Raw genomic sequence first — 72,089 nt, 5'->3', positions numbered from 1 at the left:
GATGTCTGCACTCAGAATCAGAACTTGCTCTAGATTTGCATTTCCAAGCAACGAAATGTGATGCGTGTATAATCAGAAGAGCTAGCCATTTGTCAAAATAAGACTTCCACTCCTTCACTACTTCTACCAACCCATCATTTCCATCATCTTTACTATCACTCGAAGAAAAACCAGAAAAAGAGATTCCTTTCGAAAACCCGAATGTTATAATTGTCTAAAGTATCATGGCAAAGGTCTTGAAAAAATTTACCGGCGGAAAGTTTCTCGAGATAAAATCTCTAAAAAAATGTATTTTCAAAGTTCTGAAAAACAGGAGCAGAACTTATAAAGAGAAACGCCAAAGAAGAACTCGACCACAAATTCTTAATACTCCAAAGGAGAAAAGTTCAAAAGTGCTTCTCAAAAAGTATCAGCACTCCTATCTATCTTATGTTATCTGAAATTCCGAATAAAAGTCTTTAAAAAGACTATATTACCCTTTTCTCACCCCCTTAAAACAACTTCACCACCACTCCAAAATCCCTTTCCATCATTCCAAATTGACAAATGACCTAGAAGCTAAGGTTACTATCACTCTCACATTAGTAGCAAGGATTTGAGTCTTTATCAAGCCTATGACGATGAGTGCAATATGACTGGCTATGAGTGAATTCATTTCCTAGATCTATAGGGAACCCTAAACACTTGTGTGATTTGAGTGACTCGTGAAAGTTAGCCTAAGTCATGTAACATCCTCGCATGCTTGCAGAGATAGTTTCAACCCTAACATAGATAACTCACCTTATTTTTCACCCTTATAATAAAAAGCAAACCGCTTAGGCTTTTAGAAAAGAAACTCTAAAAAGATTTCTTAAAGTACAAACGAGAAGTTTGCTTGAGGACAAGAAAAGTCCAAGTGTGGGATATTTGATATCGGCTAAAAAGTCACGTTTTCACCCCGGTATTAAGGCCCAAAAACAATAAAGTTCCGAGCTTTATCATAAAAATTCCCGCTTTGTCAGTTGAAATTGAAGATCAAGTGATTACGAAGACGGTGCAAAAAGAATCAAGAGAATCGGAGCTAAAACGAAGATTCTAGTGCGAAAACGATGAAAGACAAGAAACCAAGCTACGATCAAGGAAATCAAGTTACGATCCAGTGAAATCGGCAAGCCAAACGGCTTGCCAAACAGCCTGCCAAACGGCCTTCCATAAGGTAAAACGACTTGCCAAATGGCCCAAGAAACAGGCATCAAAAACAGGCCACCAGTGCAAATGGGCCCTACAAACGGCTTGCTAACCGGCTTGCCAAACAGCCTGTCAGCCGTTTGCAGGAAAAATTTATTTCTTTTTAAAGGGTCATTGTCATCCATTTTTACACAAATTTCAATTCACTTCTTTCTCTCTCTTTTTACAATATTAGTCATACTTTCAAGGACTCCGTGCGGGAAACTTAGTACCCGGAGAAGAACGCCGAAGACTGTATTAGGAGCGGTCTGGAGTTTGAAGTTGTCACTTTTGTATTCTGAACTCGTTTAATCTACTGGTACTTCTATCCTTTGTCTTTATACAATGTCTTCTATTATTATGCTTTGTGATATTGTTGCCATGATTAGCGAGTAATTATTTTTAGTATATGCTATGATGTAACCAGTTATAATGCCGAAATAATATTATGGTTTGTGTATGTTGTCAAGATGCTTTCTGATTATGATTTAAACTCAATCTCTTTTCCAACTAATAGAACGTAGTTATCGGCTCTGTTATTGGGAAGTCGCGAACCCCGATTCAGAGTACACTATCTGTGTCACCCCTTTGTAAGAGAAGTCTATTGGATACAACGTAAGTTTGACTGAGGCACACCGGTTGTAGTAAGTCCACCAAGCCTTGGATTCCGACTGAGGACTCTTTCGTAGTGAAACATATAACTAGACCCCTAGTAACTTCTCGGTCCTAGATCATGCTAGTGTAGTCACCAAGCATATAAACTTCGCACATGCAAGCTGAAGTACAATGGTTGTTGTAAGCCGTACCTCTGCTAAGTAAGGCCATGGAACCCGATCAGTGCTGATTAGTACACTTCACCACAACGTGGTCTCAAGCATTGCACCCGCTTGAGAGATTCTTAGTTAATTAAGGAACTGTTTGTTTAAACACATAAAGGATCGGACCGTTAGGATAATTGAACGTGTTCATGGAAGTCAAACCTGACTTGACTATGGTGTTCTTTATGGTTGAACTCTTTTAAGGGCCTAACTATCTTTTAAACCCAATCATTAACGAAAGCATTGAAACACATCACGCCTCTAGGATATGGCAAACCTTGTATTCTATTATGCTTAAGAAAGTTTAGACCTTTGTGGAATGTTAATACGTCACCCAACCGAGTCGCTCAATTGGATGAGTCGTTTGAACGTGTATGCCTGTAGTCAGACTGCACGGGCGTCGGAGGTAAGGGACGTTGTTGTCTATTCAGAATCTTCAAGCCTAACGTATTACCCAATGACATGTCCTATGACAGGGGCGTTTAGGACCAGTGTAATGAATACAAGGTCATTACCTATCCATGAGCCAGCATTCCATAATCTCGGCAAAGTAACTGATGAAATCATAGCATGCGCTTGTTTTAACCTTATCTGAATTACAAATTTTATCGTATTTACTTTACTTTATCTTATAAACTAGAAAACCCAAAAATTAGGTATATTATAGGTTCGATTCTACTGATATCTTAAAAATATGACCCTAGGTCATACTTCCCTTACTCATAATAAGGAGTAGTACTATTTAGGCCCCGCTAAATATAAATTTAAAACTATTGACCCCCCTACCCCCACCCCCCGCCTCTTGGCAGCTGATTCTGACGCCTTGCAGCCTGACGACACCGCATAAATAAAACCGTCCATTTTGGCCATATCATTGATATGATGGGTTGAAAAAATAAGTCATGGTTTTGACTATCTTCAAGTGGGAGATTGTTGGATGTGAAGGATATCAAAACAAGATGATGGAAACGGTTTCAGTAAAGAGGCGCGCCGCGGCCTAACACTTGAAAAGAGCATCAGATTGAAGAAAACGTATGTCCGGCATTTACACTAAAAGGCGCGGTGCGGCCCTATATAGGCGCGGCGCTGCTAGTGTCTGACGGGTAGTTTCCATATTTATGTTTTTCTTGTTCTCCAAGGTGTTTTTGGCCTATATAAGCCTCCTATTGTAACCCTCATGTATGTGCACACATTATATCAATAAAATCTCCTTAGTTGGTCCGTGGATTAAAGTAATCGACATTCGATTACATATAACCACGTTAAAATCTAGCGTTCTTTAATTTTTATTATTGTTCTTTCGTTTGTCGATTGTGGAAGGGTAATTCTCTGGAATTACTCTATTGTTTGGGTCCTTTAATCCTTACAGTTTTGAATAGTTTAGTCAACGAATTTTTTGGTTTCTTGAACACAGATGCTTTGGTTTATAAGCAAACCCATCCATATTGATCACGAAAATCAGTGAATTACTCATTATTTGCAAACTGCTACATTGGTTTGCAAAACAAAAGCATATGACCTATATTCATCTATAGTTTCTATTAAAATCCTATAAAGATGATGTCATTATTAAGTTAATTCATTTGTTAAAAATAAATCAAAAAACACAAGAAAAAATTATAAGCGTGATGGGTGATGTCATTAATCTAAATAATTTTTAATTAAAATTAAATCTTATTGATTAATTATTATTATTAAATCTTATTAATAATTATTTTAATTATTAAAATTAAGAAATTTTGAATTATTTTAAATTAATTATTTTGAATTAAGTACGAGAAGGTATAAAAACTAGGTAAAAATAAACTAATTTTAAGTTTATATTTTAATTAACACTTTTAAAATAAAATGACAACCAATATTATCTCTTATAATTGGATGTAGATTGTTTAATATGCATTTTAGGTGTTTGATTAAATGTTCAGCTGACGAGTTTCTTAGTCGGACTTTGTGGTTCCTCTGGTCATTGAACTAAATGACTTTAGCATTTACGTTCACTTAATACCTAAAACATATATTTAAACCGTTTCGTTTAAATAAACCCGTGATTCCACCGGTCATTTCATTGGTTAATAATACTGTATTGCTTTTTGTAAAGCATATGACCTTTTGTTTTGTTTGACGCGAAAGTTTAGTAAGTTGAAACTAACTAGTGTATATCTATGTATTTGAACTCTTTCCACGTATTTAATTTAACTATTGTCGTAAACTAATAAGTTGTATTCAGATATTTCGGCTTAAAATCAAGTCGGTTGTCTTAATCAGTATGATATAATTTGTAATTTTCTATTTTTTAGTTTAGGTGTTAAGATTTATATTAATTTCATTATATAAGACAAAATACACCCAAACGTACGGCATGATTAAACTCAAAGAGTAATTAAAACCTAAAAGTCGATGCATGTCATTCACATTTTTTATTTTCGTTATAATTCTTTCAATCAGATAGTTATATTAATCAATCAAAGTCTGTTATTTATTTATTTATTTATTTATTTAGTTATAGTTGTAATATTTACAATATTAAAATTTGTTCAAATTAACAATCTTAACACAAAATTAAGGAACAACACGACTAAATTTCCAATTACACTAGAAAGTACCATCTTAGGGATAAAAAAAGCATTTGAAGGTTACACATATGTTTATGTAAAAATCATGAGCATACATATATATAATATTAAGGACATGTTTCCTACCCAAGCTGACAAAATTCTCTTACACTACTAAAAATAAATGTAACGCCCAGATTTTACAAGGCTTAATAAATGATATATAAAGAAACTTAAAGGATAAAAAGAGCGTTAGACTTATTCAAAGTCAATTCATAATCAAAGTCAAAGTTATAAGAAATTAAACTAGAAGTATTAAAGTTTCTAAGAGAAATGTATTAAGTCCACTTCAACTATACACATTTCCATCGATTCTAATGCCCATTCATCACCTATCATATACGAAAGAAAGGAAAAAGAATATGACTAAGTCAAAGTTCAGTGAACGGATATAACGAAGACAAGAGAATACTATGACATGCAAAGACTTTTTTTAACAAAAGAACTTATTTTCAAAGCAAAGTGCAAATTGATATAGATTCTCAATATCAAAGATGTCAATATATCAAAGTATTGTATAAAACACAAATTTCATAACATAATGCATTAAGAGTCAACCAAATAATTAACAAAGTATCAAAATGAAATCATATACTAGCTACTCCACTAATAATTCATATCGGTGCAAACGTTTCGTATGACACTGCGATAAACGTCCACTATCAAACAAACAAAATATCTATGACCGATCCAAATGCCTCCCTATAATAATCAAATAACAAAGCTCGTACCAACTACCGGGTAATCAAAAGGAGATGTCGTAGAGATAATAAAATGCGTTCATGGGACCTCCATGAAAATGTTTCTCTTAAGCACATTTTTAAGAAATCGATTAGCTGAATTACGATTAAAAATTTCCAAATAATATAAAGTGATTAATGGACTTTAAAATATGTTTAAAAGGAATTGATAAAATGAACCTAAATAATTTAGGTTTGACCAAATACTTATAATATTATATGAAATATGGTACTCCCTTCTTCTCGTGTTAATTGTTGTCAGACTAAAAAACACACAGTTTAAGAAAATGTCATAAAAGTACTATACTTTCAGTTTACTTTTCCGTTTTACCTTTACCTTTTCTTTCTTCTGTAATCTTATCCACATATTTTAAAGGTATGATAGAAATTAAGTTTCTTATTCTTTTCTATATGAAAATGGACAATTAATTTGGGATATTCCATAATAGAATACTAGACAATAAATTAGAAAAGGAGGGAGTATATTGTTTTATTTTAAAAACCACGTGTCTACCCAAATATTCTGTCTAACTCTTGTCACGAGTCACAAGACATAACATTTGAGCCCATAATGAAATAACAACTTAAACGGGACTTATGGAACATGTAAAGCCACATGGAATGAGGGACACTCGATACAAATCATCGTACCACTTGTAACACTCACACATATTTTTTTACCGGTTGTTTCGGTTACTTACGAGGCTATTTTCGGTATCTTTTCAGACTGTTTTCAGGACTAGTTTGGTTAGTATTTTAAGACACGGTTTTGACACAATTTCCAAAGATTAAAGTATTATGATTCCCCAAATTTACAAACATGATTGGTAATAACCCGTCCCATATTGAATATAATTTAAAATTATAATTCCTTATAAGGTAACTCTCATCCTTACCAGACACAACGCGTTGTGGGGCTACAAGCATAGCAGATCTCATGAGAACTCTGCAGTTAAGCTTGCTTGAGCGGGAGTAGTACTGGAATGGGTGACCCGTCGCCAAGAAAAAGTCGTGTGCATGTGGGCAAAAGGAACAATATCGTGGATGTGGTAAGGCGGGATGTTACAGATATTAAAGCACTAGTCTCTTGGGGTATGATGGGCACTCGGCTCGTGCATTACCCGAGGCACAGATCATGGGTATCAATTTGTTTGGGACTGACGAGGACATCAGGATTCTAAATGGGGGAGTTTGTAATAACTTGTGCCACATTAGATAGAATTTGTAAGTTTGAGTCCATTATAAGGTAATTTCCATCATTACCAGACACAACGCGTATAGGGGTTACAAGCATAGCAGAGCCCATGAGAACTATGTAGTTAATTGTGCTCGAGTGGAAGTAGTACCAAGAAAAAAGTCGTGCACCTGTAGACCTAAGCGAACAATATTGTGGCCGTGATAAGGTGGGATGTTACAATAAGACTTTTTCTCCATGATGTGTTAGTAATTTTAGTATCATTTAACAATTCTTTAGGTAGTTTTATTACAAGATAACAAGGGCAGTTAAGTTATCTCTTTAAACACAAGCTACTTATGAAAGTGTGGAGTACACGCTCGTATGTTTTAATTTGTTACTATTGCGGAAATGACGGAGTAAATGGGACCGCGCCCCCTTTGTCCGGGCAACGCCCCAGACCAAACAGTATTTTGCTAAACCCATACAATAAAAAGTTGTTTCGAATAAATATTTTCCCGTCAGTTCACGCTAGAAAACCTCTTTTAGGATAGAACAGAACAAACATTGATATAGCTTTGGTTGATGCTATCATTGGTGAAACAGTTAAAACAGGGCCAGAATCTGAGGCAAACGTTGTAATTGTTCGTTTTGGGTAGTTGATACCGAAAATGAACGCACATATGATAGTTGGACATTTGAAGACTTTACTAAAGTGATTCTGAGTGAAAAGATATGAAAATGCACTGCCCTCCAAGGGAATACATGCGTGAAGCTAAAAGAAGGTGTATGTCATTTTGTCGATACGATTTCTTTCACTCATAGTTCAACACGCCAGGAATGGTTGGTATAGACTGAGGGTAAGCGTTTTAGATGCTGATATGGTGAATCTGTTAAAGTGTAGGCTTCGATTGTTGTTGGTTAAGTTAGGGAAATGGCCAGCCCTATTTCAAATGGGTTGGGCCTAGGTGATTTATACTAGGGTTTCTCTTAATCCTTGTCTATATATAGTCTCTCATATGTATGTGCTCTATATCACCTCCATAATAATGAAGAATACTCTCTAGTTTCTAAAGTGGATTAAGTCTCACACCGAGACTGAACCACTATAAATTTCTTGTGTCCTTCTTTTCTTTTTCTCGTGTTTATTATTCGGCTACTGTGATTGTTTGTGCTCATCTGATTAGGACTTAACAACTGGTATCTAGAGCATCAGGTTCTAAACCCTAGCTGTCAAGCATTAGGTTCTAAACCCTAGCCGTCAAGCATCAGGTTCTTAATACTTGCCGATCACAAGATGTTACAGATCAGGTTTGTTGTTCCAGATTGCATGTGCTAACCCTAGTAGTTAATCACAATGATCTTTGCAGCTAATCGCAGCTATTGTTGTTATGATTAAGATGTAAATCAGGCAGGTTGCTGCTGCTGTTACAGATCAGGTCTGTTGCTACTCCCGTTACGATCCAGATTGCAGGATCAACCCTAGCCGCCACCAAACACTTGTTGTTACTGCTATTACGATTAAGATAGCAGCCACTGCAGCTGATTAGAGCTGCTGCCAATTGCAGGTTCACCACAGCTGCTGCTATTCCTCAGATATAAGCTAGTTCAATGGCTGAAGAAGGGAGGATTAAAATTTGATAAGTTTAATGGGCAAGATTTTGGGTGGTGGAAGATGCAGGTTGAAGATTTGCTATGTCAGAAGGATCTGATCGATACCTTGAATGAGAATAAACTAGAAAGACTTAACGAAGAATGGAAGACGCTTGATAGGAAAGCCCTAACTGTTGTCAGGCTCACAATGACAAAAAGTGTTGCCTTTAATATTGTGAATGAAACCACGACACATGGTTTAATGAAGACCTTATCAAATATGTATGAGAAGCCGCCTGCTTCTAACAAGGTATTTTTTGATCAGACAGTTGTAAACACCAGGTTGAAGGTGCCTCGGTAACAAACCATATCAATAACTTCAACGATATTATCTCTCGGCTTTTGTCTGTTGATATCAAGTTTGATAACTAAGTTAAAGCTCTTTTGTTATTATCCTCATTACCTTAAAGCTAGTCAGGTTTAGTCACAGCTATCAGTAGATCCTCAGAGTCCTCAAAGCTCATGTTTAAGGGCATTCATGATTTTATTCTTGGTAAGGACATAAGGAGGAAGAGCTCAGGAGAACTATCAGGAAACTTGCTTAGCACAGAAGAGAGGGGTACGCGAAAAGGCAGAAGTAACACCGCCAGGGGAAGGTCAAAGTCAAGAAGAAGGAGTGTGTCGAGAACAAGGAATGATATTAAATCTTGGAATTGTCAGAAGACTGGGCATTTCCGAAACCAGTGCAGAACACAGTCGAAGCTTGGGTTATGGACTCCGGAGCACCGTTTCATGCTACTCCAAGTTCTCACTTGATGAAGAATTTGCGAATAGGTAATATTGATAAAGTTCGTTTGGATAATGATCATTTGCTTGACATCACAGGGATTGGAGATTTAGAGCTGAAGACTTCTTTGGGCACTAAATGGACCTTGGAAAATGTCTGAGTTAATCCTAGCCTAAAGAAGAAACTAATCTCTGTTGGACCGCTTGACGATCAAGGATATAGTGTGCTATTTGGTTAAGGTTAGTAGAAAGTAATAAAAGGGAACTTAATAATAGCCAAGGGAAACAAGAGAGGCACTCTTTATATGGTAGAAGTTCCAGCTAATGAAGTAAATGCAGTTTCCAATGATCGAAGCTTAACCAGTTAGTGGCACCAACGTTTTGGTCACGTGAGTGACAAAGGAATGAAAATACTAGTGTCAAATGGGAAAGTTCCTGGTCTGAAGAGAGTTGAATCTGAATTTTGCGAGTCATGTGTTCTAGGTAAAAAGAAAAATGCCACCTTTGCAAAAACCAGGCAGAATTCTAAAAGCTCAGAAGTTTGAGCTGGTACACACGGATGTGTTTGGGCCTACTCATGTTTCTTCATTAGGAGGATCACACTATTATGTTACTTTCATTGACGATTCAACATGCAAGGTATGGGTTTACTTTCTTAAAAATAAATCTGATGTATTTGAAGCTTTTAAGAAATGGAAATCTGCTATTGAATTATCTTCTGAATTGAAGGTAAAGTGCTTGAAGTCGGATAATGGAGGAGAATGCATCAGCACCGAATTCGTTAACTATTGCACTGATCATGGCATTCGGATGATCAAGATGGTTCCAGGTACTCCACGGCAAAATGGAGTAACAGAAAGGATGAATCGTACTTTAAATGAAAGAGCACGTAGAATGAGACTTAATTATGGGCTACCAAAGACTCTATGGGCCGATGCAGAAAGAACTGCTGCTTATTTGATCAACTTTTCTCCATCAGCTCTACTTGATTTCCAAATACCCGAAGAAGAATGGAAAGGAAAAGCATTCAGTTATGAGCATCTAAAATCTTTGGGTGCAGTGCATATGATATTAATAAAGAGGTGACAAACTCGATGCAAAAGCAAAGAAGTCTGTGTTCATTGGATATGGGGGAAGTGACATGGGTTACAGGTTATGAGATAACAAGGGAAAACATGTTATCAGAAGTAAACATGCCACCTTCAACGAAGCAGAATTGTACAAGGATTTCAACTCAACACCAAAAGAAAAAGAATCAATTGAATTTGAGGTTGACACAGAGATAACTAGAGAAGAAGAAATGGAAACTCCAGAGAATGAAACTGAAGTTCCAGTGGGAGCTTCCAACAGTGAAAGCTCGAATTCTGATCACGAGCAGGTTTATGATAATGGGAGCTCAGATTCTGATGATGAGCAGCCCCACAACCCCCACCACAACCTGACTAGTCCAATTGGGTCAAGCGATCTACGAGAGTCACAAGACAGCCAGATAAGTTTAGTCCAACAGTTAACTATCTTCTTCTGACAGAAAATGGTGAACTTGGAATGTTATTCTGAGGCAATGAAGGTGAAAGATTCATTCTAGTGGGAGTAGGCTATGCAAAGAGAAATGGAATCTTTATTAAGGAATCAAACTTGGAAGCGGAGCAAGTTACCACCAGGAAAAAGGGTCTTATAGAATAAATGGGTTTTCAGAGTCAAAGATGAAGGGGATGGTTCTAAACGATACAAAGCAAGATTAGTTGTCAAAGGATTTCAACAAAAGAAAAGAGTCAACTAGGATGAAATCTTTTCTCCAGTGATGAAGATGACGACTATCAAATTAGTTCTAAGTATGGTAGCAACCGAGAAGTTACACTTAGAACAGTTGGACATTAAAACAGCCTTTCTGCATGGCGACATTAAAGAAGACATCTATATGTCTCAACTAGAGGGGTTTTGTGTCAAAGGAAAGGAGAGTCTTGTGTGTAAACTAAAGAGAAGCTTGTATGGTTTGAAACAAGCTCCGAGACAGTGGTACTTGAAATTTGATAATTTCATGGAGAAGACTGGATTTGTGAGAAGTTCTACAGATCATTGTTGTTATTTGAAGAAGTTCAAGAACTCCTATATTATATTGCTTCTTTATGTCGATGACATGTTAATTGCAGGTTCCGATATGGTTGAAATACGCAATTTGAAGAAGCAATTATCCAAATAATTTGAAATGAAGGATCTCGGGCCAACTAAGCAGATTCTTGGTATGAGTATATGCAGAAATAAAGATGGGTCAGTTTCCTTATCTTAAGAGAAGTATATTCGCAAGGTTCTTGAAAAGTTCAGAATGAATGAATGGTGAGTCAACAAAGCCAAGAAACACACCATTGGGAAGTCATCTAAAGCTTTCTAAACATCAATCTCCTCAAACTGAAGTAGAAAAAGCAGAAATGGCTAAGGTTCCTTATGCATCTGTCGTGGGTAGTCTAATGTATGCCATGGTGTGTACAAGGCCTAATATAGCACATGCAGTCGGGATGGTTAGTCGCTTTATGTCAGCTCCGGGGAAAGAACATTGGGAAGCTGTAAACTGGATATTGCGGTATTTAAAGGGTACTTCCAACGTTGGTTTATGTTTCAAGGGCAGGGATACTACTCCCGGGGTTATTCTGATGCAGTTCTGGGTAGATGCAATAACACATTCAAGAGCACCACTGGATATGTATTTACTATAGGAGGAACGACAGTGAGTTGGATGTCAAGGTTTCAAAAGAGTGTGGCTCTATCTACTATTGAAGTAGAATAAATGGCCTTGACTGAAGCCAGTAAAGAACTAGTATTGTTGAAGACATTCATGAAAGCACTGGGTAGCAAACAGACCAAATATGTCTTATATTGTGATAATGAGAGCGTAGTCAAATTAGTGAAGGATCCAGTCTATCATGCTAAGACGAAGCACATTGGCATGAAGCATCACTTTATCAGAGAACGAATAAGCAATGGAACATTTAATCTGGAGAGCATTCCAGGTACAAAGAATCCAGCAGATATGTTCACCAAACCAGTAACGTTGGATAAGTTGAAGTTGTGCATAGCTTCAACTGGCCTTCAGGGACATTGAAGAGAAGGCAGGAACGAGAGAGTAGAGACGAGAAAAGTCGTGCAGAGTAGAGATACAAGATTGCAGATTGATGGTATTCGAAGCCTCCAAGTGGGAGATTATTAAAGTGCAGGCTTCAATTGCTTGTTGGTTAAGTTAGGGAAACGACCAACCCTAATTCCAATGGGCCAGGCCTAGGTGATTTAGACTAGGGTTTCTCTTAATCCTTGTCTATATATAGTCTTTCATATGTATGTGCTATATATATCACCTCCAAAATAATAAAGAATACTCTCTAGTTTCCAAAGTGGATTAAGTCTCACACCGAGACCGAACCACTATAAATTTCTTGTGTCGTTCTTTTCTTTTTATTGTGTTTATTATTTGGCTATTGTGATTGTTTGTGCTAATCTGATCAGGGACTTAACAGAATCGAGTAGATGTTGCTACATCAGAAGCATTTCTTATGAAGGACAGTCACATACTGTGTAAGTATTCCAATATCATCAAGTACTATATGTTGTAGTTGCCAACTTTTATGTATGTAATATTCGATATATAAACACAAAAGTTAGAGTTTTCCTTTCTTACAATCCGTTGACATTTATGGTCAATTGATACATTATTTCGCTATGTAGATAATGTAAAGCACACCCAGCCATGTATATTCGATAAGGTGGATCGTTTAAAACATATCGTCAATAATCGTAAGCAAAAATTTAAAAAAGAAGTTATCACTGTGAAGGATTTTCTGATACTCCTGCACACAAAGAAAGAACTGCTCGAACAAGTACTTGCTAAATGCTCTGATATCTCTATTTGATCTACTCGCTCTTGGGTCTAAGCTACTAAAAATATGTTTTCTTGTAACAATTGCAGATTCTAAATGTAAAACCTTCTTCTAAAATATGGGATGACATTGTAGAAAATGCTCAGGCATCCAATGGAGTGTTTTTGTGTCTCGATCCAATCAACGGACACAAAACGGGTGTGGTTCTTGATGTCAAACTATAACTAAAGGCATTAATAGTAGAATCTCTACAATACATGCCAGTTAACCACCTATCTATAAAACAAAAGGCAAGACTCCCTGTCTCTCTAACACCTCATCCCTTCTTTTCCCCGTTATTCTAATCAATCCTGTTTAAAAGGTAGACGGTCATAATTTGGTGAAGGTTTCATGTGAATACCTAGATACACTTAAAGCTTTTAAAGATGAGGATTTGGCTATTAAACATCTGCTTGAATCTCTGAAAAAATTGAATAATTCAATACCACCTTCACAGGTTACTCATTCATTAGTTGGTCGTACTGAAATTCTAAACGATTTAGATAACTCGAACCCCTTACCGACAGTAACCTCCCAATCTGAAAGGGGAAAGAGGTTGTCTCTTTTGATGACAAATCGAACGATACAATTTCTTACCGTCAGGAACATATTTCATTTATCCCACTTAATATAGACAATAAAATGGGCATTGTTTTGGGAATGCTACGGAGAAAGGCATGTCCTCTTGAGCTGCTGGAGATATAATATATTCAAGTAAGCTTACAAATGCACAAAGTTTTAGTCAGATGCAGCAACCTTTGAAAAACTTAGATCACCTTCTAAACTTTGATCACATCACTTCAAGCCCTAATGTAAAATGGAACTGTAGCCCAACAGATTCGAAAAACTTTGAGTCATATTAAACCTAACAAACAAAAGATAAACAAACTACAAACAACTAAGTGAGCCTTGAAACCAAAAACGAGCATCACCTCAAACAAGCAAACAACTACACAAAGGAACGAAACAAACTCAACTAAACCATACTTACCCAAATGCACCAAGCCCAAAACAAACACCAACAAAGGACACATAACCAAAGGACCCGACTACCAAACGATGCCAAGCTTATCCGCCACGAGAAGAAAGAGAAGCTTTTCTGCTCTTCGAACCTGACTTGAGAAGCTTCTCTTCCGCCTTTTTTAAAGTGCACCGCTTTGCCCGCTCTTTATAAAAAGGAGAACATGCACTTTTGGAGAACCGGGGAAAGACTTTGAAGTGCCCTATCCAATGGTCTTGTCAAAACTTCCAACAAGATCATCACTAAAATACATTTGGGCCACCTTTCCGAACTCAGAATCATCTTCTTGATCCTAAAAAATGAGACCCATAGATCCCTTACGAACATGAAATCTCATGATTTCCATATCATGATGCAACGATTGTTACCAGTCGGAGTTAACGCATTTTTGGACGAAACTATCTCTACACCAATAATGCAGCTATGCGCATTCTTTAAGCAAATTTGTGCTCGAGAGTTAATGGTGGAAGACATGTTAAAAGCTCAAAAATAATTGATTAAACTATTATGTACTCTCGAGTTAATTTATCCTCCCGATTTTTTGACATAATGATTCATTTTGTGATGCATTTACCGGAAGATGCTATATATGGAAGGCCTGTTTACATGAGATGGATGTATCCAATTGAGAGATACATGAAAAAACTAAAAAATTATGTTAGAAATAAATCTAAGCCTGAAGCTTGTATAGCTGAGGGGTACGTTGCCGATGAAGCATTAACTGCATGTTCAATGTCTCTTGAAGGTATACAGATGAGATTTAATCGTCCTGAGAGATATGTGCACTGGCCAATTAGGTCATGTGAGTTTCGTGTGTTCAAATCATTATGTAAATTTATCAGTAAAGGTGTGTTCAAATCTCTGGCCCGGGATACCGGATAAACTTCACTGGTATGTACTCGACAATTGTCCTGACATCGACGAATACAAAAAGTAAGTCATTTTACTAAAATATGAATTTATAATGACTTAACTGTGTAAACGTTGATCATACTAACAATTCTTTTTGAACATATACAGTCAGTTTAAAGCAGAGAACCCCAATATGGGCATGAAAACAAATTTTCCTAGTTGGTTCACCAACCAGGTAAACTCATTGTATATATATGTGTGTGTGTGTGTATATATATATATATATATATATATATATATATAATTTACATTTGATAACTATTTTTATATTTTTATTTTTTAATAAATACGTGAACTACGGTCAGTTGAAAGATCGAAGTTTAGCGATGAATTAATCTATCTAGCTGAAGGACCGGTGGGTACCTCAAACCATTACAGTGCATGCAATGTGAATGGTGTCAGGTTTGTGGTTAGCAATCGCGATGATCGACGTACAACACAAAATAATGGAATTGCAATACTCGCAGATGTCGGTGCTCCTGTCTCTAAGTATTATGGTCGGTTGGAAGATATTGTTGAGTTGCATTATGGTGGTGCATTTAGTATTGTGTTATTCAGATGTCGGTGGTTCAAGACTGAGAACACCCGGAACCGTAAACGTACAGTTAAAGTGAATAACATAACTAGTATTGACACGAAAGATGAATGGTATTTTTGATACACAAGCTCAACAAGTCTTTTACGTCGATGATCCTTCCAAAACCTCTAACAGCTGGAAGGTCGTTCATGAGGTACATCATCGAAAACTCTGGGATAGAGACATTATCGAAGACACCATATGGGATGTTGTACACGAAACCAATTCATCCGATCTTAGCCGTGATGCTGATTTAGATAATATGACTTATACAAGTATGAGTGTATCCGGAAAATCAACACCAATTCAGTTTAATCAACCAACACATGAAGTTAATGATGATGATGATGATGATGATGATGATGATGATGACATTTGTGATTTAGACCCTTTTTCCCTTCCTCATGACATATGTGATGATGATGATGATGATGATGTGGTGGTTGACGATGAGCTAAATCTCAAATTCCTCAAAATGAAGCTTACTCTAGCGATGATGATGATGATTACTGATGTGTAATTCTTGTCATTTATCAAAAAATGATTGTTGTTTGTGATGACCCGGAAATTTCTGACCAAATTTAAACTTTATCTTTAAATGATTTAATGTTTTCGACACGATAAGCAAAGTCTGTAATGTTGAGTCTCAAAGTTTTGGAACTATATTCATGTAATCAATTATTCTTTGACTGTTCTCGAAGACTCACGAACAATATATATATATAACTTAATGTGCATATATATATATATATATATATATATATATATATATATATATATATATATATATATATATATATATATATATATATATATATATATATATATGATTTCAAGTTATTTAGTAAACGATAGTAACATTCGATTATTGATTCGATTGATATTTATATAAGTTAACTAAAACGTTTAAGATGAACCAGTAAAACACTAATTTGCTACAGTATTTTCGAATTACTACAGTACCCGAAAAGCTACAGTATTTTCGAAAATCACTATTTGCTACAGTAAAAAACTTTGCTACAATAACTTTGCTACAGTAAAACACTATTTCAAAATGAAAATGTATATATGTATATGTATATACTACGAGACGATGATTTATAGAAGCAAATGACCAAAACACTTAATTGATTAAAGCTACACTTCGAGTGACATAGTTTATCAATGATTAAGTTTAATTTTTGATAAAGGTACACGTCGCGTAACGAAAAGTACTAGTTTTCTAAGTGTACGAAAGGCCGTTCGAAAAACCGGAACCGGGACATAAGTCGAGTGATGACATACGACTTATCGGAACAAAAATTACAAGTCCACTATGCACGTGAATTTAATATAATATATAATTAATTATTTAAATTAATTATATTATATTTATAATTAAATAATATGTCGACAAGCAAAACATCAAACGAGTGTGAGATGGATCAGAGGGCCATGCTATCGCATGGCCATGATGCCCAAAAACCATGAGATCGCATGGAGGGCTGGGACAGGTAAGGTAGTATAAATTCGCTCGATTTCTATTTCTGATTGATTCCTTAAAACTATCTCTCGACTCTCTCTCAATATATATATAAATTATTATTATTATTATTATTATTATTATTATTATTATTATTATTATTATTATTATTATAATTATTATTATTATTATTATTATTATTATTATTATTATTAAGATTATTATTAATCTTAGTATTATTATTAAGCTGCATTATTATTATTAGTATTATACATAAAATACTACGACGATGTTATGAGCGTGTCACTTTCAAAAATGGGTTTTCGAGCGGGATAGAGCTAAGGAAACTATGGGTTATAACTGTAGAGGTTATGGGTAATGTTCATGGGTATTATTGGCAAGTCAACCCTAGTGTTTATCATCTCTGTTGCGTCTACGTACTTTCCTGCAATATTGAATCACAATATTGATACGTGAGCATTCATATCTTATCTTTTATATATTAATAGGGTATACATGTCTAGTGCTCGAGTATATATGTTTAGGCATACTTCTATGCTAAATTTCGTCGTTAAACAGTTTATGATGAATCACGAATTAAATACATATATTACTGATAAAAGGTATATGATATGCATGTTTTTGGAAAGCTGGCAAAAAATCAATAACTTTACATTTAGAAATCGCGTAATTTCGATGAACGAATTAAAAGATATGATCAACTGAATTATAATTAATATTAATTGGAATTGCTTTTGAATCTGCAATTGATACTTAAACAACTTGTTTATAAGATTGATAAATTAGATTTTTAAATATTACTAATCGAGTAAATGAATTTCTATATAAGGCACGTCTCGTTTTGATGAACAATTGTCAAAATTGATTGTTTTATCATATTTTAAAGCCTTATAAAAACTATAATCTAATTTTACAAGAATTGAGAAACTATGTGAAATGTTAAAATGTTTCGATTGTCATGATCATTCAACTATAGTATTGAGTCAGATTGACTTGTTGAAACGACTTTTGATCACTTTTGTATGTCGATCTCGAGCATTAGGATTATGATACACTATGACCTGACCTAGCTTGATAGACAATTATTGACCAACATATGTTCTCTAGGTTGAGATCTACGGTTATTTGGTATTCCAAGTTTCGGTCACATTTCGGTGAACGACTTTATGTACTGCTAAGGTGAGTTTCATATGCTCCCTTTTTAATTGCTTTTGCAATCTATATTTTGGGCTGAGAATACATGCATTTTATTTTGAACGCAATGGATACAAGTACTTACTAAATTCTACACCGAGTTTGAACCGAAAATCCTTTAGCTTTGGTAACTAGTAGCTGCCAGTTATAAGAACTGGTGGGCGCGAATAGTTGTACATGGATCCATAGGGCTTGACATCCCCGTCTGTTCCAGGTTTAGAAACCCTAGCCTGAACTATTAAACAGACGTATGCTATTTGAGTTTAGTACACGTTGGTTTACGTGTATTGTACATGTTGGTTGCATGTATGTTAAAACAGGGGTACTTATTATAACGTTAAAGCTTAGTTACCAGGGTGCTCAATCTTGTAGAATATTTTGATAAACGTTTCTGGATGAAACAACTGAAATCTTGTGATCCACTTTTATATACAGATTATGCGAAACACTAAAACTATGAACTCACCAACCTTTGTGTTAACACTTGTTAGCATGTTTATTCTCAGGTTCCCTAGAAGTCTTCCGCTATTTGCTTATATGTTAGACAAGCTATGTGCCTGGAGTCTTACATGGCATATTTATCAAGGAAACGTTGCATTCACCAAATCATCACCATGTATCTTATTTTGACTGCATTGTCAACGGAATTACTATTGTAAACTGTTATTTACGGTGATTGTCTATATGTAGAAATCATCAGATGTCGAAAACCTTTGATTTAAATATTCATTTATGGTGTGCCTTTTCAAAAGAATGCAATGTTTACAAAACGTATCATATAGAGGTCAAATACCTCGCAATGAAATCGATGAATGACGTGTTCTTCCATATGGATTTGGAGCAATCGTCACATTGTTGTAATCAAATGTTTAATATTTTTATGAATGTTATTTCTATGAATGTCTTTTTAAATTTTCCGCATTAAATATATGTATATGTATACATACACACACACACACACACACACACATATATATATATATATATATATATATATATATATATATATATATATAGTCGTTAAAAAAACTATAGTTTAATGTATATGTTTATGCATATGTATATGTGTGTGTATATATATATATATATATATATATATATATATATATATATATATATAAATGTATATCTATATGTCATTGTTCTATTCACTTTATTTGTATTTATGCAGATGAATTTCTTTTCTCTCATTTTCCTAATGATCGGAGCGGGGGCCGGTGGCCAAGATAACGAACCCCAACCTAATACACTGGGTAAACGGGAAAAATCAAAAAACATAGGTTTACGAAAAATGTACGATGTTCAAGGACGACTCGATATTGACTTTGATTTTAAGTGGAATAACGTTAATCCGATAGGCCCCAATAGTTCAATGTTTGTTAGTTTGATATCTAGTATTGTTAGGTCCCCAAAGTTCCCGAAACATTACGAGTGTTGGGCGGATGTGCCAAATCCTTTAAAAGATTTAGTTTGGATTGATATCCGCGTAAGTTTAATTAATTAGTACTTATACATATACATATATATATATATATATATATATATATATATATATATATATATATATATATATATATATATATATGCGTTACTTATATACAATCTTCTAATATATCTATTACTTTATATCGTAGAATTTCTATAAAATTGGAACTTGGCTAGAATCGGATAAAGAACATCTAGTCAGAGCTGCTGTTATGTAACGACCCCAAAACGTAACACGAGAAAACACACGTTTCTTTTTTTTTTAAAGACAGTTTGGGACTAGACACATATGCGCGACGCGCATATGTCTGCTTGGCGCTCTTTATAAAACAAAACAGGATCAGCCATTTTTTAAGGTAAACGCCAATTTTCCCACAAAGTAAATTCCATTATACCAATACATATTTAACGACGTAAAAATTCAACGTATATAACTTTACAAAACAGTTATAACAACCCATACAACCAAACGGTGTAATTTCGACCCAAATGTACATTTAGACGAGTTAGGACTCTATAACTCAACCCGATACCAAGAGCATAATCCCGGGGACTATCAAATCCCCAATCCGCGTCCAAATATCCAAAAGCTACCCCATCGAGCACAAGCGCTCCTATGCATCTAGTGTAACAACTAGCTAGCTTCACAATCACAAAACCTGTAAAAAGGTAAACAACGAGAGGGTAAGCATAAGGCTTAGTGAATGTAATAATTATACATATACATATATAATCTACTTAGTTGCAAACACTTACACAAATACCGGCATAAACGCTAGCAATCTAATTAGCATACCATCACAAAGTATAAGGCTAATAATCTCCAATACCGTAAGCTAGCTTAACCAATAGCATATATTCATCACAATATAAAATGCTAAATAAACAACACACACACGATATGGTTAACCATACTCGCGTCATGGTGCTACCGGCTCTTTGGTTCACACCATACACACTTGTCATGATGCTACCGGATCTTTAATTCACATCACAACTTGAGTCATACTCACGCTAAAGTGCTACCGGCTCTTTGGTTCACACTCTAACAAACTCACGCTAAGGTGCTACCGGCTCTTTGGTTCACACCCTAACTACTCATGCTATAGTGCTACCGGCTCTTTGGTTCACACTACAACACACATGTCATGATGCTACCAGCTCTTTGGTTCACATCATAGCACATTCGCACATGCTATGGCACTAACGGCTCTTTGGTTCATACCATAGCACACAAATAAATATACTATATACATACACGTATAATTATTCCACTCTCTTTGAAATGCCCGCAAAAGTCATGCATGTAAATCACCTCCAAATGCAACCGAGCAAACCTTTACCTATAATACACATATAGGTACAATACACATAAACACACATTCTCTAAAAGAGAATTTGCACCAAAACCCTTAACCAAGGGTTTTTGTCTAGCTCACAACCACCCGCCTATTTAGACCCCTAAAATGGACTTTACCAATTACCACTATGGGTGGTAATTCCGACCCATTCAAACAAGCACAAACTAACACTCATTGTACTTGACTTTACAAAACCAACCTATATGTGCAACTTGACCCAAATTACACTTAACCAACAAAACAAGTCAAGTTCAACCCATAAGTACTATTACTAGTGATTATGTCACAGAATCACCAATTTAACACTTAACACAAAAGTTTGACTTTCAATTGACTAAATTAGGTTTAACTCACTTTGACTTGTCATTTTACACCCAAAACACCTACAATCACTAGCAACTAGTGATTGTGTCTCAAAATCATCATTTGACACCAAAAATCAAGAACACTTGACCCATTTCAACACAAAACCCATTTTGACCTAAATTATGGTTTACACCTAAAATCAAGTTCACACAACACCAAAATCACTAGTACACAAGTGTTCTAAGGTTTAAACCAACACATGCAAGACCCAAACTTAAAATTTCATCATTCAAAACCTAAGTCATCAATTTAGGCTTACTTACATGAATCTTACCCCAAAACCCCCAAAATCACAAGAAATGGGGTTTATAACCCGAACTAGCATAAACCCTAACCCCAATTCAAAATCAAAGTAATTAAATCGAACCTAGGGTTGACCTCAACTCCAAAACCGATCTAGTAACAAGAAACATCAAGGAGAACCAAAACCCGCTTCCAATTTGGGCAAAAATCACCATCTTCATCACCAACTCAAGCTTCCTCTCTCTAGAAACTCATCTCTCTCTCTAGGGTTTGGTTGGTGAAAAATGGGGATAAAATGAGACCTAGATCAGTTTTGGGGTATAAAACTCGTCCACAAGTGAAAGGACCAAAGTGCCCTCTTTGATTTCTCAAAATTACCAACCCACCCAATTCTATCAGCATGATTTTCGCGGTACACATAATTTTGCGTGGCGTGCAAAAGCCGAAATCAGCATTTTGTGAAACTTGTTTTGATCGTAACTTTTAAACCGTAAATCCGTTTTTGATGAATCAACTATCGTTGAAAATGTAATTAGGTCTACTTTCCAATGGTAAGGTTTTAGAACATTAACTCCAACTTTATTTAGGGTCAAGATATATGATTACATGCCTCGTAATTTAAATGACGTCCAAATTAACGCGTAACTGAAAAAAACAGGATGTTACATGTTAACAAGATAGCGGGGGATAGATGGAAAAACATAAAAAGTGAACAACAAGGTTATTTCAAAAACATCTGAAGTCAATATCCTAATGATATTGATTTTGTTCGTGCCCACCCACCACCGGATGTTGAAGCCGAAATCTGGAATCCTTTTGTTGACTTGATGCTTAACGAAGAATACCAAAAACGTTGTGAGCAAAATGCAAAAAACCGGTCTAAAGTCTAATACCACAGTTTGCATGGTAGCAAATCGATAGTTAAACATTTGGTAAATTACTTAATTCTCCTTGTTTTTAATGTTTTACATAAATGATAAAATGTTAGAAAATATGTTATTTGATTTATATACATTTAAGTTATTTTTTAGTGTGTTTGTAGAACGAGAATAAGATAAAGCTTGGTCCGAAAATTGGTCCTATCATAAATTACAAGCTCTTGCACAAACCCAAGGACGGAAACAGGGTGGACTAAGGATTTCAAACCAAAACAGAACTACGTAAGTAATAAATTTTCATAGATTTTGGTGTACTACTTATAAATATAAATATAAGTATAAGTCAAATGGTATATATATAAGTCCTGAAATGTGTATATATATATATATATATATATATTCCGAAACGTATATATATATATATAAGTCACGAAATGTATATATATAAGTATATACGTGTATATATATATATATATATATATATATATATATATATATATATATATATATATATAATATTAATATTTGTTTAACCTTGTAGACAAGAATGAAGGCTTTGTTAAAAGAACAACCGGGAAGAGACGAGACCGATATCATGGAACAAGTTTTGGGTGATCGAACTGGACACCAACGCCGAGTGGGGCCGAAGTTACCAAAGTCGGCAACTAATTCCTCATCTTCATCATCTACCGGTCAGAGTAGACAACCACCAATGGAACCATGCTACACGGCTAGTCAAACTGAATGAATCTTTACTTTTAATTATCTTGTAGTCCTCCCAATATTCTACCAAATTTTGGGTATACTACTGGTACTTCCAATTCCAATACGCTGCGCCCGAGCCATAACAATAATGAAGATTTCTATGATGATGGATTTGGAAATTTATAATTTGTTGGGTGTGTTTGAAGACAATTATGCTTTTGTTGGGTGTGTTTAATGTTAAGTTATGTTTTGTAAACGATATTAGTTGATTTGATAGTTTCCTGGATTTTAAAATGTTTGGATAATTATTGTCACGTTTGGATACTTTTATTTAATGTTATTGTGGTATTTTGTGAAACTATAATCGTATTTATGTAGCAGGTTTTGATATTTGAAATGTGAGATTTCGTACGGCTGGAAAACTGCAGAAACGAATACGGCTAGAAACAGCAGACACCTTTCCGGACGACAAGTCGTCCGGGAAAAGTCGTCCGGGTTTATTTGTATTTTCTATTATCATTAAATAATTATTAATAAAAATATAATATTATTTTAATATTAAACCTTTAGGGACGACAAGTCGTCTCCGAATGTCGTCCGGAAATATCGTCCAGAAAGGCAAGCGTTGAAAGTCAATGTGGGCCCCATCTTTCGTCCGGGAAAAAAGCTTGCCGTCCAGAAAAACTTTCAGGGACGAACCTTCCTGGATGACTCATCAGGGACGATCTGCCATCTGGGAAGACATTCTGGAACGATTTATCGTCCGGAACAATCGTCCGGATAAATCATTTTTCCAGTAGTGAATGTAGTACTATAAAAAATGCTTTTGAATCCAACCTTAACTTCTTCGATAAGGAATCTTGCTTCGTTCATGTGGTTACCAAGATAAAACAATAATAACCAAAGTGAATTATAAAATTATGAAGCGATTAAAAAAGTAACACTTTAAAGAGGAAAAAAAAAAGTGCCCCAGCAAAAGTAAGAAAATATAAAGGATATACCAATCCACCAAATATATTTTTACCAAATATAATAAAAAGGAAAGTTTAAAATTTTTCAGGCTTTAACTCACAACCGAAAATACAAGTCACCATCAGTTAGCCTTAGATGACTCATTTCATTAGTATTCTCACACCACGTTTCATACACATCAACCCCGTGTTAACTTTTATAACCTATATCTAACGATCCATCCTAATCCATCTGGACGAATACATTACATTTGGTTACATCGCGAGGTACTTGACCTCTATATGATATATTTTACAAATATTGCATTCGTTTTTAAAAGACAAACTTTCATTACATCGAAAGTTGACGGCATGCATACCATTTCATAATATATCCAACTATAATTGACTTAGTAATAATCTTGATGAACTCAACGACTCGAATGCAACGTATTTTGAAATATGTCATGAATGACTCCAAGTAATATCTCTAAAATGAGCAAATGCACAGCGGAAGATTTCTTTCATACCTGAGAATAAACATGTTTTAAAGTGTCAAACAAAAGGTTGGTGAGTTCATTAGTTAATCATAAATATTCATTTTCATCATTTTAATAGACCACAAGATTTTCATTTCTCATAAATATAAGTCCCATGCATAGAGACAAAAATAATCATTCATGTGGATTGAACACCTGGTAACTAACATTAACAAGATGCATATAGAATATCCCCATCATTCCAGGACACCCATCGGACATGATAAAATTGAAGTACTAAAGCATTCCAAATTCCAGAATGGGACTTGTTGGGCCCAATAGATCTATCTTTAGGATTCGCGTCAATTAAGGGGTCTGTTCCCTAATTCTTAGGCTACCAAGCTAAAAGGGGCATATTCGGCTTCGATCCATTCAACCATATAATGTAGTTTCAATTACTTGTGTCTATTTCGTAAAACAGTTATAAAAATAGCGCATGTATTCTCAGTCCCAAAAATATATATTGCAAAAGCATTTAAAAAGGGAGCAAAGAAAACTCACAATACGATATTTGATAGTAAGATATGCATACGACGGAACTGGACAATGCAAGGTTGGCCTTGGATTCACGAACATATATCATTCATATATATATATATTAAAACGTATACTTGTAATCGAATAAATATATATTTTATTATTAGTGATGTAATTTATATCTTTAATAATTTGTAAGTTTCCTTATTTATTTATATATATTCATTATATATATATATATATATATATATATATATATATATATATATATATATATATATATATATATATAATTGTTAATATAGTTAAGTTATGTGTTCTAAGTATATTTATATGTAAAATCTTTATTTTTACAATTATGACCTTAATAACGTCATTAGAGCTTTTATTTTAGTAGTCATAATTATTTTAATAATAATGATAGTAAAATAATAATTTTAATAAAAATGATAGATTTAAAAGTAATGATACTTTTAGTAATAATAACAATAATACTACATTTATTTATAATAATGATACTAATAATAATGTTTATGAAAAATAATAACATAATGTATTGTCTCATAATGATAATAATGTTAATAATCATAATCATATTATTAATAACAATAATATTAACGATAATAATAATACTTATAATAGCAATATTAATAACAATAGTTTTTAATAAAAATGTAAAGTTTACTAACTAAGATAATGAAAATAATACTTCTCATAATAATACCTAATACTTAATAATAACGATTTTATTACTAATGATAGTATTAATAACAATACTACTTACTAATACTACTAATGGTAATAATATTAGTAATAATAATAATAATAATAATAATAATAATAATAATAATAATAATAACTAGTAGTCCATAACTAATATTAATTATAAAACTAATAATAATTATGATAATTATAATACTTGTAATAACACTAATTAATAATAATAACATCATTAAAAATAAAAATAATAATAATAATAATAATAATAATAATAATAATAATAATAATAATAATAATAATAATAATAATAATAATAATAATAATAATAATAATAATAATAATAATAATAATAATAATAATAATAAAAGTAAAATAAGAATGTATACCCTCGAAAAAGCTTTTCTAAAAAGAATGCCCTAGACGAGGCTCGAACCCGCGTACTCCCATTCACTCAAATCAACACTTAACCAATGCACCATTTCAATTTTTCTGATTTAGTTCACAGACTAATTGAATTAACCTGAAATTTTCTGTTTTCATCTTCTTAAACTAAAACCCAAATTTGCCTAAACCCCATTATTAAGTAATGGCCCAAGTAACAATTAATGGCTCAATCATTACAAACGGCCCAAATTACTCACGAGCCCAACAACAAATTCGTGGCCTAAGTCCATTTCGGTTTTTAACTCAACAGCCCAAAAATAAGTTTATCAAGACTGGTTCTATAAATAGAAAAAAATATATATATGCACTCGCCTAGATTTGAACCCATGAACTTTAGTTTACACATAAACACCCAGAACCCTTCCTCCAATTCTATTTTTCTGTAAATGAATAAATCTAATATTTATTTAACTTGTTTTCTTTCTGTTTTATTTTCTTCCTCCTCACATTTTCACCATCTTCATCGTTCCATGGCACAATCATTATCATCTTAATCATCTTCATATTCGTTTTACGTATACCTCTTCTTGTACAACCGAGCTTATTAACTAATCATGAACAACAATAATTCGTCTAGCTTTTTGATACAAATATTCACGATCACAAGCAGGCCCACTATGTAATTAATGGACTATCAACACATACGGTATCCCATATAGCTAATCCTATTTAAATAAATAACCCAATTAGAAAACCTAAATAGCACATGTATCAGTTCGTTGGTTTGGGTTTTGGAATCAATACGGTAGCCGTAATAGAATATGGGAAGAGGTAGTCGATGGTGTTCAAGCTAATCAAGAAACAGAAACAAGTTGTTAGTATCAGTAACAAGTGGTTGTGGTGTAGTGGTGTCGAACAAAAATAGAAAAGGTTGTAGGTTATTCGAATGGAGTATAGATCGAGTAGTAATAGTTCGGTGGTGGTGGTGATTTATTGTGGTGAGTTTGGTTTGTGATCCGAATCAACAGAAACATAGAGATATCGCAACAGTTTTTATAGTTTTATGGTGGTGGTTTGTGGAGATTCAAATAGAAACAAAAGTGGGTTTCAAGATGGTTCGTGGTGGTTTTTGCGGTGGTTTACGACTGGTTAACACAGAAACACGAAGCAAGAACTGCAACAGTAGCAAGGAGCTGCCACCGGAATAGTATAGGGCTGTAACAGCAGCCTGTGGTGGTCATGTGTGGTGTCTAGTGGGTTTACGAATAAGAGAGGGGGAGAGATGAAGAGAGAGAGAAGGTGGTTGTTCTTTGTGGCTCACGATTGAAGAAGGGTGGCGTGGTGATGGTTTGTTTTCGACGTAAACACAAAGAATAGAGGTGGTGATTATAGGGTGGTGTATGGTGTTCGTCTAGTGATAGTGTAGTGTCGATTAAATAAGTAGCAAGCACAAGTTAAAGATGGTTTTAAGTAATGGTGATCGGATATAGCCAATGGTTATGTGGTTGATGGTTTTGAGTTCACAATAAAGATGAACAACACTAATAATAGGAAGTATCAAACAAATGGGTCTGTGTTATTCTCAATATGGTGGGTACGTTATATGTATAATTATAATGTAGATAAAGAGAAAAACAAAAATAGTAAATCCATTATGGATAATAATTCAATTTTAAACAGTGACAAATAGTAAAGCAGACGTTTAATTTGATTTCTTCCTACCGACAGTTTTAACAGACTATTATATTATGCCCCGTTATTCACTTAGAGGCGAATAAAAAGCCTTCATAAAAATTTCATATTTTTATAATAATTACCCTTATTTATTTCAGTCATTATGGTATAAAATTTGATCATTAATTTATTAAATAAAATTTACATCATCTGTCCCTCTCAATTCTGGATAAAATATAAAAAGTTCTGAAATTTAACAAACAGCTCCTAAATACATTTTTAATAAGTCTATAATTTGTAGAACTCATTTTCGGATCACCGTTTATTTTAAAATTGAATAAGTTTGAATTTAACTTGCTTAATATCGATCGATTGACAAACGAGTGCTTATTGTCGTTTACTAAATAAATTTGAAACCATATAAATATACATTCAATATACCTTACATATATATATATATATATAGATTTATTTTAATATCATATATTATTTTATTTACATAATTAACTCATATAATATTTTAATTTATAATAATTAATATATATATATATATATATATATATATATATATATATATATATATATATATATATATATATATATATATATATATATACACATAATGGTTCGTGAATCGTCAGAAATAGTCGAAGGTCAAATGAATATATGAAACAGTTCAAATTTTTTTTTGAGATCCAACCTAACAGACTTTGCTTATCGTGTCAAAAATATTAAATCGTATCGAGAGTTTGGTTTAAAATTAGTCAAAAATTTTCGGGTCACTACACTATAAACCCCCCAAAATCTTAAGAGATAATTGTGCCGTTGGTCCCTCCATTTTACCCCAAAAAGCTAACAGCGTCCCTCAAGTTTTTTTTGGCTTTCAGCGTCCCTCTATTATCACTTTTTTTTATTACGCGTCCCTCCGTCAGTCAGACGTTAATCTTGGACGTTAAGTCCCATCACGTGCATGAAACGTGATGGGTATCTTTGTCCTTTTTTAGCTTTGAAGATATTAAACTGGTTTGAAAAGGTCGGTATCCACATTTACATCCCCAAAATTACAAACCCTAATAAAAAAAACAAAAACTAAAAACTAAACCTAAATCAACACAAACCTAATTTATTTCTAACTATAAATGATTGTTGTTGGGACTGTATGATGAAGATGAAGATGAATCGGAACCCAAAACGAAACCGATTACTTGAAGTTGGTTTTCTTCACCGTTAGTGGCAGAGGACAGAACCGTGGTGGTGATAATCGATTAAACGATGCCCGGTGGTGGTGGTAAAGTGTACACCAAAGAGGCCAAACGTGTACACCAAAGATTAAACGAAACCCAGAAGATATGAATTCTTATACGATGGCTACAATGATGGTCAAACGTTCAAGAAGGTTGTTATGATTTTGATTAGACTTTTAGGTTTAATTTTTTAATTTTGATTAGGGTTTGAGTTTTTGATTATGACAAATTAGGTTTTGAAGGTTTGTTGAGGATGAAGGGAAAGATGCTTTTTAATTCAAATGAAGAAGAAGGGAAAGAGGTTTTGAAGGTTTGTTGAGTATTAAAGTTAAGGTTTTAATTTGGGAATGAAGATGAAGGTAAGATATAACGACCCTCATTTTTCATTCTATATTTTTCCAATATTAAATACCCAAACAATATAATTAAAACTTAATGATTAAACTTTAATCAATAATTGTTAAGTATAAATAATTATAAAACAATATTAATTAACTTTGTTAACTTTGTACAATAATTTACAAGTTAATAAAGGTGGAAATAATAATCTAATAAACTTTCGTGAACGAAATGTAATAAACTAAAACTTAATGTATATAACTAATTAATCTTAAACAAGTTTGGGACCATTCAAACTAATCTAAAGTACAAGGTTTAAAACGAAAAGTTGCAAACCCTCTCTTGATTTGCCCTAGCCGAAAATTAAAAAAAAAAAAGAGAGAAATGACCTAAATACCCCTCCCAATTTCGGTCCTAATCACCTCCTCATTTAATCCTAACTTGTTCCCTAAGTATTACTTGCTAAACCCTAATTCTAGAATTCTCTAATCTCACCTATAAATAGGGACCTAGGCTAACTCATTTTTTGTACCAACACATTCTATTATCCTCTCTCAAAAACACTCTCAAATCTCTCTCTCCCTCTCTTATTTTAGGCCAAGAAAAACCGAAACCCACCACCATCATCTTCAAGAGGTCTTCAAACAATCTTCAAGTAATCTTCAAGGGATCTTCATCGCGTTCTTTGTGTTCATCAAGATCTTCAAGTGTGTTCTTCGATATTCAAGTGTTTTGATCTTCATCTTCAAGTTATCTTCATCTTTTCTTGTTAATCTTCATCATCATTTATCAAGGTAAAAAACCCAAGATCTAAACTTTTAAGTTCTATCTTTCAATTCATGTTATATTCATAATTATTCATGCATGATCTTAACATCTATATTGTTCATGTAAATATATATATATATATATATATATATATATATATATATATATATATATATATATATACACATATACATACACCCCTACGGTTTTTAAAAAAAGGGAAATTTTGTTTGATCTTTAAACCCTAGAAGATTGTTAGAATGTTTTGTTAGTGGTTTAAAAATGGAAACAATATATATATATATATATATATATATATATATATATATATATATATATATATATATATATATATATATATATATATATATATATATATATATATATATATATATATATATATATACCACATATACGTATATCTACTATAAGAAAATATATATATATATATATATATATACGCCTACACACACACACACACACACACATATATATATATATATATATATATATATATATATATATATATATATATATATATATACACACACGATACATACATACATATATATATATATATATATATATATATATATATATTAAATACTTAAAGACCCTAATACTACTAAACCCTAATCATTAATTAATTATTACTAATACATTAATTAATTAAAACCCTAATCTAAACCTACTTAATTAAATACTACTACTTATACTTATACTACTATCTAACACATATACACTTATATTACTACTAACACTTATAACATACTACTTATATTATAATACTTATAGTTACCATAGTCATTCAAGATAGCGTGAAATTACTTGAACGTCGATGCTGCTTAAGGCCTAGGGTGATCCTTGGTACCACTATGGGACGCTTGTGGATTTCGAAGGCCAAACTTAGATTTTGGTCGAGAAATCCTGGGCCAACCGGTAACAATTGGTCATTCTAGTGACTCGACGGTGGCATAGATGTTTAGGTATGGTCCACAATATCAACCCGACTATAGTAATCATACACTTAGTTACTTTCACACTTAATAAGTGGTAGACTTATTAAGGACAACTCACTAGTGTTTAACACTAACTTACTAAAAGTGGAAACTACTAAAAATGGAAACTTACTAAAGGTAGAAACATACTGGGAATGGAAACTTAGTAAAACAAGCTACACTTGCATAGTTAAATTTAAATTTGGGCAAAACATTTAACTACTCTTAAATGTCATTAGGTTGACTTTCTGCTCATTCATCCAAACTCTTATATTCCGAGGAATAACAATCTCTCTCTACTTAATAAGGTGAACTCATAGCCCCACTCTTTATTGCATGCAACTTATTTAAATTTATTGGGGTGAGACATATGCTACTTTTAAACCTATGAACTTCACTCAACCTTTTTGGTTGACACTTTAGCATGTTTTGTCTCAGGTGCTGATTGATCAAGTTTACTTACCTACTGCTTATTTGATGCTACTTGGACTTAGGATCAAGAACTATCGCATTTATTATTCTTGCATTTGAAACATTTACTTTATTATAATTTCCATTATTGTAACGACATTTTATTTTCCGATGCGTACTTAATAAAGTTTGTTTTTATCATATAGTATTGTTCTCGTATTATAATATGTTGGTTTATTTGATATTAGTGACGTTTTCTTCCAGACCCTATCTGGAGGATGTCATAGAGTGGTATCAGAGCATAACCAGGCTGTTATAGAGAACCAGAATTGCATCTTTATGTGTGCCTTACCTGTTAGCTAGGGTGCCTTAGTAATCTAGGAAACTATAACCTTTCCTACCTTAGACTTAAAGCACTTAGGATTTCCTTATAATCTTAAAACATTGCTTTAGCATTCATGACTAAAAATCTAATCGAAATCTCTTTCCTAATGTTAGGATGTCTAATTTTCATCAAGCGAACAAAATGACTCTTTTCGAGCTAACCGAAAAAGATACTGAAAGGTCTTCCACTGAAAGACCAATCCAAAGCCCACCTTATGGCTTTGGTGGTCCTCCCTCACCAAATTATGGCCTAAATACTATTCTAAATTCATATGGGTCTCCTGAATACTATCCAGCCCTTAGAAATAAAGACAAGAAGAAATGTCTTGAAGAAACTGGCACGTCAAAGAAAAGATCCGATCTCCTTCCTACGTTGAAGTTGATGCCAAGTACGAGATCATGAATCTGCGAAAAACTACCGATGGCCTAATTCGCCATATTGCAAGGATCGATGTTCAAATGAAAGAAAAAGACCTAGCGATCAAGAAGCTCATGGAGGAAAATGCTGAACTAAAGAAAGAGATAAAGTTGGTGAAGTATGAAAGTGATAGAAATGCCCGACGGGGGAAGCAATCTCTATTCTACCTAAGAGAAGATGTTGACCTTAGATTGAAGATGGAGGAAAACCGCATGAATAATCAACTTTCTATGAGGGACTACAAGTACCATGAAATCAACAATGGTGTTTCAAATCTTTATGATAATCTCGAGTTCCTGCATGAGAAACAACAGGCGAAGAATGAGAAAGTTGAGGAGTTTATGAAGAAGGTTGAGGACGAGAAAAAGAAATATGAAGACTACTTCAATCTTAATATCTCCTAGTTTATTTTTCCAATTTCTTATCTATGTGAAGGCTATGTCTTAAACTATTTCTATTTCTGAATCTTGTAATAAAAAGGCTTGTTTAATGCCTCGTTCTTAATAATATAAAGTGTTTCATCTATTTCATCTTTATTCCGCTTAAAATTTTTCAAACTTATGACCTATCAGATTTATCAAACTTCTATACACCCTTATGTAGTGAAGAATCATAGTTCTTCCAACTGCACCAACCCTTACCACGATGTTTCATAACTTTTTCGTTTGACCACGTCCATGTCATAACTTTCACAACTTCCATAACTTTCAAAGATATGAAAGTTGACCAAGTCTATAAAGACTGCAACTTAAAACTAGCCAATCATAACTCGATAAGTTCGTAACTGTTTTCATGGATGACATTTCGATTTTCTCCAAGAGTGAGAAAGAACATGATCAACATTTGCAAATTCATTCTTGAACTCTTAAGAAAAAGAACAACTCTACAAAAACTTTTCCAAATACAAGTTTTGGCTTAAAACCGACATGTTGTCGATCCAGCTAAGATTACTTCTATCCTTAACACACTATATTAGAAATCATCATTGATCACATATCCTGACCTTATGGAGTGACCTTGGAATAGAAATATGAATTAGTGAAATATAATGATGGTGGCCAAAGTAATTATATTACGGTAACTCATAGAAATATTCCAATATCATGACATATGAAATAGAAAGTGAATCAAAGAAAAACTCTCAAGCTATCTGTTCAAAAACCCAAATGCAAGGGCATGAAAGGAGAAAAATGATCAACTTGATATTAGTAGATACGAAGAACTCATTCTAATCAAACTATATATCTATCTCATACTCAGTTAACAAACTTTTATGTACCATAAAAAGTTGTAAACAATCGAATCTTAAAATTTTACATTCATTTATCCTAAATGATCATTGATACTTAATCATCACTTGTTATATCCAAATCCTCTCAGTTATTACACTTTTGGTGTAAATTTTCATATGACTTTCAAAAACCCATGTCATTTGAACCCTCAAATGTCGATATTACAAACACCATGTCCAATATTACATTTTCCATGTCGAGATGATATGCATAATCTTTTGAAGAATGGAACCTCCATATGTGTATCGTTTTGACTATCATAGTCAAGAAACTTCTGTACTCGTACATCTACTTATAATAGACTACTTTGCATCATACAAGTAATGGTGTCATACTCAAACAATAATCGATCATACTCAACTCGAAAATCAAAGGTGAAATACACTATCTCAAGTTGTGGCTTGAGCTAAACTCATCACATCTGAAAAACTGCTGTAACAATTGAAATGATTCCATCATACATTAACGTATCCTCCTCTCAGACCAACTAAGGCTGAATTCAAACGATCATTACATAGTTTAAAGTCACTGCTTTAGCATTTATTTATACTTGTCTGCCAGATTATTCATGCCGAGTTCTTGAACTCTCACTATCACTCGAACGATTCAAAGTTGCAAATCTTATTTGAAGTTCTTTCATACATAACTCTAAATCCGAGAGATTTACTCATTTGATGATAATCACATTATCATCCTTCTTACTTTAATGTTAACATTTTGAGTCCAAGGACTCGTGCCCTGATAAAAGTCAATTCGTTATTTTTCACTACCTCGATACAATTATTACACAATTATCCTCCGGAATTTTAAAATCTTCAATCAATTTTTCTCAAACAAATAAACTCTTAAATACAAATATCATGTTTTCCAAATATTTCTTACACGTGTCTTTATTTTCAAATTATCCCAGAAATTATAAAGAAAATGATTTTTCACTTATGCGATCTATAAAATCTTATACATAAATTTACCTATACATATTTTGACTAGTACATATCAAATTATACTTTCCCTTCTACAAATTTCCACTTTGATTAAATCGAAATTACTTTACAAATTTTACATAACCCTAGTTTTACTATGAACATCATTTCGTCACCTCCTCTAAAATTACCTTCACTAATTATATAAATACTTTCGCATTTTTATCAATTTACCTTTGTTTTATCAAATTAAACATTCTTTTAATCAACTCTTTTTCGTATTGTTCAAATTATTTCACGTAAAATAATATGTGCTGTACGTAACTCAAGTTTTACTAATCACTCCGCTTCATTTATATTGTTATATCAAATGTCGCAACTTTTCAAGAATTATTTTGGATTATTATTAAAACTTTCGCATTGCCCTCCAATGTGTTTGGAGCACCTTTATTCTCATTCTCCGTGCAAGGACGAAACTTATCTCCCTACAAACATCATCTCTTCCTTGCTGTGTTAGTCATTAAGAAATTTCTACTTCCGGTATTTCACGGCTAAACCACAACGCTCCCGTAAATATCAATTATACGATCTTTTGAACAAGGAAGCAAAGGTTCCTTCATCTTATAAACAATGATTCACATTCGCATCCGTGTTTAAACTCATAAGTAAATAATAGGCCGACTCGCCATTTGTGCGAAAACGACTTTCTTACTCTGAAGGAGTTACCTTGAACATTTATGAAGATACTCTAAACATTTCTTCCTTCATGGATTGCAACTAGATGTTATTCTATTCAAGTTTTAATCTATGATTCGACATGAAACTGAAATCATAAATCTTAAAGCTACATCCTGAAACTATTTCTAAAGACAAGTTCTCATGTGTACTGAACGATGTCTTTCATTTAATTGCTCATATTATCCTGAGGTCAATGAATCCTCAACTAACCTTTCATTTGTCTATTAGACATCTCTTAAAGACTAAAGGTATTATGGTTACCTTTCGAAACTTGAAGCTGGTACTATCTCTAACAAACACCGGCCATACATCAAACTATGTAACTGAAATCTTTACGTACTCTACTCTATTTTATCTGCCCTACTATTGCGACATAAACACTCAAGATCTTAACGAGCTTAATAATACATTTCATGTTGATATAGCATCATCTTTCCTTTTAAAGGAAAACTTGTCAAACGACACTCTTGTTATTCCTTGGAAAATCTCCGCATTTAATGCACTTTGTAAACGACCTATTAAGGTTAAGGATCATGAGATCAAACGTGTAAACAAAACAATATACTTATTGTTAGCACTCATTGAAATTCACGAAAGGGCCCCGATTGTACCAAGGAACGTGAAAATCAAACTCTATTGTTAAAATCCGTTGGGATTTGCGAAGAAGCCACTAATATACATGGGAACGCGAAGACCAAATGATACGGAAATATCCCCATCTCTTCTCAACCGCTGATGCATCCGAGAAGTCTACCTAAAACTTCGGGAAGAAGTTTCTAATAACGGGGAGGTACTATAACGACCCTCATTTTGCCATTCTATATTTTTCCAATATTAAATGCCCAAACAATATAATTAAAACTTAATGATTAAACTTTAATCAATAATTGTTAAGTATAAATAATTATAAAACAATATTAATTAACTTTGTACAATAATTGACAAGTTAATAAAAGGAGGAAATAATAAGCTAATAAACTTTCGTGAACGAAATGTAATAAACTAAAACTTAATGTATATAACTAATTAATCTTAAACAAGTTTGGGACCATTTAAACTAATCTAAAGTACAAGGTTTAAAACGAAAAGTTCCAAACCCTCTCTTGATTTTCCCTAGCCGAAAATAAAAATAAAAAAAAGAGAAATGACCTAAATACCCCTCCCAATTTCGGTCCTAATCACCTCCTCATTTAATCCTAACTTGTTCCCTAAGTATTACTTGCTAAACCCTAATTCTAGAATTCTCTAATCTCACCTATAAATAGGGACCTAGGCTAACTCATTTTTTGTACCAACACATTCTATTATCCTCTCTCAAAAACACTCTCAAATTTCTCTCTCCCTCTCTTATTTTTGGCCAAGAAAACCGAAACCCACCACCATCATCTTCAAGAGGTCTTCAAGCAATCTTCAAGTAATCTTCAAGGGATCTTCATCGCGTTCTTCGTGTTTATCAAGATCTTCAAGTGTGTTCTTCGATATTCAAGTGTTTTGATCTTCATCTTCAAGTTATCTTCATCTTTTCTGGTTAATCTTCATCATCATTTATCAAGGTAAAAAACCCTAGATCTAAACTTTTAAGTTCTATCTTTCAATTCATGTTATATTCATAATTATTCATGCATGATCTTAACATTTATATTATTCATGTAAAAATAAAATAAAATATATACATATACATACACCCCTACTGTTTTAAAAAAAATGGAAATTTTGTTTGATCATTAAACCCTAGAAGATTGTTAAAAAGTTTTGTTAATGGTTTAAAAATGGAAACAAGATATATATACCACATATACATATATTTACTATAAATATATATATATATATATATATATATATATATATATATATATATATATATATATATATATATATATACACACGCCTACATATATGTATAAAAAAAATAATAAATAAAAACTATATATATATATATATATATATATATATATATATATATATACACGATACATATATATATATATATATATATATATATATATATATATATATATATATATATATATATATATATAAATATAAATATAAATATATATATATATATATATATATATATATATATATATATATATATATATATATATATATATATATATATATATATATATATATATTAAATACTTAAAACCCTAATACTACTAAACCCTAATCATTAATTAATTATTATTACTACATTAATTAATTAAAACCCTAATCTAAACCTACTTAATTAAATACTACTACATATACTTATACTACTATCTAACACTTATACATTTATATTACTACTAACACTTATAACATACTACTTATATTATAATACTTATAGTTACCATAGTCATTCACGATAGCTTGAAATTACTTGAACGTCGACGCTGCTTAAGGCCTAGGGTGATCCTTGGTACCACTATGGGACACTTGTGGATTTCGAATGCCAAACTTAGATTTTGGTCGAGAAATCCTGGGCCAACCGGTAACAATTGGTCATTCTAGTGACTCGGCAGTAGCATAGATGTTTGGGTATGGTCCACAATATCAACCCGACTATAGTAATCATACACTTAGTTACTTTCACACTTAATAAGTGGTAGACTTATTAAGGACAACTCACTAGTGTTTAACACTAACTTACTAAAAGTGGAAACTACTAAAAATGGAAACTTACTAAAGGAAGAAACATACTGGGAATGGAAACTTAGTAAAACAAGCTACACTTGCATACTTAAATTTAAATTTGGGCAAAACATTTAACTACTCTTAAATGTCATTAGGTTGACTTTCTGCTCATTCATCCAAACTCTTCTATTCCGAGGAATAACAATCTCTCTCTACTTACTAAGGTGAACTCATAGCCCCACTCTTTATTGCATGCAACTTATTTAAATTTATTGGGGTGAGACATATGCTACTTTTACTATTTACAAATTAGACACAAGTACCAACTGTTAAACTATGCTATACCCTGCTATGTCCGACTAAGTCCCTACAGTAATATTTTTAATTGCTGGTTAAATGCATTGTTAATTATTGGGGGTAGGCCTATCGGGAGTAACGTCCCCGATACATTTGACTAAGTCTTTGTATTACTTGATAATGAAATTAAGCCGACAAGGACAGACACAACTTGTCATTGGGGCAAACTTTGAACGTTTAGTCTAAATATTACGAACTGGCATAACTTTTTGATCCCTGCGAGATCAACTCTTAAGATCTTTGTGATCTTCTTTGACAACTAAAGATCTGTGTGATCTACTTTTGAAAACAAAATCTTGTGATCTAAAAACAACGATAACTACTTTTGTTAAACCTATGAACTTCACTCAACCTTTTTGGTTGACACTTTAGCATGTTTTGTCTCAGGTGCTGATTGATCAAGTTTACTTACCTACTGCTTATGTGATGCTACTTGGACTTAAGATCAAGAACTATCACATTTATTATTCTTGCATTTGAAACATTTACTTTATTGTAATTTCCATTATTGTAACGACATTTTATTTTCCGCTGCGTACTCAATAAAGTTTGTTTTTATCATATAGCATTGTTCTCGTATTATAATATGTTGGTTTATTTGATATTAGTGACGTTTTCTTCCAGACCCTATCTGGAGGACGTCACATAAGATGATGAACATAAAAAGGAAGAAAGATTTATTAAAATAAATGAAAAAGAAAAGAAAAAGACAAATAGATTAAAAGGACGAAAATACTCGTCACGTTTCGTGCACGTGATGGGACTTAACGTCTAAGTTTAACGTCTGACTGACGGAGGGACGCCTAATCAAAAAAAGTGATAATAGAGGGACACTGAAAGCCAAAAAAAAAAAAAAATTTGAGAGACGCTGTTAGCTTTTTGGGATAAAATGGAGGGACCCGGCACAATTATTTCAAATCTTAAATTAATTTCCACGGTTCTTACTTTTCAAAACCTCGCTTTTTACGGATACTGATACTGAATAACTATACTGGTTTCGTTGTTAATAGTACATTTGTGAACTCAGATTATTGCTTGCGTTTCCAGATGTTATAGGTTTGAATTAGGGTTTTAGTTCGTGAGCTGTAGGTTTGAGTCTATTAATGGGCTTCTATTTTCACTAAATACACACAGAGTAAAACCATACGCGATTACAAACAAAATCATTTCATCCTCTTTCCAATTTCTTTCTGCAAGGTTTGGTTTCGATTTTAATTAATTCACGCTTCAATTTTTTTACTAAAGCAAAAGTCACTAAGCAAAGGTTTGGTTTCCATTTTAAATGTTACTGCATTTATTTTGGCATCATCTAGGCTTGACCACAAATCCTGTTCATGTTCAATTTGTAATGTAGGTATGCAGTACATTGTAAATTTAATTAACGTATTTTGCACTATTGCAAAAAGTATAGTGTGACTGTAGATAACAGATTATACAGATATTATGTTTATTTTATAATAAATGGTATATAGTAGTTAATAGTTAATATTGTGTCACTATAATTTTATAAATATAAACAAATTACTACGTATAAATTAAAATTACAAATTTGACTTCCTACTGTTAATTATAAGTTCAGGTTGAGTTACGTAGTACAGTACGCATTTCCTACTTGGATTGTGCAACTAACAGATATGTATGTATGAAGTATTTAGTGATCAGTGACTTGTGCTTATGTGACTTGTGCATACAGTAATCAGTGTTAATGATAAATTAAATTAGGATTTTGGACTCTTTGAACAACTAAATGATTATGTTTATGTTAGTCTTCTATATTACAGGGTTATAAATGCTATCACCTCATTCCCAGAGGCCACATAGATGTGGAGCCCGGCTCCTTGTGGGCGCGTTTGGTTCGTGCTGCAATATCATCATTGAAGTACTAGGAATGCTGATGTTCTCGATTTTTTTGCACTTTACATTTGGCTTTCAGGTTGGTACTTGATGTGGATGTATCTCCTTCAACCGTTTTAAGTGGTTGCTTTGACTAATGTGTTGACTTATAACTGTTTTTTTTTTATTTTTTTTGGCAGAAAGGCAATGTATGAAATCAACGGGAAAGTATTGTTAATCTTTTGTCAAATGGGCAAAGCCGACTTGGTGTTCCTAATGAGCATGAGCCAGTAGGTCTCATATCCATCCATCCTCCTTTTCAATAATATTTATATAGTAAATTTCAAAATGCATAATAAAACATGTTTTGGGAGTATAATGAAAAGAATATTTCAAACTCTTTATGGTTTTAAATTTCGTGTTTCAGAAATTAGACGAGACTGCTGTGGACAGAGTATTTTTAAAGTCTCTTGATAATTACATCAAGTGGGGCAGTTACCTCGGTATCCCGCCAATGTGGAGCAAGTATGAAATGTCAAATAATTTCCTTTATTTTTAATTAAATTATTTTATTCTATTAATGTAAAATTTTTATTTGCAGTAGTGATGTCAACAAGGAAAAGAAAGTACTTTTTTATCTCTTTGTACTTCTTATTATGGGGTGAAGCTGCTAACATACGATACCTTCCTGAATGCTTAACATACAAAATACAATTTTCTTCATAATTATTTTGTTTCTGTTATAATAATAATAATAATATAGATATGGATAGTCAATTTTGGTGTATACATATAGTCAATTTTGGTACACAAAGTATGTATTTTTATATTGAGATTTTAGGCTATAAATACTCATGAATACAAGCATTAAACTTGCACCATTTCTCACACTTACAAAGTGTTTCTTTCTTTCTCTCCATTATCATCTTTGTTCTTACACTTCATTATTAGTATTCTAAATCAAGAATCAAATCACTAAAGGTAGTTATAAGCCTACTGAATTATAACATCAAGAATCAAACCACTAAAGGTAGTTATAAGCCTACTGAATTATAACACGTTATCAGCACGATAATCTTAATACTAAATATGGTTGGCTCTGCCACCAAAATGATATATGGTCGGTTATACCACCAAAATGATATATGGTCGGTTATACCACCAAAATGATATATGGTCGGTTATACCACCAGAATGATATAGGTCGGTTATACCACCTGAAAAAATATATGGTCGACACTGTCGCCAAATTTTCATTTATGTTTACTAATATTTATATTTTTGTTATATAACATTTATTTATGATTGCTTACACATGGTCGACACTGTCACCTACTTATCATTTATGTTATATTAAATTTATGTTTAATGTTTATATACTTATGAATATAAATTGACTCTAATTTATCATGATGTTTGTTTTAATTTTTGATAATAGAAAATGTCGAATCTGGAAAAGCTTAAATTTACTCCTTTAGAATCAACTGGAAACAACTACATGCCATGGGTTATAAAAGTAAAAATGCATCTTAAATCAATGGGCATTCTTGAAACCATAAATGAAAACAACACTTGTTCTGAAAAAGAACAAGCTACGGCATGTTGCTTTATTCATCAACATATTGATGAATGCTTACAAAATAATTATGTGACTGTAGAAGATCCCCATGTTTTATGGGAAGGTCTCAAAAGCAGATTCAATAATCAAAGAGAAATTTTACTTCCAGCTGCAATGGAACAATGGAGAACATTAAGGTTCCAAGACTTTAAGAAAGTAAATGAATACAGCTCAGCTCTGTATAATACATGTTCACAACTTAAATTCTGTGGACATGAAATTAGTGATGCAGACATGATGGAGAAAACTTTCTCCACAATGAATGCTGCAAACATCACAGTGCAAAGAAATTTGAGAATGCTAAAGTTCAAAACATATCCTGAACTTAATTCATATCTCTTAGTTGCAGAGCAAAATGATGAGCTATTAATGAAAAATCAGCAATCCCGTCCTACTGGTACACTTGCAATCCCTGAAGCAAATACTGCAAATAATTATAAACAGGGACAAGGACGCGGGCAAGGTCGTGGTTATAATAACCATCACCATCATCATGCCAAAAGCCATAACTATGGTAGAAACCATCCTTATGGTAATGGTAATGGGCGTGGACGTGGTCGTGGTCGTGGCCGTGGTGGTCAAAGAAATAGTAATCCACGAAAATATAAATATCAACCACAAAACAAGCCCATTAAACAAGATGTTGAAGAAAATTCTTCTAAAAATTCTGAAGAATCTTGCTACAGATGTGGTAGAATGGGCCACTGGGCTAATACTTGCCGAACATCTAAACATCTTGTTAAGATGTATCAGGATTCGCTGAAAGGTAAAGAAAAGGAAGTAAATTTTGTGGATAATATTGATCCAACAGTCACTGAGAAACCATCTGATTTATATGAAGATTTCTTGAATGTTTAAGTTGTGTGTCTTTTGAAAAATAAACGATTTAATATCGTCTGTCTTTGACATTATGTTTGCTAAATGTTTCAGTACTATCTATTTGCGTTTAAAATATTGTGTAATATTAATGTACTCACTATTTATTTCTTATATATGAAGTTCAATATGAATTTTGCTGGAATACAACATCAATCAAGTGGTGGAGATCTCTGTATAGCAGACAGTGGAACTACACACACTATACTTAAATCCGAGAAATATTTTATTGATCTAAAACCAACGGAAGGAACTATACATACAATATCAGGACCTGCTAACTTGATAAAAGGGATAGGAAAGGCAAATTTCATACTACCAAATGGTACAAAATTTTTAATAAATGATGCCTTATTTTCTCCCAAGTCAAGCAGAAATTTATTGAGTTTCTCCGACATATACCTTAACGGGTATGATTATCAGTCAGTGACAACAGAAAATGAGAAATATTTAAGTATCACTGACAAGAGTCATGTGGTTGAAAAACTGCCAAGACTTAGTTCTGGATTACATTATACACATATAAATGTACCAGAAATACATATGGTAGTTAACGAAAAATATATTGATCCTGGTGTATTCAGTTTATGGCATAACAGATTAGGCCATCCAGGATCAACAATGATGAAAAGGATTATTGAATGTACTCATGGACATCCACTAAAGGATAGAAAAATCCATCATGATACAATGGTTCCATGTACATCTTGCTCTCTTGGAAAATTGATAACTAGACCCTCACCACTTAAGGTTGAGAAAGAATCACCAATGTTTCTTGAAAGAATTCAAGGTGATATATGTGGACCAATTCATCCACCATGTGGACCATTTAGATATTTCATGGTTCTAATAGACGCATCTAGCAGATGGTCTCATGTTTGTCTGTTATCAAGCCGTAATGTGGCATTTGCAAAATTTCTTACCCAAATTATTAAATTGAGAGCTCATTTTCCTGATTACACCATTAAAAGGGTGAGACTTGATAATGCTGGTGAATTTACATCTCAAGCATTTAATGACTATTGCATGTCTATAGGAATTGTTGTTGAACATTCTGTTGCTCATGTGCATACACAAAATGGTTTAGCCGAGTCATTGATTAAACGTTTACAGTTAATCGCTAGACCATTGATAATGAGAACAAAACTCCCTGTATCTATATGGGGTCATGCAATTTTACATGCTGCTGCATTGATTCGCATCAGACCAAGTGCAAGTCATAAATATTCCCCCCTACAACTTGCTTTTGGTCAAGAGCCAAATATTTCCCATCTTAGAACATTTGGTTGTGCAGTGTATGTTCCAATTGCGACACCACAACGTACAAAAATGGGTCCTCAAAGGAGGTTGGGAATATATGTTGGATATGAAACATCTTCAATATTAAGGTATATTGAACCTATGACAGGTGACGTTTTTACAGCACGTTTTGCTGATTGTCATTTTAATGAAACATTGTTCCCTAGATTAGGGGGAGAAATGAAAAATAAAGAAAATGATGTTTCATGGTGTGAACCTCAATTAAAGTATCTTGATCCTCGCACAAAAGAATGCGAGACAGAAGTTCAAAAGATAATGCATATACAAGAACTTGCAAATCAATTGCCTGATGCATTTACAGATACAAAAACGGTGACAAAATCATATATACCAGCAGTAAATACTCCAGCTCGAATTGAAATTCCAAAAGCTGGCAATAACGTCACTCATGAATCTTTGCCACGTCAGAAACGTGGAAGACCAATCGGTTCAAAGGATAAAAATCCTCGAAAAAGAAAATCAGCTGATAATGAAGTAAAAGAAAGTGTTCAAGAAGAACCACAAATCAGTACTCCTACTGCAGAGGAGATTGATGATGTCAATACAGAAATTGCAATCAATTATGCATATTCAAAAATATTATGGAACCGAAATGAAATGAAAAATCTTGATGAGAAATTTTCATTTAATGTTGCATATGACATCATGAATAATGATGATGATCCAGAACCAACATCTATGGTTGAATGTCAAAATAGACATGATTGGGCTCAATGGAAAGAAGCAATACGAGCTGAATTAGAATCACTCAATAAAAGAAAAGTTTTCGGATCCATCATTCTCACTCCTAAAGATGTGAAACCTGTAGGATACAGATGGATTTTTGTCCGAAAAAGAAATGAGAAAAATGAAGTTACAAGGTATAAAGCTAGACTTGTAGCTCAAGGTTTTTCTCAAAGACCGGGAATTGATTATGAAGAAACTTATTCTCCTGTTATGGATGCAATTACTTTTAGGTACTTAATCAGTCTGGCAGTTTCTAAAAATTTAGAAATGCATCTCATGGATGTTGTGACTGCTTATCTATATGGATCACTTGATAGTGATATATATATGAAGATACCTGAAGGATTTAAGGTACCAGAAGCATCAAATGCAAAACCCAAAGAAATGTATTCGATTAAATTACAAAGATCTTTATATGGGTTAAAACAATCGGGACGTATGTGGTATAACCGATTAAGTGATTACTTGATAAGCAAAGGGTATACAAATAATCTTACTTGCCCTTGTGTTTTCATTAAGAAAACAACATCCGGATATGTGATCATAGCTGTTTATGTTGATGATCTTAACATCATAGGTACAAATAAAGAGATCCATGAAGCCATTCAACTTCTAAAGAAAGAATTTGAAATGAAAGATCTCGGAAAAACCAAGTATTGCCTTGGTTTACAAATTGAGCATATGCCTAATGGTTTACTTGTACATCAAACAACATATACTGAAAAGATTTTGAAACATTTCAATATGGACAAGGCAAAACCATTAAGTACTCCTATGGTTGTTAGATCACTCAATGTTGAAGCTGATCCATTTCGTCCATGTGAAGATCAAGAAGACATTCTTGGACCAGAAGTACCATATCTTAGTGCAATTGGAGCTCTTATGTATCTTACAAATTGTACAAGACCTGACATTTCTTTTGCAGTTAATTTGTTGGCAAGGTTCAGCTCTGCTCCTACCAAAAGACACTGGAATGGGATCAAACACATATTTCGATACCTTCGAGGAACTACTGATTTAGGATTATTTTATTCTAACGAATCAAAACAAGATTTGGTTGGTTATGCAGATGCAGGTTATTTATCTGATCCACATAAAGCTAAATCTCAAACTGGATATGTATTCCTAAATGGAGGTACTGCAATATCATGGCGTTCTCAAAAACAAACACTTGTTGCTACATCGTCAAATCATGCCGAAGTGATTGCATTACATGAAGCTACTCGAGAATGTTTTTGGTTGAGATCAATGACACAACTCATTACTGATTCTTGTGGACTAGAACGCGATAAAAGTCCAACAACTATCTATGAAGATAATGCAGCTTGCATAGCACAGATGAAAGAAGGGTATATCAAAAGTGACCGAACAAAACACATACCACCTAGATTCTTCTCATACACTCAAAATCTCATTAAGGACAACCAGATTGAAATGAGATATGTGCAATCTAGCAAAAACTCTGCTGATCTTTTCACGAAAGCACTTCCAACTGCTATTTTCAGAACACACGTTCATAACATTGGCATGAGACATGTTCAAAAGATGTAACAGCTGAAGCGATGTCTACTTGAGGGGGAGTCAACTCCATGCTGCACTCTTTTTCCCTTAGCTAAAGTTTTTTCCCACTGGGTTTTCTTTAGCAAGGTTTTTAACGAGGCAGTAATTTATAGTTGATCTTCAACAAAATAAAATTGCTATCCAAGGGGGAGTGTTATAATAATAATAATAATATAGATATGGATAGTCAATTTTGGTGTATACATATAGTCAATTTTGGTACACAAAGTATGTATTTTTATATTGAGATTTTAGGCTATAAATACTCATGAATACAAGCATTAAACTTGCACCATTTCTCACACTTACAAAGTGTTTCTTTCTTTCTCTCCATTATCATCTTTGTTCTTACACTTCATTATTAGTATTCTAAATCAAGAATCAAATCACTAAAGGTAGTTATAAGCCTACTGAATTATAACATCAAGAATCAAACCACTAAAGGTAGTTATAAGCCTACTGAATTATAACAGTTTCAGTAATTTTAACTTCTCTAACTGAATTTTATAGATGGGAAAACAATTGGATGGTTTATTGAGGCAACAACTTGCAAAACCAGCTGACAGCAGCTGTGTTACTCCGAATGGTGTTTCTCCACACGGCGTTTCGTTTCTTGAACAAATCGTTTGTCCTCTTTATGTCATCATGATGTCACTTTATGATGTGTTTACGGTTCGTATGCATTACGGACATCCTGACGTTTTTGATAGGGTGTTTCATATAACCAGTGGCGGAACTTGAACTCGGATACAGACGGGGCGGTGTAAAAATTTAATAAATTTTTCATTGTAAGCAGGGGTAAACACTAAAAAAAAAACCTTATTTTTTTGTTAAAATTTTCTTTTTTAGTGTAAAATTTTTTGTTTCGTAAAATCCAGGTGGGGCGGATACCCCCTTTGGGTTCCACTAAGTACCGCCACTGCATATAACCCGAGGTGGCATTAGCAAAGCCCCTCGTGTAATTAACATTAGTGAAGATATATACGCTGGTATATTTTCGTTTGTATCGCTTAAATGAAGTATGTCTAAAATAAGTGTTGCAGAACTTGGAATAACTCACTTTTTGCAGCTCGGGGAGTACTAGGTCAAACTCACTCAGTCAAACGTGATCAAACTCGGGATACTCGAAAAATCGGCCAAAACTCAGGGTGACTTGGAAAATCAGTCAAAATTGGTCAAAACTCAGTGGGTGTCAGTCAAAGTTAGTCAACATCCGAGTACTCCCTAAAAGTCCCGGCATCTACTCCATGCTTAGCGGTTTTTGCATATGCGCCATTGATTTATGTTACGTTTTGATTGTAGAACATATTAAACATATAATATATAATAATATAATATATAATAATATAATTATAATAAACACATAAACCAAGGTTGCAAAACTAGCTACTCAGGGAGTACTCGGTCGGGACTTTTAAGGGAGTACTCGCCAACTGGGGAGCACTTGGGCGTTGACCAAGAGCTTCACTTTGACCGATTTTTACCGAGTCTTGACTGAGTTTTATTCCGAGTAATCTCAAGTTTTGGCAGAGGTTGACCAAGTTTGACCAAATACTCTCCGAGTTGCAAAAACCAAGTACTCCTCGAGTGATACTTGAGTAATTCCGAGTTCTGCAACACTGATATAAACTAGTTGACTTAAAGTATAACTCTGTTCTCTTTTTTAGCTGGTTATAAATCAGAATTTTAACATTGCTCATTTGCTAAGCTAACAACTTTATTCTTGTGTATGCAGCTAACAGTGATTATGTTATATTTTTGATTTAAATTATCTAAATATTTGGTGGGAGTATTTTTGGTGTGAATATTTTGGTGGGAAGTTTTGGTGGGAAGATTTGGCGGGAAGTTTTGGAGGGAAATTTTTTGGTGGGAACTTTTGTGGAGGGAATCCTTGGCTATATATAGTAGTCATTGTATGTAGAGAAAATTGGAGGAGTTAAAGATAAAGATAGAGAGTTTATGAGAGTCATTTAACTCCGTCCCGAGTTGTGGTCTCGGTGATTCAATAACGATGGGAGCGAATTCCGTTATTGTAATCTACCGTTTTTGAAAGGTGTTGAGAGATACGTGATAATATTCAGGAGTTTTGTAATGAGCGTTCATTCTTATAATATTATTCGTATATAGTGAAATTTAAGTGGCCGCTGGTCCCGTGGTTTTTACTCTCCCTTGAGAGGTTTTCCACGTAAAATGTTGTGTGCGTATAACTTTTATATTTTGTCGTTTGATTATTGACTTATACATGGTTGTGTGATTCTTATTGTGTAACGACCCGTCAAAATCGCTATTGACGCGGCACGTTAATCATTGATTCCACAGTGAGGTTTTGACCTCTATATGATACGTTTTGATAAAATATTGCATTCATTAAAATAAGTGACTTTCTAAACATAGAAAGTTATAAACATGTGGGTGAGTGCTTAGGTATAAGCAAAACCTCGAAATACATAAGTCTTTAACTTACAGGTTGACATCACAGTCCAATTATTTATTACACAACGCAGTTTTATTTTGAATGCAATAAACTTTGTACAAAGCATGAGAGACTCCATGCAGGCAACAAGCACATCACAGCGGAAGCATTCTAAGGACCTGAGAATAAAACATGCTAAAAAGTCAACACGAATGTTGGTGAGTTATAGGTTTAATTGCTCGAGTCATAAACATATATAAAGATAGACCACAAGATTTCATCAAAAGTTTATCAATAGATTCTACGTAACAGAGCACCCTGGTAACTAAACTTAACGCTATAGTGATAATTACCCCATTCGTTTTAATACACGCAAACCAACGTGTCTTAAACTCAAATAACATACGTCCGTTAAAAGGCTAGCGCTCTAGCTCGGACGGGGATGTCAAGCCCTATGGATCCATATACAATTATTCGCGCCCACCAGTCCATATCCTATGTACTGGCAGCTACTAGTTACCAAAGCTGAGGAATTTTCGGTTTAACTCAGTGTAGAATTTAGTATGTACTTGTGTCTTATTGCGTTTAAAATAAATTGCATGTATTCTCAGCCCAAAAATATTTAAAGTATTTAAAAAGGGAGACTATAACTCACAGTTCAATATTGCGATTCAATATTATAGGCAAATTACGTAGACGTAATGATGGTAGACGACTGTATGGTTGGTCTTGGATTCAAGAACAATACCCCGAACAATACCCAATATTTCCTTATTTTAAAACGGTTTGAAACCCGAATTAAAAATACCCTCGAATATACTTTATTATTATTAAACTTAAAATTAAAATTATAATTATAATTATATATATAAAAGAATCAGAGAGATAGAAGGTGTGATATTTCGTTCGAGCAAACTAACCTTTTATAATACTTTTGCATTTACTGTAGCTCATGCGATCGCATGAGTTTTCAGTGTTTTTTTCATGCGATCGCATGGCCGCCTTTTCTGTTTTTGTTTGCTAGTTCGTCGACATCAAATAGTGTGTACTGTAGCAATAGTGTGTACTGTAGCAAAGAGTGTGTTACTGTAGCAAATAGTGCACTGTAGCACTGTAGCAAAATACGATTTCACTGTAGCAAATAGTATTTTACTGTAGCAAATAGTATTTTACTGTAGCAAATAGTGTTTTACTGTAGCAAAGTCGTTTTTACAGTAGCAATTAGTGTTTTACTTGTACATCTTATAATATATATATATATATATATATATATATATATATATATATATATATATATATATATATATATATATATATATGTATATATATATATATATGTATATTCACATAATATTAAATCATATAGAGAATTGGTTTAAATTAGTCGAAATTTTTCGGGTCATCATAGTACCTCCCCGTTAAAGAAAATTTCGTCCCGAAATTTTGAGTAGCACCTGTTTCATGAGCGATATCAGTGAACAAATGTGGATACTTTTGCTTCATTTGATCCTCACGTTCCCAAGTAAACTCGGGTCCGCGTCTAGCGTTCCAACGAACCCTAACTATCGGTATTTTGCTTTGTTTTAATTGTTTGATCTCACGGTCCATGATTTCAAGAGGTTCTTCGACAAAATGGAGTTTATCATTAATTCGTATTTCGTCAAGAGGAATTACGACATCCTCTTCAGCTAAACATTTCTTCAAATTTGACACGTGAAATGTGTCGTGAACACTACTAAGTTCTTGTGGTAGCTTTAATCGATAAGCAACTATTCCAACTCTTTCTGTGATTTCAAAGGGTCCTACGTACCTAGAACTTAGCTTTCCTCGTTTACCGAATCGTACAACGCCTTTCCAGGGTGACACTTTCAACATGACTTTGTCTCCCACTTGAAATTCTAGCGGTTTTCTTCTTACATCAGCATAACTCTTTTGGCGACTCATGGCCGTTTTCAATCGCTGTTGTATTTGAATGATCTTTTCGGTAGTTTCATGAATAATTTCTGGTCCAGTAAGTTGTCTTTCTCCTACTTCACTCCAACAGATAGGAGATCTGCACTTTCTACCGTAAAGTGCTTCAAATGGCGCTGCGTTGATGCTCGTATGATAGTTGTTATTGTATGAAAATTCTGCCAACGGTAAGTGTCGATCCCAACTGGTTCCAAAGTCAATCACGCATGCCCGTAACATGTCTTCCAATGTTTGTATTGTTCTTTCACTTTGACCATCTGTCTGTGAGTGATAAGCGGTGCTCATATCTAATCGAGTTCCCAATGCTTTTTGTAATGACTGCCAAAAACGTGATGTGAATCGAGTGTCGCGATCAGATATGATGGAGATGGGTACACCATGCCTGGAAACTACTTCCTTCAAATATAGGCGTGCTAATTTCTTCATACTGTCTGTCTCCTTTATTGGTAGGAAGTGAGCTGATTTAGTTAGACGATAAACTATCACCCAAATAGTATCATGACTACTTGTAGTCCTTGGCAATTTCGTAATGAAATCCATGGTTATTCTTTCCCATTTCCACTGCAGAATTTCTGGTTGTTGCAGTAATCCTGACGGCTTTTGGTGCTCAGCTTTGACCTTTGCACACATCAAACATTTGCTTACATAAGTAGCAATTTCTGTCTTCATATTAGGCCACCAATAAAACTTCTTGAGATCGTGGTACATTTTCCCGTTTCCTGGATGAATTGAGTACCTCGTTTTGTGTGCTTCATCCAGTACTAGTTGCCTTAGGTTACCATGTCTTGGTACCCATATCCTACCAGCAAAATATAGGGTTCCATCGGCTTTTACTTCAAGTTGTTTTTCTAACCCTTTGCTCATTTCGCCTTTTTTCGTTTCTGCTTTTAAAGCCTCTAACTGTGCTGCTTGAATTTGCTTTGTGAGATCAGTACTAATTGTAATATTCAAAGCTCGGACCCTAAGAGGTTTTACTCTTTCTTTTCGACTTAGGGCATCAGCTACAACATTAGCCTTTCCGGGGTGGTAACGGATTTCACAATCGTAATCGTTTAACAACTCTACCCAGTGACGTTGCCTCATATTGAGTTGTTTTTGATCAAAAATATGCTGAAGACTCTTATGGTCGGTGTACACTGTACACTTGGTGCCATATAGATAGTGTCTCCATATTTTGAGTGAAAAAACTACTGCTCCAAGTTCCAAATCGTGCGTCGTATGGTTCTTTTCATGAATTTTTAGTTGTCGTGAGGCATACGCGATAACTTTTATGCGTTGCATTAATACACATCCTAAACCTTGGCGCGAAGCGTCACAATAGATCACGAAATCATCATTTCCTTCTGGTAATGACAAAATGGGTGCAGACGTTAACTTTGTGATACCCCGTCCTAATCCATCCGGACGAAGTCCATATCGATTATAAACGATTCACAACAATTGATTATATCGCGAGGTACTTGACCTCTATATGATACATTTTACAAACATTGCATTCATTTTTGAAAAGACAATCTTTCGTTACATCGAAGGTTGACGACATGCATACCATTTTATAATACATCTAACTATAAATGACTTAATAATAATCTTGATGAACTCAACGACTCGAATGCAACGTCTTTTGAAATATGTCATGAATGACTCCAAGTAATATCTTTAAAATGAGCAATTGCACAGCGGAAGATTTCTTTCGTACCTGAGAATAAACATGCTTTCAAGTGTCAACCAAAAGGTTGGTGAGTTCATTAGTTATATATAAATAATCATTTCAATAATTTTAATAGACCACAAGATTTCATATTTCCATTTCTCATAAACATACGTCCCATGCATAGAGACAAAAATATCATTCATATGGATTGAACACCTGGTAACCGACATTTACAATTTGCATATAAGAATATCCCCATCATTTCGGGATCCTCCTTCGGACATGATATAAATTTCAAAGTACTAAAGCATCCGGTACTTTGGATGGGGCTTGTTGGGCCCGATAGATCTATCTTTAGAGTTCGCGTCAATTAGGGTGTCTGTTCCATAATTCTTAGATTACCAGACTAATAAGGGGCATATTCGATTTAATAATCCAACCATAGAATGTAGTTTCGATCACTTGTGTCTATTTCGTAAAGCATTTATAAAAGTAGCGCATGTATTCTCAGTTCCAAAAATATATATTGCAAAAGCATATAAAAAGGGAATAATGAAACTCACCATACTGTATTTTGTAGTAAAAATACATATGACATCATTGAACAAGTGTAGGGTTGGTCTCGGATTCACGAACGTATCATTTGTATATATATATTAAAACATATAATCGAAATCGAGCAAATTTATATATTTTTAGTTATGTTTAGTTCAATATTTATATGTACATTTATTCATTTCCATTTTTCTGATAAACACCCATGTGAATAAATATATAACCCGTATAAATAAGTTCATCTTCTTCATTATCAAGTTCAAATCGACCAATCCAGTTTTATCAATCCAGTAGGTTAATCGTTCAGTTGTAAAACATTTAGATGAAATATAAATTATCCAGTATTTGTATGTATATTAATTATATATATGTATATAATACGTATTTGTACAGGTTTCTATCATGTATCTGTAAACGTAAATCATCAATATATTTATTTATATATCTGTTTAAATATATCTGTGTAAAATTTATTATTTTGGAAATTAATAATTTTAACTATATTATTACTAATAATAATATAATATTTCTTAATATTTACATATTCTTGATAAATGAAATAGTGATAATAAAGGATGAATAATAATATTAATAATTCTAATAATTATATTAATAGTAATAGTAATTAATAATAATACTAATAATCATAAAATTGATTATTTGAATCAGTTTAATAATAATATTCTCAATAAAATGATAACAATAATATTACTAATTATGCTAATAATAACACTACTTATAATAGTCTCAATATTATTGTTGCTATTACTAATATTAGTAATAATACTTTTGCATATTAAATTTTCTATTTCATTTTAGAAATGATAATACATATGTTAATATTATCATTATTAATAATGAGAGTAATGATATTAATATTAACATAATAATTATATTCAAACTTGTAACCAATTTTAATATGATACAATGTATTACTATATCATATTTACCAACTATATAATATTTTGAAATTCTAATATTTATTAATTACAATATATATATTATTACTTTTGTATAGATCTTATTTATGTTTTATATCATATTCACTTCAATAGTAACTTAATTATTATGTATATTAATTTACATATTTGATTTTATTATATTATATTACTTTCAATTATTATTTATATGTTTATATTTATTTTCGTATATATATAAATATTTTTATTTACAACAATAGTTCGTGAATCGTCGGAACAGTCGAAGGTCAAATGATTTCATGAAATAGTTTAAAAATTTCGAGACTCAATATTTCAGACTTTGCTTATCGTATCGAAATCATATAAATATTAAGTTTAAATTTAGTCGGAAATTCCCGGGTCATCACAGTACCTACCCGTTAAAGAAATTTCGTCCCGAAATTTGAGTGAGGTGGTCATGGTTAACAATAAAAATGTTTTCATGACTAACATTGAGTTGATAAATAGGGTTTTATCATCATTGAGTAATATGGATAAAACAATTCGATTACTCGAAGCGTACGAATGAAGCTATCACCAAAGAGTGAAATAGGAGAGTAAAGATTCATCTTTAACTTTTGACAGAGTCAGGGTTGAATTCCGGAATTCAAGGGATTTAAAGATAATCTTCGAATCTATAAGATTTGATTCTTCGGCGAATAAGGAAATCAGGATCTCTCTAATTAAATGCGGAGATCTGCCTTGATTACTCTGTCTGATGATCCCATTATAAATTAAGCTCTTCCGTTCCATTATTCTCACCATTCCTATACTTTCTTTCTTAGTTCATTCATCCAAAAGATTGTGAAAATGCTTAATCCAGTTCTAATCCTTGATATTTTTCTAATTATCATTTCTGTCATCATTCCTTTCAATCTTCCACCAAGGAAATCTGTTTACTTTTACTATTACCTTGGGGGACACTATTCTTAATTCTACCGTGTCTTTATATTGCTATTCGTATTAATATCCACGGTTTGAAACCCCTGTGTTGTTATTGGATTTTATATTTTCTCTTATATTTTGGAGTACCTGTTTCCGTCTTCTATAATCATTGTCATTCACAGTTAATGCTCTCTTTTATTTGCTGCGATTTATATCCCCTTTCTATTTCAGAGCTTCTTGCTTTGCTTTTCTTTTCACAAGTAGCGATCCAGAATTCATTGGCATGGAGTTTCGAATGAGCTTAAAGTTCTAAACAAAAAAGAAAGTACTAGCACGATTTGATTTGTCAAATTACCAGAATCACTGAGAATAGAACTATCAAGAATATATTTTCTTGATATGTTCAGAAGTTCATCAGAATGAAAGAGTTATGTAACATGGCACGTAATGACGTTAGGATCTGTGAATCATCACGTCCCTTTAGAAACTCAACATGACTTACTTTAATATAATCACGTTGATCAAGTGTCATTATATTATACTAACTCATGCATCAGTTCCCAACATTACTTCAATAACATTCATATTTTTAAGCTCGAAAGTTTATAGAATATAGAAACTAACAGTTTCTATATGATATAATACTGATAGCACGAAGAGATTAATGATTTCAGATTAGAATAGTTATAAAAATATCTCCAGAAATATGGAGGATATTTATAATGAAAGATACGATAATATCTAGGAATATCTAAGATTAGCGGATGATAGAAACTATTGTCTATAAGGGTTTAGAGTAAGGAGCAAGATATTCACTAAAGACTTTAGCAGGCATTGAATTATTTGGATTCTTTGAAGTCAAACTTATTCTTTGTGATTTGTCCACGGCTTTCTTCATAGTTTCGCATAATCTTCTTTTCGGTACTAAATTTTCTCTTGAATGTTTCCAATATAATGATACGCAGGAAGCACGAAGAGGTATATAATTTCGGACAAAAATATTTATGAAAATATTCTCAGAAATATCAAAGATATTGATGATGATATTTTGGAATTTCTAAGTTCGATGGTTGATGGAGAAAGATTTTCCGCAAGATTTTAACATAACTTTGGGGCAAGATATTCTCTAAAGATTTCAACGGATCCAGAATTATCTGAATTCTTTGAATATAGGGTATGGTCCTTGTATTTGTCCTTGGTGTCCTTCATGGTTAACTCTATTCGTTTTCCAGTTCCAACGTTTCTGAGATTTTTCAACATATTATTCTTTATCATCAAACTTTCGACGACTAAAGTCGTTTATAGTTGTCTACTGTTTCTGCTGCTTCATTCAGCTTTTTCAACATCCAGAGTATTGATTTGTAGACCGAGTGCTTTTCAGAATTTCATAATGAAAGATCATAATTCTAAGAGATGAATATTATACATATAACTGTTGATGTAGGTATGCTGTGAGTTTTCAAAGTACTGATTGCTGATTCCTAGTAATTGATATGTCAATTCTTGTTACAAGATGCAGATGAATACATGATGAGACTTCAATAGATAATATAGTGATTTGTCTGAGAGATTTAAACCAAGAAGCAACGAGGTTGCTGGTACGTCTGCTGGTAATATGGTGGAATATAAAAGAATTCTCCGGTATTAAAACGGTAAACGTATATATCAAGATTATAGTAAGGTTACTGTTGAGTCCCCAAAATAATTAAGGATTTAATTATGACAAAACAATATTTATTTGCACTAAAGTGTTATGTGCAGCCAGCACAAGTTTGTTTATGTATAGTCAGCTAATATAGCTGTGTCGAGTGTTTAGTATGCTGCCTAGTCTATCAGCACAAGGTAGAAATGTATTCTTCGAATCAGCACAGGATGTGCACCCAGCAAATCAAGAATATCAAGTGACTCAGCATATGAAGGACCAGTAAGTCTGGATATCAGCATACAACACAAGACAGCCATGCTCCATTACAAGCATGGTAGTTTCCCAGAGTGGTCTACATCAACGCACTATTCAACAGAAGTCGAAGACAAAGTTGAACAGAAAAGGACAGGAGTCGGCGGCTGACAAGTGACCTTACAAGACCACGTGGGAATGCAGAAGTGGAACGCATGTGCAGACATGTGTTATACTTTATTCATACCTAGGGAACACAACATTCCATTTGTTTAAATCAAATGGTAGTGCCAAACCGAATTGGTGTGTTCCTGCAAATAGCTACCTAAGAGGAAAGAAGGAGAGCACGCCTTCTGACACAATTGTCCCCACAAGTACAAGGCATCCAATGTACTAGTGGATAATAGATTAATTACACGGTTAATAGAACTACTATATATATTGTTGTATCCACTATTGTAAAAACTAGTGGTGTGGGTTTATCTGTTAGAGTCCAAACCGTGTAATAGCTTTAGTTTATCTCTTAGCTATAATCTAGGTAATCTGTATCAACCAACTATCATTTCCGCCAAGAATAGTTGTGATTCTTTCTGATTTAATCAATAAAGAATAACCGTTGAAAATTACCTGTGACTCTATCTTATTTACTACAGAATACGAATCGTGTTGAACTGACTAGTTAATTAAGAAAAGAATTGTATTCACCCCCCTCTACAATACTCCTGTTGTTATTAAGGGACCAACAACTGGTATCAGAGCTTCAGTCTTGATAATTAATATCTTGGATCTGAATTCTCTTATGGCTTCGTATTCAAACTCAGCTTACCTTGAGAATGGCTCGTCTAACAGACCACCTAAGTTTGATGAAGATGAGTATGAAACCTGGAAGGCAAGGTTCATGCTCCATCTTGAGTCTGTGGATTCACTCATGCCTGGAATTGCCAAAGATGGCCCTTTCGTTCCCACTGAGACAGTTGGTAGTGCACCAGCAACAGCTGACACTCCTGCCATCCCTGGCAGAGAGGTTATTCTCACTCCCTCTAGATGGGATGATGAGGATAAACGTCGAGTTGGTCTTGACCCTAAAATCAGAACCCTGTTAGCCATAACTTTGCCTAACCCACTGTTCAAACTGATCAAGGGAAAAGAAAATGCTAAGCTTATGCTTGACTACCTAGATGTCACCTATGAGGGTATGGGAGAAGTTAGGCAGAACAGGATGATTGCTCTTAAAAGAGAATATGAAATGTTCTTTGCCTATAAGAATGAAACCCTTAAGCAAACCTTCATTAGGTTTAACTCTTTGATAGCAGACCTGACCACTTTAAATGTGACCTACACTGAATTTGAACAAGTGAACAAATTCTTTGATGCACTGCCATATAAATGGAAACCTGTTACTGACCCATTAAGAACCACACAGACCCTAAAGAACTTTAACCTGTCTTCTCTCTACAGTTCCCTTTGGAATCATGAGAAGGCAGAAGCCAAGTTTGAACTTAACATGAAAGAAAACTTTAGGTCTGCCCCCACTACTTCAAAATCATCTAAAAATGATGATGCTGCTCTTATTGCTGCTGCTAAATGGAAGAAAGCTCAAAAAGCTTTACTGGTTCAAAAGTTACTGGCAGAACAAGAGTCAGCTGATAGTGTTGAGGAAAGTGGTACTGGGTCTGAAGAAAGCAGTACAGATGAAAGTGATGTAGAAGGGTTTGCTGAAGGTATGGCTCTGCTGGCTAGGCAGTTCAAAAGGTTCAATCGTAGTAGAACCAGCAAGTCATACAAAGGGAGCAAAAAGCCAAATGCTAGGTACAACAGCAAGTCAGTCAAGGGTCCTAAATCTGAGTGCTTTAATTGTGGGAAGGTTGGACATTTTGCTGCTGAATGCATGTCCAAGAAACCTTCCACGTCACATGCTAACTCTTTTTCAAAAGCTGATAAGTACAAAAACAAGTACAAAGCTATGAAAGCTCAGATGAAGGAAAGTGCAAAGACTGACAAGAAGGGTAAACAGCCAGAAAAGGTTCTAGTTGCTGAACATCATGACTGGGATGAAGCCAGCACGTCCTCATCTTCTGATAGTGATACTGATGATGATGGTGCTGGTTATGCTACTGGTAAAAAGCTGTGTTTGATGGCCAAAGAGGTGGAGGAGTCTGATGAGGATGATGGTGGTAGTACGTTTTTGGCTGATATGAGGGAAGCTGATCAAAACAGAGATTCTCCTCAATGGAAAACTGAAATGATGTATAAGGTTGATAATTTTCGAACTTATACTGATGATGAAAAAGCTGAAATGTTTGACTACCTAAGAATTGATTTATGCAGAAGCTGCAAACGTGAAGAGAGTTTGAAATCTAATAACAAATCTTTAAATGAAAAACTCAAAGGCAAAAATGATGAAATTAAGATCTTAAAAGATACAATTTCCAAACTTGAAAAACAAAACTTTGCTTTAGAAACTCTTCACGTTGAGGCAGCAGAAGTCAAGACCCAGCTGGACAATCTCAAAAGAGTTGTTGCTTCATGGTGCACATCTGCTCAACGCACAGCTAAATGTGTTAACGAGCAGGTGCCTGCCCAAGTTCAAGCCTTCTTTGCTGGTGACTATGCTGCTGCTGCTGCTATTGCAGAAGTTACTTTCATGGACCCGATTCTTGAAACTGATCCTGAAGCTGTCTTGCCAAATACTTTTGCCAAGATAGTTGAAGGTAAAAAGGTTGTGACAAACAAATTTGTTAGACATACTGTGTCCCCACCACCTGCCATGAAAGAAATTTTGGAGGATGAAGTTAGAGCAAGAGAAGCCAGTAACTCAATTGATGAGACTACTGACCCCTCAAGCATCTACTACATGACTCTGAAAGAAAGACGTATTAAAAGGGAAATCACTGAAAAAAATTTGAGAAAAGTTAAACCAACTGATTCCCCTTCGTGTTCGAGTTCTACCAGTGCTAAGCCAGCTGATGACCAATCTACTGGTCACCCAGTAGCTGCAGACAAGCCAGTAAAACGAAATACTGGCAAATCTAAGGCAGCAGTTAAGATACCTACTGGTTCATCAGCATCAGAAGACAAGCCAGCAACTTCCCACGCTAACTTGTCAAATGATAAAGGAAAGACAGTTCGCCATGGTCATGGTACTGGTTCCAAAAGGAAAGCTGCCCATAAGGGAAAAGCAAAAATTGACTCGACTGATGAGCTGTCTATCACTGAGATAATGACAGCCAAGCTTGACCAGCTAATTGAGGCAGTAACCAAAAGTTGACCCGATCCTACTGCCCCTATTAGATCTGTGCATGACCAGCCACAAAAGCCAAAAGTGAGAAAATGCTACAAATGTGGCAGCAAAGCTCACTTGGCTAACCAGTGTACTCAAACCCAAACCCCATCTGCTGCTTCTTCTAGCAAGCCAGTAGAAAAGAAGAAGTCATCAAAGGTGACTCCTTCAGAACCCATCCTTGGATGGGTTCCCAAAAAGAACTAATCTCTAAGTTATTGTGCAGGGCATTCAAAACAAGCAAATCTGGTTTCTCGATAGTGGTTGTTCGAGACATATGACCGGAAGTAAGTCCCTGCTGATGGACTATCAGGAAAAGGATGGTCCAGTTGTTTCGTATGGAGATAATTCGTTGGGTTACACAAAGGGTTTTGGTACTTTGACAAATGGGAATGTCACGTTCTCAAATGTTGCATATGTAGTTGGGCTTAAACATAACTTACTCAGCATAAGCCAACTGACAAGCAAGAATAAGATAGTCCAATTCAGAAAGAAAATTGGTACTATTTTCGATAAGACAGGGAAGCCACTGCTGACTGCAAAACGTCATGAAAACATGTATCAAATTGACATGAACACAGCAGTCACAACAACTGATACTTGTTTCTATTCGAAGGCAGCAGACAACCTGAAGTGGTTATGGCACAAGAGACTCTCACATCTCAACTTCAAAGATATTCACAAATTATCCAGTAGAAGTTTGGTGTCTGGGCTACCCACAATGTCTTATGTGAAGGACAGATTGTGTCCTGGTTGTGAAAAGGGGAAACATCACCATGCCTCGTTCAAATCAAAGCAAATCTCATCTGTTGAGAAACCATTTCACTTACTTCATATGGATCTATTTGGTCCAGTGAATGTGGCCAGCTGTAGTGGGAAGAAGTATACACTGGTTATTGTTGATGAATACTCGAGATACACTTGGGTGTTCTTTTTGAGGCAAAAGAGTGAAGCTGCTGATGAAATCATCAATTTTATCAAAAGAATGGAGCTTTTGAATGGGCAACTGGTGAATCAACTAAGAAGTGATCATGGTACAGAATTCAGAAATGCTACATTGGAAGAATTTTGTGCTGACAAAGGTATTTCCCAAAATTTCTCTGCTGTGAGAACACCTCAGCAAAATGGTGTTGCAGAAAGAAGAAACAGAACTCTCATTGAAGCAGCAAGATCTATGTTGGCTGAGTCTGGGTTGAAGAATTCCTACTGGGCAGAAGCTGTGAATACTGCCTGTTTTACCCAGAATAGATCTCTTATTGTGAAAAGACATCAGAAAACTGCTTATGAAGTTCTCAAAGGAAGAAGACCCTTAATTTCATTTCTCCATGTATTTGGCACTCCCTGTTACATTCTAAATAATAGGGATCAGCTGGGCAAATTCGATGCTAAAGCTGATGAAGGTATATTCCTTGGATATTCCAACATGTCAAAGGCATATAGGGTCTACAACAAAAGAAGGGGTTGTTTTGAAGAATCCATTAATGTTACATTCGATGAAACTGCCTCTGCTTCATCTACTGATCGTGAAGATGAAGTGTTACTGTTTGAAGAGCCTACTCAGTAAGCTCTTGATGATGAAGAGCCAGCAGCACAACCCTCACCAATCCATGCTGCTGGGTTCTCTGATGATGAAATGGAACATTCTGTTCCATCTGTGTCTAAACCAAGTGGACCTACTGGCTCTACTGAAGTGCTGCAACTTGAGCCTAGGTCTACTGGTTCTGAGAGATCACAAGCTGGTACTGATTCTACTGATATTGATCAGCAACCTTCTGTTGCTTCTCACTCATATGAACCAGCTGATGTTCAAGATGCTGTGTGTTCTACAACCAGCTCACCTGTTCATAACACCAAATGGACAAGGGAGCATCCGATTGAGCAGATTATTGGTAATCTTGCGAGTGGTGTTAAAACACGGAGGCATGCAACCAGCAACTTTTGTATGCATGTTAATTTTGTGTCTACCATTGAGCCCACGTGTCCTGAGGAAGCACTTCAAGATCCTAGCTGGGTTGGTTCAATGCAAGAAGAAATTACTCAGTTTGATAGGAACAAAGTGTGGACATTGGTACCTGAACCTGAGGATAAGACAAAGAAGATCATCGGTACTAAGTGGGTGTTTAAAAACAAGATGGATGAAGATGGTGTCGTTATCAGAAACAAAGCAAGATTGGTTGCTCAAGGGTTTAGACAGGAAGAAGGATTGGATTATGGGGAAACTTATGCACCAGTGGCTAGGATGGAAGCTATCAGATTGTTCTTAGCATATGCTGCTAGGATGAACTTTAGAGTATTTCAGATGGATGTTAAATCTGCATTTCTGAATGGGAAGCTGCAAGAAGAAGTTTATGTCAAACAGCCTCCTGGTTTTGTAAGCAGTAAATATCCAGACCATGTCTACAAGTTAGACTAAGCTCTTTATGGCCTTAAACAGGCTCCAAGAGCATGGTATGAGACACTTCATGTGTATCTCACTGGTATAGGTTTTAAAGTTGGAACAATTGATACCACTCTATTCTCAAAAGAGATAGATGGTGATCTCTTGTTGGTACAGATATATGTGGATGATATTATTTATGGTTCTAAAAATGAAAAACATTGTCAAGATTTTTCAAAACGTATGTCAAAGGCATATGAAATGAGTTTACAAAGAGATCTGCAATACTTTTTAGGATTGCAGATCAAACAACTTGATGATGGAATATTCATCAGTCAAGATAAATATATCAAAGATATGTTAAAGAAATTTGGTCTGACCTGTTTAAAAGACATAGGGACTCCAATGGCAGCATCCATTAAAATAGATGCTGATCCAAATGGTGAACCAGTCAATATCACTGAATATAGAGGTATGATTGGATCCCTACTTTATCTCACAGCCAGCAGACCAGATATTATGTTCGCCACATGTCTCTGTGCCAGATATCAAGCTGATCCTAAAGAGTCACACTTGCGGGCAGTAAAAAGAATATTCAGATACCTAAAAGGTACTGCTAAACGTGGTCTTTGGTATCCCAAAGACCAGGATTTTGAACTAATTGGGTATTCAGATGCTGACTTTGCAGGGTGTAAAATAGACAGGAAAAGTACTACTGGTGGGTGCCAGTTACTGGGTAGTAGGCTAGTCAGCTGGACAAGCAAAAAGCAAAATACTGTGTCCACATCTACTGCTGAGGCAGAATATGTCTCTGCTGGTAGTTGTACTGCTCAAGTACTGTGGATGCAAAGCCAGCTAAAGGACTATGGTGTTCATGTTACAAAAACTCCAATCTACTGTGACAACACTAGTGCAATTGCTATCACCAACAATCCTGTGATGCACTCAAGGACTAAGCACATCGATGTTCAGTATCATTTCATAAGGGATCATGTTCAAAAGGGTGATGTTGAGTTACATTTTATTTCTACTGACCAACAACTGGGCTGGGTATGCTTGAACTTTAAATAAAAGACAACTTTTGTTGGTGTGCTGGCTCTACAACGTGTAGGGCAAACCAGTAAGTCACATTTATTTACTTACTGCCTACATGTCAAACAACCAGCACAGCAAGGTCTTTTATATTTTGGTTACTTAAATGTTTTCAATGAAATAATAAATAGCTCTCCAAATTTAATGATTCCTTAAAACTGGAAACTCATTTACTTCCAATGATTTAAATTAAATTCATGACATATTAAATGTAACAAAAGTATTTTGTATTTAATACAAAAAAATTATTTTTGAGGTTTTAAATCAATTTGTTTGAAATGAAATCTGATGCATTTAATGCTAAATGGGAGGAATGAGTGTTTAAGCCGTATAGATGTCATGTCAACAGTCTGTCTCCCCTTGAAAACGTGCCAGTCTGTCACATCTGCCCACGCGCCTGCAGATGACAGTAATTTTCTCTCTCCTGCACTTTTTCACCCAATCACAACGGATAAAAGTGTGTTTCATCTTACATAATAACCTTCGGTTATTCATTATTCAAAACACACACACTTTTACTCTCAAAACTTTTTTCTATCTTCAATCTTCAAATCTTCATCCTACACTCATCAATGACAGAACAACAACAGCAATCACCACGTGCTGCAAGCCAGCAAGAGGAACAACAGCAACAACAACCTCAAACAGTCGAACCACAACAGAAACCACAACCTGCCCCACAACCGGCACCGGCACCGGAGGAACCGGTGGTTCAAGAACACGTCGTTCAAGGACCACTGTTCAATCTCCACCCCAACCTGATTAGGGCTCCCAATGCACCTGATCACTCACTGATTCGCCTATCTAGAGGCAATGCTGCACATGCCCTCTCTATCCCCAAATCGAAGGTTAACAAAGGGTATGAGGCCCTCATCGAATACATCCGTCAATCACCTCTGGCAAGAGCCATCACCGGTGTACCTTCCCGATTCTATGCTGCCTGTTTGGCACGATTTTGGTATACTGCCATTGTTGCCACCACTCCCGGCAACGTTCCATGTATTCGTGGCATGGTGACTGAAACCCTAAATTGCTCTGTCACCGTCGAAGCTATTAAACGTGCTCTTCAATTGCCCGGTGGACCATTTGTTGCTTCACCTACTAGTGACGAATTAAGAAGGGAGGTGTTGGAGACCATTGGGTTTGCTGGACCAGTGGCACATACACCGTTGAGAAAGCATATGCCACCACTGTGGTACTACTTCTTTGGGTTGATGACTCAGTGCATGAGTCAAAAGTCAGGAAGCTTTGACCAATGCTCAGATTTTGAGCTCAAGCTGTAGTGACCCGAACTTTTCCATGTTTATATATATTAATTGAGATTGATATTTACATGATTAAATGTTTCCAACATATTAAGCAATCAAACTTGTTAAGACTTGATTAATTGAAATAGGTTTCATATAGACAATTGACTACCCAAGTTGACCGGTGATTCACGAACGTTAAAACTTGTAAAAACTATATGATGACATATATATGGTTATATATATAGTTAACATGATATTATGATAAGTAAACATATCATTAAGTATATTAACAATGAACTACATATGTAAAAACAAGACTACTAACTTAATGATTTTGAAACGAGACATATATGTAACGATTATCGTTGTAACGACATTTAATGTATATATATCATATTAAGAGATATTCATACATGATAATATCATGATAATATAATAACTTAAAATCTCATTTGATATTATAAACATTGGGTTAACAACATTTAACAAGATCGTTAACCTAAAGGTTTCAAAACAACACTTACATGTAACGACTAACGATGACTTAACGACTCAGTTAAAATGTATATACATGTAGTGTTTTAATATGTATTTATACACTTTTGAAAGACTTCAATACACTTATCAAAATACTTCTACTTAACAAAAATGCTTACAATTACATCCTCGTTCAGTTTCATCAACAATTCTACTCGTATGCACCCGTATTCGTACTCGTACAATACACAGCTTTTAGATGTATGTACTATTGGTATATACACTCCAATGATCAGCTCTTAGCAGCCCATGTGAGTCACCTAACACATGTGGGAACCATCATTTGGCAACTAGCATGAAATATCTCATAAAATTACAAAAATATGAGTAATCATTCATGACTTATTTACATGAAAACAAAATTACATATCCTTTATATCTAATCCATACACCAACGACCAAAAACACCTACAAACACTTTCATTCTTCAATTTTATTCATCTAATTGATCTCTCTCAAGGATCCGTTGAAGCTAGATCCATTTTTCTCTTTTCCAGTAGGTTTATCCAAGGAACTTAAGGTAGTAATGATGTTCATAACATCATTCGATTCATACATATAAAGCTATCTTATTCGAAGGTTTAAACTTGTAATCACTAGAACATAGTTTAGTTAATTCTAAACTTGTTCGCAAACAAAAGTTAATCCTTCTAACTTGACTTTTAAAATCAACTAAACACATGTTCTATATCTATATGATATGCTAACTTAATGATTTAAAACCTGGAAATACGAAAAACACTGTAAAACCGGATTTACGCCGTCGTAGTAACACCGCGGGCTGTTTTGGGTTAGTTAATTAAAAACTATGATAAACTTTGATTTAAAAGTTGTTATTCTGAGAAAATAATTTTTATTATGAACATGAAACTATATCCAAAAATTATGGTTAAACTCAAAGTGGAAGTATGTTTTCTAAAATGGTCATCTAGACGTCGTTCTTTCGACTGAAATGACTACCTTTACAAAAACGACTTGTAACTTATTTTTCCAACTATAAACCTATACTTTTTCTGTTTAGATTCATAAAATAGAGTTCAATATGAAACCATAGCAATTTGATTCACTCAAAACGGATTTAAAATGAAGAAGTTATGGGTAAAACAAGATTGGATAATTTTTCTCATTTTAGCTACGTGAAAATTGGTAACAAATCTATTCCAACCATAACTTAATCAACTTGTATTGTATATTATGTAATCTTGAGATACCATAGACACGTATACAATGTTTCAACCTATCATGTCGACACATCTATATATATTTCGGAACAACCATAGACACTCTATATGTGAATGTTGGAGTTAGCTATACAGGGTTGAGGTTGATTCCAAAATATATATAGTTTGAGTTGTGATCAATACTGAGATACGTATACACTGGGTCGTGGATTGATTCAAGATAATATTTATCGATTTATTTCTGTACATCTAACTGTGGACAACTAGTTGTAGGTTACTAACGAGGACAGCTGACTTAATAAACTTAAAACATCAAAATATATTAAAAGTGTTGTAAATACATTTTGAACATACTTTGATATATATGTATATATTGTTATAGGTTCGTGAATCAAACAGTGGCCAAGTCTTACTTCCCGACGAAGTAAAAATCTGTGAAAGTGAGTTATAGTCCCACTTTTAAAATCTAATATTTTGGGATGAGAATACATGCAGGTTTTATAAATGATTTACAAAATAGACACAAGTACGTGAAACTACATTCTATGGTTGAATTATCGAAATCGAATATGCCCCTTTTTATTAAAGTCTGGTAATCTAAGAATTAGGGAACAGACACCCTAATTGACGCGAATCCTAAAGATAGATCTATTGGGTCTAACAAACCCCATCCAAAGTACCGGATGCTTTAGTACTTCGAAATTTATATCATATCCGAAGGGTGTCCCGGAATGATGGGGATATTCTTATATATGCATCTTGTTAATGTCGGTTACCAGGTGTTCACCATATGAATGATTTTTATCTCTATGTATGGGATGTGTATTGAAATATGAAATCTTGTGGTCTATTATTATGATTTGATATATATAGGTTAAACCTATAACTCACCAACATTTTTGTTGACGTTTTAAGCATGTTTATTCTCAGGTGATTATTAAGAGCTTCCGCTGTCGCATACTTAAATAAGGACGAGATTTGGAGTCCATGCTTGTATGATATTGTGTAAAAACTGCATTCAAGAAACTTATTTTGTTGTAACATATTTGTATTGTAAACCATTATGTAATGGTCGTGTGTAAACAGGATATTTTAGATTATCATTATTTGATAATCTACGTAAAGCTTTTTAAACCTTTATTGATGAAATAAAGGTTATGGTTTGTTTTAAAATGAATGTAGTCTTTGAAAAACGTCTCATATAGAGGTCAAAACCTCGCAACGAAATCAATTAATATGGAACGTTTTTAATCAATAAGAACGGGACATTTCAGTTGGTATCCGAGCGTTGGTCTTAGAGAACCAGCATTTTGCATTAGTGTGTCTTATCGAGTTTGTTAGGATGCATTAGTGAGTCTGGACTTCGACCGTGTTTACTTGAAAAAATGATTGCTTAACAAATTTTGTTGGAAACTATATATTTTCAACATGTGAATATTATGTGATATATTAATCTCTTAACGCGTTTGATATTATGTGATAGATGTCTACCTCTAGAACAAGTCCCATTGACTCACCTAATAATAATGAAGAGTCAAATGTAAATTGGAATGATTCGTGGACTGATTCACAAGTTCCCGAAGAGGAACCGGAAGAAGAGTCGGAACCAGAAGAAGAATCGGAACCGGAAGAAGAATCGGAACCGGATGAAGAAATAGAACCGGTAGGGGAAATAATAAAACGGTTAAGTAAAAGAAAATCCTCAACCAACCGACCAAGGCTAATTATGGTCAATGGTGTTTCCGCCAAGGAAGCAAAATATTGGGAGGATTATCAATTCTCCGATGAATCGGATTCCGACGAGAATTCCGATGATGTTATAGAAATTACCCCAACTGAATTTAAAAAGGCAAAAGAAAATAATAAGGGAAAGGGCATAAAAATAGAGAAATCTAATTCCAACCCCGATGAACTTTATATGTATCGTCAACCCCCGAAGTCCTTAAGTTGTAACAATGACCCGGGAACCTCTAAACCACCAGGTTTTTCTAAACCAATGTGGACAACGACGGCTCGTATTAGGGGAACATCATATATCCCTAGAAACTTGGCAAAACGAACCAAAACCGAAGAAGAAGAAACGAGCGAGTCGGAATAAGATAGTTGTATTCGTGTGGTGTAATATATGTAATATAGTGTTCTTATGCTTTATGATATATGTAAAAATTGCTTGTATTAATAAGTATTTTTTTTATGAATCTAACTCTTGTCTATTTTACAGTTTAAAAACACAAAATGGATAGACAACCCAATATTTTAAGAGACCTACCCGGAGACATGATTGATGAAATCTTGTCTAGAGTCGGCCAGAATTCCTCGGCACAACTATTTAAGGCGAGATCAGTTTGTAAGACATTCGAAGAACGTTCCAAGAATGTCTTGGTTAATAAGAGACTTTCGTTTGAAAGATGGGGGATATCACATTGGGAAACCCATAAGTTACGATGTGTTTACTTTGACGCATATATTGCGGGGAACCCAAATGCTATTTTACGGAACGGGTTAAGAAATTATTTTGACTCAATATATCCGAATATTGGACTTCGTGATTTAGAAAAAGCGGCTAACATGCAACATAAAGAAGCATGTTATGCTTACGGATTAGTAATGTTCGCTTCTCACCAAAGTGAGAACAAGAACATCGGGCTACAACTATTAAACAAAACGTTTCCACAAGTGACGGAGTCGGTAATTGGGGTAAGAAATGAGGTTTTTAGATTGTTACGGGACTGTTGGACATTACGTAACCCTCGTCCTTTTGACGATGTTACAACACGTTGTCTTATCAACGGCCATAACGGTTATGTTCCACAAGACCAAGGATGGGAAGTAATCCTAGTAAAACCAGAATGCATGACTTGTTTCTGGACTTATGAATTACGTGTCTTTATTGTCTTTGCTGAACGACTTGTGTACTAGCTAGAATTATCTTCACAACTATCTTGTATCAAAGTTATTGTGTGCTATATTTCATGCTTTATGTAAAATAAGCGGTATTGTAAGTTTGTAAAATATTGTATAAAAGTTTGAACGCGAAATATTATTATAATCAGTTTTTCATATAGAATTGTAGTAGTTGAATTGTATATTAGCTACTAAGTATGAACTTAACGGGTAGGTACTACCCGAATTTAAACTTATAAAACGCTAATATGAAGAAAAAGCTTTTATAAATGAGTTCATATTATGCTACGAAATACTATTAACTACTCTTAATATTCTGTATGATTAACTTGTTCCATTTGACTATTTTGAAGGAAATGGCACCGACTACTCGACACACCGTGAATATGAATGAAGAGGAATTCCGTACTTTTCTAGCTTCAAACATAGCCGCAGTACAGGCTGCGCTACATACCAACAATAACCTTGGATCTAGCAGTACAGGAAATCGTGTAGGATGCACCTACAAAGAATTCACTGCCTGCAAACCTTTGGAATTTGATGGAACCGAAGGACCGATCGGATTGAAACGGTGGACCGAGAAGGTCGAATCGGTATTTGCCATAAGTAAGTGTACTGAAGAGGACAAAGTGAAGTACGCTACGCATACCTTCACAGGTTCTGCGTTAACATGGTGGAATACCTATCTAGAGCAAGTGGGACAAGATGATGCGTACGCACTACCGTGGTCAGCATTCAAGCACTTGATGAACGAGAAGTACCGTCCCAGAACCGAGGTCAATAAGCTCAAGACAGAACTTAGAGGGTTACGAACCCAAGGATTTGATATTACCACGTACGAAAGACGATTCACAGAATTGTGCCTATTGTGTCCGGGAGCATTCGAAGATGAGGAAGAGAAGATCGACGCATTTGTGAAAGGATTACCGGAAAGAATTCAAGAAGATATAAGTTCACACGAGCCCGCCTCTATACAACAGGCATGTAGAATGGCTCACAAACTAGTGAACCAGATTGAAGAAAGAATTAAAGAACAGACTGCTGAAGAGGCCAATGTGAAGCAAGTCAAAAGAAAGTGGGAGGATAACGGTGATAAGAATCACCAATACAACAACAACAGCAATTACAACAATAATCGCAACAATTATCCCAACAATCGTAACATCAATCGCAACTACAACAAACGGCCCAACAACAACAACAACAACAACAACAACAACAACAGCAACAGCAACTACAACAATCATCCCAACAACAATAATAACCGCAACAACAACAACAATCAGAAGCAGCTATGCCAAAGGTGTGAAAAGTATCACTCGGGGTTCTGCACCAAATTTTGCAACAAGTGTAAAAGAAATGGTCATAGCGCGGCGAAGTGTGAGGTTTACGGACCAGGGGTTAATAGAACGAAAGGAACAAATGGTGTCGGAACGAGTAATGGCGGAGCAAGTAGTGTCGGAGCAAGTTATGCCAATGTAGTTTGTTATAAATGTGGAAAACCGGGCCACATTATTAGAAATTGCCCGAACCAGGAGAACACGAATGGACAAGGCCGCGGAAGAGTTTTCAATATTAATGCGGCAGAGGCACAGGAAGACCCGGAGCTTGTTACGGGTACGTTTCTTATTGACAATAAATCTGCTTACGTTTTATTTGATTCGGGTGCGGATAGAAGCTATATGAGTAGAGATTTTTGTGCTAAATTAAGTTGTCCATTGACGCCTTTGGATAGTAAATTTTTACTCGAATTAGCAAATGGTAAATTAATTTCAGCAAATAATATATGTCGGAATCGAGAAATTAAACTGGTTAGCGAAACATTTAAGATTGACTTGATACCAGTAGAGTTAGGGAGTTTTAATGTGATAATCGGTATGGACTGGTTGAAAGAAGTGAAAGCAGAGATCGTTTGTTACAATAATGCAATTCGCATTATACGAGAAAAAGGAAAACCCTTAATGGTGTACGGAGAAAAGGGCAACACGAAGCTACATCTTATTAGTAATTTGAAGGCACAAAAACTAATAAGAAAAGGTTGCTATGCTGTTCTAGCACACGTCGAGAAAGTACAAACTGAAGAAAAGAGCATCAATGATGTTTCCATTGCAAAAGAATTTCCCGATGTATTTCCGAAAGAATTACCGGGATTACCCCCACATCGATCCGTTGAATTTCAAATAGATCTTGTACCAGGAGCAGCACCAATAGCTCGTGCTCCTTACAGACTCGCACCCAGCGAGATAAAAGAACTGCAAAGTCAATTACAAGAACTTTTAGAGCGTGGTTTCATTCGACCAAGCACATCACCGTGGGGAGCTCCTGTTTTGTTTGTCAAGAAGAAAGATGGTACATTCAGGTTGTGTATCGACTACCGAGAGTTGAACAAACTTACCATCAAGAACCGCTACCCACTACCGAGAATCGACGACTTATTTGATCAACTACAAGGCTCGTCTATTTATTCAAAGATTGACTTACGTTCCGGGTATCATCAAATGCGGGTGAAAGAAGATGATATTCCAAAGACTGCTTTCAGAACACGTTACGGTCATTACGAGTTTATGGTCATACCGTTTGGTTTAACTAATGCACCAGCTGTGTTCATGGACCTTATGAACCGAGTGTGTGGACCATACCTTGACAAGTTTGTCATTGTTTTCATTGATGACATACTTATTTACTCAAAGAATGGCCAAGAACACGGTGAACATTTGAGAAAGGTGTTAGAAGTATTGAGGAAGGAAGAATTGTACGCTAAGTTTTCAAAGTGTGCATTTTGGTTGGAAGAAGTTCAATTCCTCGGTCACATAGTGAACAAAGAAGGTATTAAGGTGGATCCGGCAAAGATAGAAACTGTTGAAAAGTGGGAAACCCCGAAAACTCCGAAACACATACGCCACTTTT

Source organism: Rutidosis leptorrhynchoides, chromosome 11 (genome assembly GCF_046630445.1).
Source record: "Rutidosis leptorrhynchoides isolate AG116_Rl617_1_P2 chromosome 11, CSIRO_AGI_Rlap_v1, whole genome shotgun sequence".
Lineage (NCBI taxonomy): Eukaryota > Viridiplantae > Streptophyta > Magnoliopsida > Asterales > Asteraceae > Rutidosis > Rutidosis leptorrhynchoides.
Note: the sequence above shows the minus strand (reverse complement) of the source record.